This window comes from Oratosquilla oratoria, chromosome 2, assembly GCF_046742065.1.
Source record: "Oratosquilla oratoria isolate Oo_2021 chromosome 2, ASM4674206v1, whole genome shotgun sequence".
Taxonomy (NCBI): domain Eukaryota; kingdom Metazoa; phylum Arthropoda; class Malacostraca; order Stomatopoda; family Squillidae; genus Oratosquilla; species Oratosquilla oratoria.
Genome location: NC_134778.1, coordinates 29,367,211 through 29,439,299, shown reverse-complemented (window position 1 = coordinate 29,439,299; position 72,089 = coordinate 29,367,211). Strand labels below are relative to the sequence as shown.

General features: G+C 40.3%; 2 protein-coding genes across 3 annotated transcripts in view; one reads left to right on the top strand and one right to left on the bottom strand.

Moving 5' to 3' along the window:
* The first annotated feature begins 13,992 nt into the window (after positions 1-13,992).
* LOC143035100 (uncharacterized) lies at positions 13,993-51,948 on the top strand. The gene is made up of 21 exons (XM_076201661.1): positions 13,993-14,152; positions 17,544-17,643; positions 20,250-20,383; positions 20,516-20,734; positions 20,935-21,134; positions 21,573-21,687; positions 26,212-26,392; positions 26,717-26,834; positions 27,499-27,643; positions 27,747-27,933; positions 28,330-28,387; positions 35,817-35,904; positions 39,036-39,135; positions 42,099-42,232; positions 42,377-42,595; positions 42,796-42,995; positions 43,434-43,548; positions 48,120-48,300; positions 48,678-48,795; positions 49,455-49,599; positions 49,717-51,948. The coding sequence occupies exons 1-21, from the start codon at positions 14,071-14,073 to the stop codon at positions 49,905-49,907; spliced, it is 3,030 nt and encodes a 1,009-aa protein (XP_076057776.1). The 5' UTR covers positions 13,993-14,070; the 3' UTR covers positions 49,908-51,948.
* Positions 51,949-69,687: 17,739 nt separating this feature from the next.
* LOC143037986 (cytochrome P450 2L1-like) overlaps positions 69,688-72,089 on the bottom strand; it is a 42,989-nt gene continuing 40,587 nt past the window's right edge. For both annotated transcript variants that reach the window (XM_076206768.1, XM_076206778.1), the window contains 3 exons: positions 71,045-71,165; positions 70,788-70,932; positions 69,688-70,419 (listed from right to left, as the gene is read on the bottom strand). In XM_076206768.1, the coding sequence (XP_076062883.1) occupies positions 70,217-70,419; positions 70,788-70,932; positions 71,045-71,165 (469 nt within the window). In that variant the 3' untranslated portion in view covers positions 69,688-70,216. The remainder of the gene's footprint in view (positions 70,420-70,787; positions 70,933-71,044; positions 71,166-72,089) is intronic.

Sequence of the window (72,089 nt, the reverse complement as noted above, 5' to 3'; positions counted from 1 at the left end):
TTGAAAGAGGTAGAGCCCACTATTCAGTTTTTCCTGAAAGAAGATATTAACGATTCCCTTCCTTTCTTCGGCACACAAATCTCAAAATATGGTTTATCAGCTGTTTACAGACATTTAGTCTACCTTCTCCTTAACCTTTCCTAATATTCAGTGGCCTCCCTCCTTCTATCTCTTTTCCTCCCTCCCTCCCTCCCCCCGTGTACTTGAAAAAGCTGTAACAAGCGAAGCATTGTACTAATAAAGGCTCCGTCCTTATATAGTGATTATTTCGCTAGATTTATCATCACCTGCCACTTTCACACACACACACACACACACACACACACACACACACACACACACAGATTTTTGAATGATTAAGTGAACTCCCGACGGCATCATGTAACCGTTCTCGCAGGCCAGGGATATGCCAGACACCACAAGATGTAATAATAAAAACAGAAAGACAAGTGAAAGAGAGTTGTAGGGATACTAGTTTTTGGCGACTTCTTTATGAATAAGTAGTTCAGAATTAGAGGGGGGGGGGTTCAAAGACTGGTAACAAAAGCGAGATAATAAGTTTTATCTAAAATATGAAAGTAGGGAGAGTAAAATACCAAATGTAGTAACTAAAGCTATTTCTAAATATCACCTTTCCTAGCTAATACATCCTAAGCTAAGATTCATTTTCCCTAGTTAAAACATCCTAGGCTAAATTTCACTTTCCCTAGCTAAAACATTCTAAGCTAACTATTGTATTATCAAATCTGTTAGCATTATGTATAAATTTATAACTTAAAACCAATTCGTCAACCTATGTATGTGTATGCGAAAGTTGAATGAATGGGAGATAGATTAGTATATTATCAAAAATTTGATTGTTATATCATATTTTGAGTGCATGTTAATTTCTGTGTGCAAGAATTGATTGTGGAAAATCAAAATAAAATAAACAACTGTTTTGGGCACGCTACCCAGCGTGAAATGCCTCACGCAGTCAGTCAGAGACAAGCGAGCATTCAAGTAAGATTACGAGTGAGAGAGTGAGACACATATTGTTATTTTCCCTGTGAAATTAAAAGTTGTGAAACAAGTGAACACTCCATCGTTTCTCTTACCACATTCATTGGATCTACAATAAATGGTGGCCACGGTGAGATACGAAATACGAAATAATTACGTGCTTTTCCCGCCCTCTCGCCCTCGAGTGTGTAGCCCAAGCCTACGGGACCAAGAAAGAACGCTACGAACATGTGTTTCAAGTATTCTACGTGCAATTCCAAGTTTCTGCCGACGTAACTGTATTACTTATGACAGATACCGGCATACGTGGCCTAATTCCTGCTCTCCAAGTATCTCAGCCCTGCAACACGGCATTGCACAGCTGCTTAGGGTCACCACCGCATCCACAACCACGTTTGTCAGACCCAACAGTAACACGCATCGATTTTATTTCCTGTCTCACCACTCTCACCCTCACCTCACAACACCGGATATCGCTGTCAATCAAACGCGTACGTCCAGTCGAAGCTCTCCACTCGTCCACTATATCTCAAAGTGGATTCCCGGCCAAACAGCGTTGCCAACTCATCCACTCCAGTTCTCAAGTGGATTTCCAGCAACGAGCGTTGACATCAACGCTTTTCCTCCTTCGACACGTCCATCACGGTGATTCATCCACCCCCACCGCGGAGCCAACTCTACGACCCCAACCACCTCCGCCAGCAGTGGGCACCAAGCATCCGCTCTCTCTCCACTCGCCGGACTCCTCCGCTCACCGGCACCCACCGCAGTCTCCCCGTATGTGCCCCTCTCCTCCACTCACCGGCACCCGCACGACTTCGTCTACGATACAAAACGTTTCCATTCGGTTCAATGCACCATCCTTCATCACTGACTTTATCTGAACTCTTAAATTCATACTCGTGTGTCTTCAAGTGCATATATTGCTTTCATTAAGTTTAACAGTGATAGTGTTTTGTCATTAACATTACTAGTGATAGTGTACCTTATTCCGAACATTAACTATGTATAGATTGTGAGAAGCGAGTAAATACCTTGGTGGATTAAAAAGTGTAATGAGGAATAGACATTTGGGAATGGATGTTAAGAGGAGACTGTATGAAGAAGTGATTGTGCCAACAGCACTGTATGGGGCAGAAACATGGAACATAAGAAAAGAAGAGAGAAGGAGTTTGAATGTGTTTGAGATGAGGTGTCTGAGAAAAATGAGGGGGGTTACTAGGCTAGATAGAGTGAGAAATGAGGAGGTGAGGAGGAGAACAGGGGTGGAAAAGGAGCTGGGAGATAGGGTTGATGAAAGAGTATTAGGATGGTTTGGACACATGGAAAGAATGAGTGAAGAAAGACTAGTAAAAGAGGTATGAAAGGCAGATGTGGAGGGAGTGAACATGAGAGGACGTCCTAGGATGAGGTGGATGGATGGGGTGAAAGGGGCTTTTGGGAAGAGGGGAATGTCTGTTGAGGAAGGACGGGAGAGGACAGAAGACAGGGATGAATGGAGAATGGTTGTATATGGATGATGTTGTGATTGCATGAGGTGGAATGGGCGGGTGGATGGGGGGTGAGGTAGTATGTGTGAGCAAATTTTGACGCAGCCCAAAGGGGTTTCTCCCCGTCCTCTCTTTTTTGCAATGGGGGAACGGAGAGGGGGGGGTCGCCGATTTAATAAAGCGGCCTTGCTGTGGATGTGCTGTGTCTTGCGACACTGCTTCTGACCCAGAGCAGTGGACAAGGTGCAGGGATGACCCGTCATTCAGGAGGTGCTCAGATAAGAGGGAGGGTGGAGGGGTGTGGAGTGTATTCAGGGATGGAATGGGTGGGAATGATTTTATGCCTTTTTCGTTTTGGCTACCTCCCTGGTTAGGGGGAAAAAGCTTTGGTATATATATGTACTATTTTGTTTTTGTTTTTTATTTCAATACTATTACTTACCTGCATTTTGTATATATATATATATGTATATATATATATATATATATATATATATAAATATATATATGTATACATACATATATATATAGCTAATTATTCCAATTTTTTCTTCATATTTCATTATAAGTTTTATATTATATTATACCTTCTCTGTGTACTTTTACTAATATCTTTCACTGTTTGCAGCCAAACCACTTCGCTTCCATACTTCCTGTGTTCTTCCATACCTCCTGTGTTTTCTTCTGTCTACAGCTCAAACCATCCTCTCCTATTTCTAAGGTAAGTGGAAAACTTTTTGGCAGTGTATAATTTCACATATGACTGACTTTCCTCACGATCCTTTTTGTAGCCCCTCCCTCAATCCTCTACTTTCATCCACGGAATCAATACCTTCATCTCTTGAGTAAAAGCAGCAACAACTGCAACAGCACTGTAGGAAAGAGGCCAAACGCAGAGTATGGGAGTCCAGTATATTTGACGTTTCTGATTTATATTTTCAATGAGGGATATAAACGCAGATTCTAAACATCTACGTTTCATTGTATGGTTTTCATGTTTTATGATCTTGGAATTACTCCAGTCAGCATTGTGGCCGGTATCGAATCTATGTTTAACAATGGCATTATTCATATTTATATTTTCATATCATATAAAGCAGAATAGTGGATTTTTTACAATAAACAAAACATTGGCAATTTTAGTTACCAAGTAACAAGCAATTTGCGCAAATTGTGTGTACACTATTTTAATGTTTGTTTCTCCCCGCAAGCTCGGGCTATAAAAGGTGTAAAATGTTTTTCAACTATGTTATTTCTGAAGAAGCCCTGCTGGGCGAAACGTCAAATATACTGGACTCCCATACTCTGCGTTTGGCCTCTTTCCTACCTTCACCTCTTCCCTCCACTGACTTCTTTTCTCTACTCAGTGTGCCACTAAACGACCTACCACCCCTCCCTTCATCTCAAGCCCTGTCACAACTTTTGAGCGCTACCACAATGGCTTCTTCCTCCACTCAAACCCCCGTTCCACAACTCATGACTATCGTACATGACACGGTAGACGTCCCGAAGTTTACAGGAAACAACATACCTACTCACATATTCCTCTCTAATGTCGACCAAGCTATCAATCGTAGAAAATGTTCTTCAGATCAGGAAAAACTTGCTGTTCTCCACGGCTTTGTTGATTCTGAGTCAATCGCTGGCGAAATTTTCCAAACGGATGCCTTTCAAGAATGCACTAGTTATCCCGCGTATGTAGACTTAATCAAATATTGCTTTGGCCAACACACCACCCTTGCTGTTCTCACTCCCCTATATGACTTTGCTTTCCAAATCAGCTCCTCCCCCCCCCCTTATGTCAGAAAGGAAAAAGCGGCACGAATTGCATCAGACCTTAAGGCTCAGTTAAAATCAACTCTTGCATCTTCTAAATAGGTTGATGCAGATGGAAAAATCCCCCTTAACGATGTTGCTTCCCTCATTGCTTACTTTCGATTTCTTTCTCTTCTCCATCCAGACACGTTCACCAAAACTCAATCTGTCCAATTCACTCAAAATATGACCAGACTCCCATCAGATTCAGAAGTCACCAAAGACACTAACTGATATTGTTGCCCAGCCAACCCCTGTTCCCAAACCTGCTTTCCCTGTTGCACATATTTCCAGATCTTCCTCTCGGCATAAATCCACTTTTCGCACCAGATCCACCTTCCGTCCTAGACACAGATCCTTCTCCCGTCACAATGTCATTTGCTACTTTTGCAAGAAACCGGGACACTATGCAAACCCTTTGATATGGTTGCAATTTACCTTCTCAAATTACCACTCACTTCTAGGGGAAATCAGTATCTGTTTGTGTGTATGGACCATTTTTCCAGATTCTGTATCATTGATCCTATTCCCGACAAAACTGCGACAACAATTGCAAAGACATTCATTGACAAAGTTATTTGCCCCTTCACTACTCCCAAAGTTCTTCTCTCTGACAATGGCACGGAATTCAACAATAAGATTTTTTCAAATATTTGCAAATCCTTTCAAATAACAAAATGTAATGTCGTTGCATACCACCCCGGTTCAAATGGCCTTGTCGAACGCCAAAACAGAAAGATTCTCAATGTTCTACAACACCTCCTTCTGACCTCCATCTCTCCTGGGATCACCATGTCCCTATGATTCAGTATTGCCTTAACAGTGCCATCAATAGGTCCATATCAGAGTCGCCTCACTTTGTCATCTTTGGTTCCGACAAGCGACTCCCATATAACCTTGCTTCAGAAATAGGTCCTATTTACGACCTTGATGATTTTGTGAAGGTTTCACTTTCAAATTTCAGCTCTCTCTTCAAGAGAATTATTCAGTCTCTTTCTCTCGCCAAAGACGAGATGGCCCGTTTTCACAATAAAAATACGAGAGAATCTAACATTGCAATAGGTGACATAGTCTATGCCCAGAACCATTCTCCATCCTCCAAGCTTTCACCAAAATTCCTTGGTCCCTTCCGTGTCCTCGCACTAGAACCTACGAACAAAATCAAAGTAAAACATTTACATTCAGACACAAAATCCATCATGCACCTGGACACCCTTAAGCTCTTCTCGCGAGATGTAGACTATGACAATGAACCTCCGACTCCCACGGACAACCTTCCTCCTTCCCTTCCCCATTCAACGTCCCCTGTCTCCCACCCATATTATCTTCGCAGCCGTCATACTTCCTGAACCTTCATACATCTAGCTGCCAAAATGTTCTCCACTACCGTCTTTTCCAATCTTCGATATTATACCATGTATATATATATATATATATATAGATATATATATATATATATATATATATATATACATATATATAACATTTCTTATATCTGCATGTTTATTTCAATATATATCTTTCATGTAAGTTGCATTGTACATCGCTGGGGTCAGCGACAGATAGCTGGCCGAGCATTATTGTATTATAAAATCTTTTAGCATTATGTATAAATTTAGAACTTAAAACCAATGCGTCATTCTATGTGTGTGTGTGTGTGTGTGTGTGTGTGTGTGTGTGTGTGTGTGTGTGTGTGTGTGTGTGTGTGTGTGTGTGTGTGTGTGTGTGTGTGTGTGTGTGTGTGTTTGTGTGTGTGTGTGTGTGTGTGTGTGTGTGTGTGTGTGTGTGTGTGTGTGTGTATGTGTGTGTGTGTGTGTGTGTGTGTGTGTGTGTGTGTGTGTGTGTGTGTGTGTGTGTGTGTGTGTGTGTGTGTGTGTGTGTGTGTGTGTGTGTGCGTACGTGTAATGGATTATTCCAGAACATAACAAATTGCCATTTTCTGTTTAGATAATTATCATTTTATTTTTGTATGCGAAAGTTGAATGAATGGGAGATAGATTAGTATATTATTAAAATTTGAATTATTATATTATATTTTGAGTACATGTTAATTTCTGTGTGCAAGGAATGATTGTGGAAAATTTAGATAAATAAGCAACTGTTTTGGGCACGCTACCCAGCGTGAAATAGCATCACGCAGTCAGTCAGAGACGAGCGGGCATTCAGGTAACATTACGAGTGAGAGAGTGAGAGACACATATTGTTATTTTCCCTGTGAAATTAAAAGTTGTGAAACAAGTGAACACTCTATCGTTTCTCTTGCCACATTTATTGGATCTACAATATAACTTTCACTTCCCCTAGCTAAAACATCCTATGATAGATATCACACTTGAGTGGTCTGGAATGGTAATATTCAATGCTGAACAGTTCAGTATTTACTACAACCATCTCAGATAAGGGTAACGGGACAGCCGGGGCCTTGAGACTTTTGGGGAGGGGGAGGTGTACCCCTTTGGAAGATCCAAGCAAAAAGATCGCTTATGAAACTCTGCTCTGCCTTTCTGTTGGCCTTGTCCAACATATGAATATAAGTTGAGAAGAGAGTGGTGACGTGGCTTGATAGTTTGAGCGGCGTTTGGAGGCTTAAGATAAACACGGCGGAGCAGCATAGCTCGCTCTCTGTGGTCTTCTTCTTCTTTATTTTGTGACAGGAGGTGTTTATATACATGGCTCGTGGCTAGGTTGCCGACGAGATATTATTTATTTACAAGGTGCTGTTTCAGCAAATATTGGAGATCAGGAAAGGGTTTAAATAATTTACAATTTGCATATACATATGTACAATGTTATAGTTTGTCCGAGGACATATCCTGTAGGAAAAGAGATTTTAATATAAATGGAAATATCGCTTGGGTTTGGTGAGGTGTCGATACCGGCGTCCAGCTGCTGGTTGGAAGGTTGACGCCCTGGTCCAAACAGTAGAGAGTTGACCACGGATGACCGCGGGATGACCCTTCCGTGACAAAGTGAAGTCAACTACCCGTTGACTCCTATATGCACCAAAATGCATTAATGCGTGCTGATAGATGTGTAGAGGCAGTAGATGAAGATCTAGGAGATTTTGGTAGTAGATTACGTCTTCTAGGAGGTCTAGACGTTCAACATGAAACAGAGGAATACAAGCGGGGACAAGAAGCCGGTCTTTACAAGATAGAACTTGTAAGACCCCAGCCGGCTTTTGCTTGTTCATAGGTTTAATAATATTTTAATGTTGAAGGACTTTATGACTCCTGGGTCGTAATTATATATATATATATATATATATATATATATATATATATATATATACATATATATATATATATATTATATACATATATATATACATATTATATACATATATATGTATATATATATATGTATATATATATGTATATATATATATATATATATATATATATATATATATATATATATATATACATATACCAAGGATTTTTCCCCCTTACAAGGGAGGTAGCCAAAAAGGAAAAGGCATAAAATAATTCCATCCCTGAATCCACTCCACACCCCTCCTCCCTCCCTCTTATCTTAGCATCTCCTGAATGACGGGTAATCCCTGCACCTTGTCCACTGCCCTGGGTCAGAAGCAGTGTCACAAGACACAGCACATCCACAGCAAAGCCGCTTCATTAAATCGGCGACCCCCCTCTCCGTCCCCCCATGCATAAAAGGAGAAGACGGGAAGAAATCCCTTCGGGCTGCGTCAAATTTTGCTAACGCATACTACCTTAACCCCCATCTCCCCGCCCATTCCACCTCATGCATCACAACATTATCCATATACAACCATTCTCCATTCACCTCGTCCTACCTCAACAGACATTCCCCTCTTCCCCAAAGCCCCTTTCACCCCATCCATCCACCTCATCCTAGGACGTCCTCTCATGTTCACTCCCTCCACATCTGCCTTTCATACCTCTTTTACTAGTCTTTCTTCACTCATTCTTTCCATGTGTCCAAACCATCCTAATACTCTTTCATCGACCCTATCTCCCAGTTCCCATTCCACCCCTGTTCTCCTCCTCACCTCCTCATTTCTCACTCTATCCAGTCTGGTAACCCCCATCATACTTCTCAGACACCTCATCTCAAACACATTCAGACTCCTTCTCTCTTCCTCTCTTATGTTCCATGTTTCTGCCCCATACAGTGCTTTTGGCACAATCACTCCTTCATACAGTCTTCTCTTAGCATCCATTCCCAAATGTCTATTCCTCATTACACTCTTCAATCCACCAAGGCATTTACTCGCTTCTCTCAATCTACATTCTACCTCCACCTTCACTCCACCTTTTCCTGACACATTTGCACCCAAGTATCTAAAACTATCCACTTCCTCCAGTCGCTCTTCCTTAATGCTCACTTCCAGTCTACTGCCACTTTCACCCCTTGTACATCTCATCACCTTACTTTTACCCATATTTATCTTTAGTTTTCTTCTATCACACTACCAAACTCTGTCACTAACTTCCTCAATCCCTCCTCCGATCCTGCCACAAAGCGCAGTGTCGTCCGCAAACAACAGCTGGCTCACCTCCCACTTTTCTCCATTTTCTTTAACCATCTCCAATCCCTGACCCACTACCCTTGCATTTACCTCTCACACTACCCCACCCATGTATAAGTTGAACAGCCAGGGCGACATAACGCATCCTTGACGAAGTCCCACCTTTACCTCGAACCACTCACTCTCTCCATTTCTAATCCTGACACAAGCTCTACTACTCTCTTGACAGGTCCCAGAAGCTTTCCTCCTATCCCGTATATCTGCAAAACCTCCCACAGTGCCTTTCTGTTTACCCTGTCGTAAGCCTTTTCCAGATCCATAAAAGACCAAATAACATCCTTCCCCTTTCCTATAGCTTTCTCTCATATCTGTCTTACCACAAAAATATGATCTACACAACCTCTACTCTTCCTAAATCCACACTGTTCCTCACCAATTACTCCCTCTGTTCCTCTCCTAATCCTCTCAATCAAGATCCTCCCATAAGCCTTCCCAACTACACTTAACAAGCTAATCCCTCTGAAACTACACTATCGGAGAAAAGAATGTTAAACGAAGATATGTATATTATTATTACTGTCTGTGATCCTATTCAGCGTGAAGAGGATCACAGTGATCGTAATAATACGTATCTTCATACAACATTATTTTCTTCGATACAGGGATCTATAGTGGTCATCTTACTAATGTATTAGAACATCTAATTCGCTTACAGAGGCATGTTCTGTATTTTACATCTTGTTTAAGTGAGGTAGTGGTGGGGAATCAATGAAATGAGTTATACAAGTTACCAATCCGTGAAAGGTTTCACAATCCTGTTATGTACACTTACATGAAGATGTTTCTATATTTCTTCCTCATCTTCTCGACCTTGGGCTGTCTTGGAATCAATGAGGTGTACAAGTTGCCCACGAATGGAAAATCCCATGGTCCTGTCAAAGAATAAACATTTAGTGAAAAAAAGACTATCAACATAGCATATGATACTGAGTTTTAGAGAATACTAAATGACTGGGCCGCTATGCAACCCTACGGTAATCTAGTATTTGCGGGCTTTTGGCGACTCAGTCGCAGGGTAATTCCCCTTTGCAGGTCCAATTTGTCAGCCCCGTTATCGTAAGTAGTTTATCGAGACAAGTCAAATGTTGCGTTTTTGCGGGAGTGGCAAAAACATCATCATTATATAACAAGAGGTAACTTCCCCATTATAAGGAAGGTAGTCATCCATGTCATGCACCCTTCCCCACCCTTGTCTACTTGAACTGTTAGAAAGAAAAACGGCCGATACTATGTTAAATTGAATGTTGATGGTAGGGGATCTCTCTCGAACAAATGCAGCTTCCAATATTTTTTCGTTTCCTTACGTTGCTGCATTGTGTGACTATTTTGGTAGTACTAACAATGGTTTCTCTATTCAAAACCGAATGGTGGTATTACTGATGGTGTTGCTAGATATCTCCTTGTTGCACACGAAGAGACACTCGTCTGTGGCAAGCCCTTCCTTACTTAATTGTTGTATATATTTATTGTATATGTATCTCCTTTATTGTATATATAACACTTCTTTATTATACATGAGTACTTAATATCAACATATATTTATTCTAATGTATTGTATAAGTAAGCCTATTTAGTCATTACATTATATAAGTGCCCTATACACAATTATATAACCGATTGTATATACGTCATTAGGCGTACGCTACAGGCGTATGCGTCCATGCCAATCTTACGTTCCATAGGTATTTAATATAATGTTACCCTCAACCATTATGCATGCATATTCCTCATTATATGTAATTGTTCCCTTGTTTCTGTATATCCTTATGTATATACCTAGAGATGTTTGTATGTATTGTTTTGCCTAATCTTTTCCCCGTCTGGCAACAATGTATCAGCAAGTAGGGCACGGGCGCGTCATGATGCCAAGGCTAGGCCCCCAAGCATTCGCTGGTGACAGATTATTTCCTGCCATACTTGTGTGTAGACCTACGCAATAAACTCCTACTAAAAGTATTGTGTGTTTGGCACTTACCACAGTGGTGATCCCGGAGTGACAGTGCCCAAGTGAACCTAATACCCAGTGCTCCGTACCTAAGTGATTTAGGGTCATACTGATTAAGTGGTTAAGTGCCTATGCGTATTCATAAACTATCACTCGTCACGCGCATGTAACTACGCATTTACGAACTTCAAAGTGCGCTAGGAATAATCGGAGTGTGCGGCATTGTTAACAGCCCTGATCTACACGTAACACGTATACGACACACAATACGTATACTGGGGAAACATCCGACAACACCATGAATCCCCCCTCTCCGCCTACAACCACTGTAGCCACTTCAACGACAGTAGCAGCAACAGGAAGCACTTCTTCCTCTACGCATTCCACGACTTCGGCCGCCGTCGCTGTTCGACCTCCACCATTCGAACATAACCGTCCCCCAAACGAAGTTCAACCATGCACTTGCAAACTTAACCATCCCAGTGCTCAACCAGCTCGACGACGATGTCGTTACTTCCGGTGACTACGACCGCTTGAAGAAGGCGCTAATCGACGTCCTTACCAGGTCTCCACCGGAACTCTTCGATGCCTTGGTCCACCAGAACAACACCATATACGGCAAACCAAAGACCTTCCTACGAGAACTTCGCACTATAGGGAAGCAACTCGGTGTCGACGATGACTTCATCCGTCTGAAGTTTTTATGTGCAGTGCCAAGTGACATCCGACCACTACTTGTGACACACGCCGGTTCCTTAGATGAAATGGCCCGCGTCGCCGATACTCTCATGGCCCATGGCCACGGAAACAAAGGGATAAGTGCGTCATCGGTGAACAAGCCTGTGCCAAGGGCTCCGCGGAGTGATAGTGTGCCAATGTTTCGTAGTAGTAGCCCCACTACACGTGTTTTAGCATCCACTACCTTTCCACTCGGATTAACTCCCTTCTACGAAGGTCAAAGACAACGAGTGTGCCGTTACCACCTCTTCTACGGCAACAGTGCTAGAACTTGCAAAGAGTGGTGTATATTGTCTTCCACTAGTGCTAACGTGTTGCCTAGCTCGAGCGCCACTTCACGCCCCAATTCACGCCCTAACTCACGTCCTTCATCCCCAGGGCCGCTGATTAACACGTCGGGAAACTCGATGGGCAGTCTGTAGAAGTATCCCTTGCAACCGCAGGACTACCTCTCGTCATTAGTGCCACTATAGGTTAAAAGAACTATGAATTCCTTATAGATACCGGTTCTCAAGTCTCTCTCATTCCCAACGACCCAAGTTTAACTCCACTGCTCCGTTCCACGGTAGTACAACTTACTACTGCTTCCAGTACCCGTATTTGTACGTACGGCGAAGTCGACGTGGAACTTGGGATTCAACGTATCAGACGTTCTTTTCCAGGGTCCTTTGTCGTTGCTGATGTCGTCCACCCAATTATTGGTACTGACTTTTTAATCCATAACTCAATAGTAGTTGATTGTAGAAATCGCCTCCTCTTTGATCCTTCTACTGCATGCACCATTCCCCTTAAGGCTTCTCCCCTCCCTATCTCTTCACACGCGGTACATTATGGGGATATCGATTCAAGAGCCATTGCTCTTCTTTCAAAATTCCCCGTACTTACCGCGCCCCGACAACTGTCTGATCCTCCAACACTATAAGGTACTATATGTCATAGAATAGATACAGGTGATTCTTCCCCTATATCCTTTAAAGTAAGGCCATTGACAGGTGATAAGCTCAAAGCGGCAAAGGATAAATTTCAATTTTTGCTTAATGCAGGGATCATACGACGCTCCAACTCACCTTGGGCGTCCCCACTTCATTTGGTTCCCAAAAAAGAACTACTTTCCTGGAGACCTTGCGGAGATTACCGAGGTCTAAACAATGTAACTGTAAATGACAAATATCCCATACCACACTTGCGCTCTCTCACCATATCACTTAAGAATAAGGTTGTATTCACTAAGTTAGACTTACAACGTGCATATCTGCATATTCCTGTAGCTGAACAAGACATTCCTAAGACTGCGGTATGCACGCTCTTTGGTTTATTTGAATTCTTGTACATGCTCTTTGGATTGAAAAATGCCGGAGCCACATTTCAGCTCTTTATAGATACCCTCTTAGCTAACGTAAACAACACGTTTACGTACCTTGATGATGTACTGATTGCTAGTGAGACCCTTAAAGAAAATATTTCAGATGTTCAAACTGTTCTTTCTATTTTGGCTCAGCATAACAGGCGACTTTCTCTCGACAAATGTCACTTCTTCAAGTCAAACCTTACCTTTCTCGGTTACGAGATTAGCTCACAAGGGATTAAGCCACCTAAAGACCGTACCACGGCCATTTCCGATTTCCCTTTGCCTCAGACTTTACAGGCTTTGCGCCGTTTCGTATGATCAATTTTTTTTTTTTTTCCATGATTCCTAATTTTGCAACCGTAGCCTATTCCCTTACTGAGCATGCTATGTTTAACCGTACTCCTTTTTGCGGTGCTAACGAAGTAAAATTATTGGCCTACGTACATACAAATATGGGTACCTCCCTTCACCTTCTAGGGCCCCAATCCGCCGCCCAATCATATTTAAGGTAAACTCTGGGCTTTGCGTGCCGGAAAAAAGTTGTTAGTGTGCCAGGATTCATACGCATGCCAAGGGTTACCCACCCCTGTTCTATGAACTGCATCTGCTAGAGAAAAAGAGAAATTTTGAAGAAAAAAAAATTGCACTATCTGGCGTCTAGACAATTTCGACCTATTTTGGTTAACTTATTTTCTGAACCAGGAAGGAAATGTTTTTATGAAAAAATAACAATGACAACAGATACATACTTGTTGTCAACTTGCCTCTAATGCTCCTCCATTTTGACTCGTATCTAAAATCTGAGATAAAAGTTCGTGCATCACGATGATACTACACATTAATGCGAGACCTGCCCTGGTTGCCGCGAATTCTTCTAAACGACATGACGTCACAAATCCACAGAGGCCTTCTAGCTTAAGATGTGAAATTTCGCCGATCACGTGTAGTCAATCTGCAGACGAATAAGCAGACTCGGTCATCTGTACCAGAGAAGTCGTTAATATAAATCTATAGGTTACATAGATCAATACTAAACATGATCGTAAATGTAGTTGCCAGACATCACAATCTGTTCCAGCTAGTATACACAACTAAACAGCATTACTGGGCAGCCAGTTGGTGCCTGTCCTCTGAGGAGAATTGATAGCTTTAGCGAACGATGCTGGTTGAAGTGGTACTCGGACTGATCTTCTTGTGGGCATTGTTCTTGGTCTGCAAGAAGCCTGAGGGGCTCCCTCCGGGTAAGTCACTTGTTTCTACCAACCTCACTCCCTAGAAGTAAACTGCACATTGTTTTTGTTGTGCTTTCTTAACTTGAAAGCAACGTCGCTTTACCCGATACTTTTTTTCATTTGTTTGTTTTATATCATCTACAAAAAAGATTGAAGGAATAGATGGCCGATGTATAAGATATTCTGATGACACATGTTTATTCTTACCTGTGTCCGTCTTGATTTCTTTCTTCCTTATCTTTTACGTCATAAAAAAACTCCAACCAGTGAAGTACATTGATATGGCTCGTTAGTAAACAGAATGTAGCAATGCATTTTACAGTGTCACTATCCTTCGCTTTATTTAATCCTTGTTTAAAAGGTTGTAATATTAACATAACCATATTTTTTCACAAATATTCAATGCTTACACAAGGTTGGAATTTAAAACCTCTTTTAGAGAGCAACAGGCTCCTCCACACACTCTCATCAACTGCAGACCCAAGCCTACTACCTTTACGTTTACCCCCTCACCACCCGATCCATGTACACACTGAACAGCCATGTTGACATTGCGCAACCCTGACACAGCACTATTTTCATCTCACACCTGTCACTGTCTCCATTCCCTACCCCCACACAAGCTCTACTACTCATGTAGAAATATTTGGCCTCCTTCAGCAAACTCCCTTCCTACCCTATACATCCATAATATATTACGTATCACCTCTTTTGTCAACCTCGTCATATGCCTTCCCAAGTCCATGAAAGCCCAAAAGACATCCTTAACTTTAACCGAAATTTTCTCGCATGTCTATCTTGTTACAAAAATGTGATCTACGCCTGTATATAGTCACTCGCCACTCATTCCTATTTCCAGATTTCTCCCTTCTTTGCTCCCTCTTTTTCAATGTCCCTTTCACCCCATCCATCCATCTCATCCTCAGTCGTTTCTTCAAGTTTAATCTCCCCACTTCTGCCTTCCACACCTATTTTACTAATCTTTCATCACTCATTCTTTCCATGTGTCCAAACAATCCCAATACTCTTCCATCAGCCCTATCTGCTATCTCCTTTTCCACCGCAGCTCTCCTCCTCACCTCCTCGTTTCTCACCCTATCCAACCTAGTAACCCTGTACATAGTCACTCTCCACTCATTCCTATTTCCAGTTTTCTCCCTTCCTTGCTCCATCTTTTTCAATGTCCCTTTCACCCCATCCATCCATCTCATCCTCAGTCGTTTCTTCAAGTTTAATCCCCCCACTTCTTCCTTCCACACCTATTTTACTAATCTTCCATCACTCATTCTTTCCATGTGTCCAAACAATCCCAATACCCTATCAACAGCCCTATCTGCCATCTTTTCCACCGCAGCTCTCCTCCTCACCTCCTCGTTTCTCACCCTATCCAACCTAGTAACCCTTACCATACTTTTCAGACATTTCATCTCAAACACATTTAACCTTTTCTTCTCTGCTTCGTTCAGATTCCATGTCTCTGCCCTATACAATGCCGTTGAAACAATCACCCCTATATACATCATTTCCCAATTACCTATTTCTCATGACACATTTTAATCAGCCAAGGTATTTACTTCCTTCTCTAAATCTACAATTTACCTCCACCTCCAATCCTCCCTTTCCTGCTACATGCGACCCGAAATACCTAAAGCTATCCACTCCCTTCAGCCTCTCCTTTTAGACTTACTACCAAGTCACTCGCATCCTCTCCCCATGCACATCTAATCACCTTGCTTTTACCCTCATTTACCTTCAACTTTCTCCTATCGGATACCTTTCCAAACTCCATTACCAACTCCCTTATTCCTTCCTCTGACCCTGCCACAAGCTCAATGTCGTCAGCAAACAACAACTGCCTCACCTCCCATTTTTCTCCATTTCTTTAACCATCTCCAGTCCCCTGCCCATAACCCTCGCCTTTACCTCCCGCACCCCACCCCCATCCTTGTACACATTGAACAGCCATGGCGACATGACACATCCCTGACGCAGTCCCATCTTTACCTCAAATTCACTCTCTCCATTTCTAATTTTAACACAGGCTCCACTACTCTCGTAAAAACTCTTGACTACCCTTAACAGGTTTCTCCCATCCCATATATCTGCAAAACCTCCAACAGTGCCTTCCTGTCTACCCTGTCATAAGCCTTTTCCAAATCCATAAAGGTATAAAAATACACTACACTTGCATTTGTCCCCATTTCCCTTGTAGAGTGGAATTATGCATGCACTCCTCCAGTTCTCTGGTACTCTGCCCTCCCTTAGACACACATTAAACAACTTCACTAGGCAGTCCACATTTACTGTACCCCCCGTCTTAAGACACTCTACATGACACCCATTTAACCCAGGCGCCTTACTCGTTCTCGTTATCTTCAGAGCTACCTACACCTCATCTTTTCTCATTTCTCTTCCATCCCTCTCCCATCAGTCATTTTCTTAGTGCCTCCTACTGCTACCACCAATTCCTCCTTATTCTCCTCTATATTCAATAGCTCTCTAAAATACTCTACCCATCTTTCATCTCTTGATTTCTTTCCAAGACATGATTTTATTATTTTCAAATTTTACATCTACTCTCTTTTTTGGCTCTTTTATATTTTGTTTGGCTTTTATTCTTTTTTCTTTATACCTCTCGTATTTTTCTTTCCTCCTACTTTGCAACCGTCCCTGAATACTCGCTTCTTCTTTTCTACTACCTTCTTCACTTTATCATTCAACCACTCACTATCTTTCCTTTTATTCCCTCCCATCTTCCTTGTTCCACATACCATTTTTGCACACCTTGTCACTTCCTCCTTAAAACACCCCCATTCCTCTTCTACACCTACTTCTACTCTATCCTTCACCACTTCCCACACTTTTCTCAGCTTTTCCATATTTTGGTGGAAGTTGAGAGTGGAGGATCAGTGGAGAAAGAGTAAAAGGGCGGAAAGTAGAGATGTGCTTAGAACAAACTGTTTAAATGAGGAGAAGGAACAGGGGTCAATATCTTACTATAGCAAAATTAATTACAATGATTATGGGAACCTAAATATGACAATGGACTATTCATTAAAGGAAACGTGATCCCATCAACCTCGATTCTTCCTTATCATGACCATCTACAAAGCTTCTTAAAAAAAAAATCGACATTAAAACACAAGAAAAAACCATTAGACTAAGAAAAAAAATTAAACATTGATTCAAGATCAAATAAACAAGGCGCGCCAATAGCAAGGCAAAGCCTTTGAATCGCATCGCATTGCAATGTGTCTTCTACCTCTACCATATACCACCTCACTGTGTACAACGACGTTACCTGTATGCGATATGTTATATGTTTTTTCATGATTACAGATATATCATCACTCAATATCTGTACAGGATACTTACGATAATCTATCTTTTGTTTTGCCAGGACTTTGGGGTTTTCCACTGATAGGTACCACAAAATACAAATCAATCCCGTTGCAGTCTGACATTAAGAAGCTGAACAAGAAGTACGGCGACATATTCATGTAAGTATCCTAGTATTTGTTAAGCAATACTCATTTTTGTTGTAACGACGAAGCGAATAAAAGCTTCGGGGCTGCCGTTGACACAAGTGATGTCGTGATGAAATGGATTTCAACACTTTAGTTTCTCAGCCTGTCCGACTCCTGAATACATCCAATAGGTTCACTCTCATTTTGCATTTTAAGTGCGTAGGAATGGTAGCGAGCGGGGTTCGCGCCACGTGGGTCTCGCTTCGAAGCTAGCTCTCGGCTAGATTTCAGGATGTAACGCTATGTCTATAGTCTTTCAGATAGATCACCCCTATCCATAGTCGATCTTTTGCAATGATTTTTCTTTTGGGTCGGCAGTGTTTGTGTGTGTGTCCCTAGCAGCTGCCACCTGTTTCTGTCTGATTCCTATTCACTCAGTCGTCCTCTTTACATTATTCTTTGGTATACATTGGTTTCGGGTATTCTGTAAACTTAATAAAGAAGAAACATGATGATGAAGACTCTATTTAACGTCACAAACTCACCCTATTAGAAAGCTAGGGCGCTGCCCCTTACAGAGGGTTTTGTGGCGTGGAATGTCCTTGGACCAATTCGCTTGCAGCAGGATTCGAACTGCGGTCACCTCGACCTTCGCCGCAAGTAGCGACGTTCAAACCCGCTCAACCAGGTCCCAATATACCCGTTAGGAAATCCTCGTTTCTTTGTACTGCTCTTGCACACCTGTCTCTAGAAATTAGCTTGTAGTAGGAGACAAATTGCGAGATTTTCATCCAGCAGTCTGCGATTGGTGTGTAGTTCGCCACCACGGTCTCGGATCACGTGTTGGACTCGTGATCGACAGTTATTACCCTCCCGTATGAGAGCTCAAAGCTTAGATATGACCCGATCTATGATTAATGTTGTGACCTTACACACACACGCACACATACTCTACACGCTTCCTTATCCACCAAAGTTGGGGTGTAGGCTCGCAGTACAGCAATGCTCTTATTTTTCAGCCTTGGATGGGTCTGGAACTCTGATAAATAAATTAGCGGTCGAGAGTTGTACCACTGTACCATCTAGCCGCGCGCGCGCGCGCGCGTGTGTGTGTGTGTGTGTGTGTGTGTGTGTGTGTGTGTGTGTGTGTGCACGCTCTATTCTCATGAAGTACTGTATTGCCACAATACCCTCCCTTTTGCCATTGCAGCCCAACTATCATTGAACGAAATGGGCGATAGCACATCGCAGTTACTGAACCAGACTACAGGGTTGCTCTCACTGATACAGGTGTTGTCTTAAACAGAAGTAGATAAGTAGATACATAAATAAATAGATGAATAAAAATCACGAAAGTTATAGTAAGGTGATTGATGATAATGATGATTCGAACTCCCCCTATCAGGAGACTATGACTGTGCCCCTTACAGAGGACTTTGTGGTGTGAAATTTAATGAGTCATATCCTTGGTCCAACCCGCTGGTGGTAGAGTTTGAACTGCAGTCACTTCGACCTCCGCTGCAAATAATGACGCTCTAACCCGCTCGGCCAGAGGCGAAATAGAAATGTAAGAACAGAGACACATAAGCAATAAACCACCCATACACAAAGCTTGTCACGTTAACACACCCAAACACATGCAGCTCAAGGCTTACTTAAAGGTGTTTTTTGCTCAGTGCGATTATCCAACTATCGCTCAACGATGATCTTTCATAACTCATTGATCATCGTCAAGCGATTGTCTAGAGCACTAATTCCTTGTCTTTAACGACTCTAGCTGTTGTCGCTCAAAGCAAAACAACATTCAAAAACAATAAGTTAGTGCTCTAGACCCGAGGTTCTCAACCTATCTTGACATGTACCCCATACTTATGAATTGCTATTCATTAACCTCCTGAAGATGGCTTCAACACTAAATCTAATTGTTTTGCATCCACTTACTGCTAGTGGTTTTCCGTCGGCGGACCCACTTTGGACAACTAGAGCATGGCCCACAGGTTGAGAACCACTGCTCTAGACAATCGTTTGACGATCATCGTTGAGCCACGACATTATGCCGGTGTCACACTATGCTATGCAGCGGCGCCGGATGCGTCCAAATTATGTTTGCAAGTTCAGTTAACTTAATAAAATCACCTGATGATTGTCAGAACTTTATATAACAAGCACCATCTCCCCCTGATTAAAAAACGACCATGACCTTTCGAGTCTAATGACTCGTAAGAGAGACTTTGCTATAACCAACAAGCCACAACGGTGGCGCCGGATAATGTGACACCTGCACTAAATATTGGCCGAAACCTTCACAGATTTACATTCAGAGGCCAAGTGATGGTTTCTGATTAGATAACCAACATACGGCAACACAAAATTCACAAGTCTAAAAATGCCATCTTTGGTATTTTGGTTTTTAGATATCTACTCTCATATCACTATTTCCTCCCCTTCTCTAAACATTCTGCCGAGCCTTAAGCATTGACCTATCAACATTTCCACTATAGAACGTTCTCTCCTACCTTAACTCAGCCACCCCTCCATCTACTTTTTCTCTGATGATCGTACCACTACCACCCTCACCCCAGCCCCCTTATCCACGAGTATTATTTCCTTGCTTTTACCCATCTCTTCTTTTTTTTCAGGGTTCGGATTGGGACGTCTATCAATGTGTTTATATGCAATTACGAAATCACCAAGGAAGTCTGCTCCAATTTGGAATTTGCACACAGACCAAAATGGTCACTTTTCAACTTCATGGGAAACGGAGAAAACATCGGTATGTGTGGGGTTTTTTCATGTCTCTTCTTTTGGATACTATTTTCCTTTTCTGCATTCTAAATCTCGAATGGAACACGAGTCTGTCTGTGACCATAACACATTCAACGAAATTACTCCTTATCCCTCATAGGCCTAGTGGGGAGTTACGGACAGCCGTGGCAGGACGGGCGCCGCTTCACCCTCCGACACCTTCGCCAACTCGGACTGGGAAAATCCTCCATGTCGGGAGCTATCCAGTTCGAGGCTCTGGAAATGACCAAGACCTTTGAAGGTCACGAGGATGGATATACCGATCTTGGCGTATTTATCAACGCCGTCGTGGTTAACATCATTTGGCAACTAGTTTCAAGTAAGTAATTCCTGGTTCTGCTAGCTTCCAGTGAGCAGGCCGGTCTATCAAGCGAGAAATGGTGGAAATGTGAGATTTCAACCTTCATTAGAGGTGCTATTGCTGTATACCATCCAGGTGCCTACTTGTGTTTACCACACTTCTTGGGGACCATTCCTCACAGTGCAATGTAGGTTCATGGCGTGTATTCCTCTCTTCAGATCAACGATTTCCGGCTGATCATGAGCGGTCGATAAGGTTCCATACACTCATGCGTGAGTGGCAAGATCATTTTGAATCCATCACCAGCCTAGACTTTTATCCATGGCTCACAAAGGTCCTTCCCGTTTGGGCCAAACACAAAATATTTGGATATGAAGTGATGTTCAAAATCCGGGACCAGATCGGCACTCACTTGCAGGTGGGCAATTGGACGTGAATTTAAATGTGTTTATTCAAATTGGTAATCTAATAACCGTAATAAATCTATAAATGTAGTTTTATGGCTAAGATTTTAAACTGGAGACCAGATACCAGCCTCGAGAGTGGAAGAGGGGAAGGGGTATGGAATTTGATACTATTCAAAGTGGCTCGTATTCGCTTAGTTGTAAGTTCGTATCCCGGAATCCTTTCCGATTTCCGGTAATGACTGCTACCTGCCCCAACAGTCCAAGCGCATAATAAGGCAAAGGTGACAGCCTCGGCCGAAACTACGCGCCTCCTGGCGTAGGCTCCCCACCCCACCTATACTATTCAAAGGTCTATAGGAAACTACCACTTGCTTATTCCCGTACCCAGTATTATTTTGGTTTAGTAATTCTCAGGAATGATCCCATATGCTAATCTACCTACTTTTCAGGAACTCATTGAGGAACATAAGAACAGCTTGGATCCCGCCAGTCCCCGTGACTTTATTGACAATTTCCTGATCAAAATTGAATCCAGCAAGAACGACCCCGACACCATCTACACCGGTTCGTACAAGTCTGCCTCTCATTTAGAGAAGAATACGTGGTCTGTTTTCTCACAAAACGACAATATAGAATTTACAAAAAGATGGATAACATCAAGTTTGTTTTATCAGTTAAGAGTTTTGTTGTTTTATGCTGGCAGACCACGTCGACAGTAGACGTCTTGTTCTACAGCAATGTCAGACGCAGAAAAAATGCAACGAACTAAACAATCACCCAAGCAGTCAAATAAAACATACAAACAAAATAACCCAAAGTAACCAAACTGCGAAAAGTTTATTTCATGGCAGAGTAAGCTCCATTTGAAGACGAGACCATAACTGTCGAGAGTTGCCATCTAACAAGTTTATTCCATCTTTTCATTATGCAACTCCCGAAATTGCTTCTAGTTACATGCATGTTAGATCTACGTCCTGACAACTTGAGCCCATTGTTTTTTCTCTCTTTAGTATCTAGTGTGATTTTTTCAATTTTGAAGTTATTCTATCTATATACCAAGAGATTTTTCCTTTTCTAAGAGAGGTAGCCAAGTCAAAGGCATCTACGTACTCCCACCCGTTCCACTCCCCTCCACCCCCCCTTCCTCTCTCTCATCTTAGCTCCTCATGGATGACGGTCATCCCTGTACCTCACACCCTACTGCCCTGGGTCAGAATCAATGTAGCGAGACTCAGTATATCCACGGCAAGGCGCTTCACTTAATCGTCGACACACCCTTATCCGTCCCTTCATGCAGAAAAAGAGATGACGGAGAGAAATAATTTCGGGCTGCGTCAAAATATCATTCATACATAATCACCCCGTACCCGCCCATCCCCCACCCCTTCCTTACTTACATAACAGTACCATCTATACAAAGTCACTCTCCACTCATCTCTATCTCCTGCCTTCTCCCTTCCTTGATCAACAAACGTTCTCCTCTTTCTCAATGCCCCCTTCACCCTATCCATCCATCTCATCTTCGGTCGTCCCCTCAAGTTCACTCCCACCACCTTTGCTTTCCACACCTCTTTACTAATCTTTCATCACTCATTCTTTCCATATGTCCAAGCCATCCCGATAATCTTTCATCAGCCCTGCCTGCCATCTCCTTTTCTATCCCAGCTCTCTTCCTCATCTCGTTTTTCACTCTATCCAATCTAGTAACCCCTACCATACTTCTCAGACATTTAATTTCAAACGCATTTGAAAATTTCCTCTCTTCCTCTCTGAAGATGATGGGAACAGAGAAAGCACCTGGGTTTGATAGGTGTCATGCGGAGTGTCTGAAATGGAGGTACAGTAATAGTGGACTGGCTGTGAGGTTCAATGTGTGTCTAAGTGAGGGTAGAGTGCCTGAGGCCTTGAGGAGTGCCTGTATAAGGGTTACAAAAGATTACAAAGGAAGAGCATGCCGACAGGAGACCTTTTGGTCCATAACTAGGTCGGATACTGGAAAAATTATAATAAATAAAATAAATAGATAAACTAATCAATAGAATTAATAAATAGATAATGATAAAAACAAACAGAAAATAGCAATAATCTATAATAAATAGTAAGTTAATAGATAATAAAAACGGTTAAATAATAATTAATAAATAATAGTAGATAAGTAAATAGAATCGAATAAAACAACTGGTACGCATTACAGCGTAATTGGATCTTAAAACTTCGAACCATACTACATTGCACTACCTCTGCAGGAGGTTTATTCCATTTATTTACAACATGTTTGGCGACGTTGTTTCAACCAACTTCCAAATTAAATCTAAATCCAGACAGTTTGAAACCATTATATCTTGTCTGATTCACATTCAGTGTGAAAATTTCATCACTTTTTGTATTGTCAATTCCCTTTAGAATCATAGAGACCTGTATCGAATCACCCCAAGTCTACGCTTTCTTTTTAGGGAAAATAGATTCATACGTTTTAGTCGATTTTCGTATGATTTCTTTCTGAAATTTGAAATTAGTTTTGAGGCTCGCCGTGGTACTTTTCCCGATCTGATAATGTCTTTAATGAGATTTGTTGACCATACGGATACAGAACATTCCAAATCTGGACGAACTAATGATTCATATAGTTTGTTAATGAGAGATGGACTTTTCAAATCAAAAGATCACGCAATCAGTCCCAGAAACTTTTTTGCTTTTTCTGAGGCGGAAATACACTGCTTAGATGATTTGAGATCATTACTGATAATTACGCCGAGATCCTTTTCACTATTCACTTTTGTTAACAAATTTCTAAATAACTTGTAATCGTATTTGTTGTTATTTTTACCCATGTGCATAACATTACATTTACTTGGGTTAAATTCAATTAGCCATTTTCAGACCATTGCTGTAGTTAATCTAAATGTTCTTGAATATCTAACTGGTTTAAGTGATCATTTGCCATTCCGTACAGTTTTGTATCATCAGCAAATTTGGATACAATAGATTTTAGTCCGTGGTCTATATCATTAATAAGTACTATAAATAGAAGTGAACCAAAAACAGAACCCTGAGGAACTCCACTCGTAACATTTTTCCATATAGAAGTTTGGCCATTTAGAACTGTTTACAATAGTTTAACCAACTTAATAGGCAACCACTTGTTCTGTGTGAAGCTAATTTAGTAAGTAGTCTTTCGTGCGGGACGGTATCAAAAGCCTTCGCAAAGCCCAGATATGTTAAATCTATATTGTTTCTTTTGTCATAAACTGAGACGACTCTGTTGTAGAATTCAAATAGGTTAGTCACACAAGAACGTTTTCGCCTGAATCCATGCTGGTTATCATTTATCAAACAGTTACTTCCTAAACGGTTTTCGATAGCATCTCTGATGATAGTTTCCATCATTTTTCCTACGATTGAGGTTAAACTTATAAGCCTGTAGTTCATTGGCTTTTTTTTTCACCTTTTTTTAATATGGGGGTAAAGTTCGCTAACTTCCATTCTCTTGAGACATCTCCGGATATGATTGAAGCGTATAGTTCCGCTTTACACAGGAAAAGGGGACCAGTTTGTTTATTTTAGTTGGGAAGGCTTATAGGAGGGTTTTAATTGAGAGGCGTAGGAGAGAAACATAAGGAGTGATTGGTGAGGAACAATGTGGGTTTAGGATCAGATTTTTGTGGTATCGGAGATATGTGAGAAAGCTTTAGGAAAAGGTAAAGATGTTATTTGGGCCTTTGTGGATCTGGCAAAGGCTTATGACAGGGTAGACAAGGGGGCACTGTGGGAGGTTTCGCAGATATATTTGATTGGGGAAAAGATGTTAAGGGCAGTCAAGATTTTTTACTAGAGTAGTAGAACCTGTGTTAGAATTAGAAATAGGGAGAGTATTTTGAGGTAAAGGTGGGACTGCGTCAGGGATGTGTCATGTCGCCATGGCTATTCAATGTGTACGTGGATGGGTTGGTGCGAAAGATATAAAGGCGAGGGTAATTGGCAGGGGACTGGGGATGATTAAAGAAAATGGAAAGAAATGAGAGATAAACCAGTTGTTGTTTGCTGATGACAATGCGCTTGTGGCAGGGTCAGAGGAAGGATTAAGGGAGTTAGTGACGGAGTTTGGAAAGTTATAAGATAGGAGAAAGTTAGAGGTAAATGTGGGTAAAAGTAAGGTGATGAGATGTACAAGGGTAGAGGATGCCAGTGAGTTGGAAGTAAGTCTAAAAGGAGAGAGGCTGAAGGAAGTGGATAGCTTTAGGTATGTCGGGTTGCATGTAGCAAGAAAGGGAGGAGTGGAGACGGAGGTAATTTGTAGATTGAGAGAAGCCTTGAAGGATTAAAAAGTGTTATGAGAATTGGACATCTGGGAATGGATACAAAGAGGAGATTGTATGAAAGGATGAGTGTACCGACAAATTTTTATAGGGCAGAAATTTGGATTTTTTATGTTATAATTTACCTTAAATTACGAAGACCTGTACGAAGTACCCTCCGAGTAATTGCGTTTTTAGAGTGGTTTTCGTATGATTTTTTTTTTTTTTCATGGGTTTTATGGCTCGCCGCTGTACCCCTTTCAATCATCATATATTTTTTTGTGATAACTAGAGTTTTGAAGCAAAAAATATATAGTGCTATCGATTCTATAATGATACTTCAAAGACGGAAATGCAGTGGTTAGGTGACCTTGGGTCTACAAATAATTAAATCAAGGTCATCTTTAATTTGCACTTTGGTTAAAGATTTTTTCGCGAAACTTTAGGTCGTATTTATTGTCATTTTATCTATGTGCATAGTTTGAATTTGTTTAAGTTCAACTTCATTGGTCACTTTTGGGACCAACTCTATAGTTTTCTAAATCCTATTAAATGTCAATGAAATTTAAATAGTTATTTCCTATTCAACGCATCTTGGTATCATCAATAGTACCACGGATTATGTCAATGACATAATGTATATAGATAACTGAAGTGACCCGAAAACAAAACCATGAGGAATTCCATCCGGAACATATATTTAGAGATAGCATGCCTTCGGGATCTTTATGAAAAATAAGGAACACATTGATATTTGTCTAGCGTTATCTTGTTTTCATCTCTTCACACCTAGAAAAGAATCTAAAGTCGACGATTTGGGATTTGTTTGATGCCGGGAGTGATACGGTGTCGACGACCATCCGCTGGACTCTCCTCTACATGGCTCAGTACCCCAAGGTCCAGAAGAAGGTGCAGAAGGAGATCGACGAAGTTGTTACCTGTGGGGAACAACCATCATGGGAGGACAAGAAGAGGTAAGAACCTCCTTTAAAGAAATTTCTTTTATAGAGTTACTAAATTTATTCTTTGAGTATATAATTTCATTTTCTGGTCTTGTGCCTAAAGAAATTTTAAATTTTATACATATGGTCAAGTGTTAGTCTGTTCGTGAAAATTACAATTGATAATAATAAAGGTGAAAAATAGTATCATAATACAATTTACACCATGTACAAAAAAGATAAACAAACCTTGCTTCAATATATATATATATATATATATATATATATATATATATATATATATATATATATATGTATGTATGTATGTATGTACATTTCCTCTTCTCGTGAGTACAGGATGCCATACACAGAAGCAACTATAAATGAAGTTCACCGAATCATCTCCCTTGTGTCTCTTGGGCTCATGCGTTGTTCAGCCAGTGACACCACGATCCGAGACTACAGTATCCCCAAGGTAACTATGGAGTTTGGGGTTGGGTAAAATCAAGAGGCTTGGATCACAGTTGACTGTCAGCCTCGTTACCTTACATACAGTTCGTAGAAGGTTCCGGTCCCTTTATATCCTTTGTTGGCATAGTGACGGGCGTCTTTCACTCGATACCTGAGTTCGAAACTCGGTCACGACTGTTGGATTTTATTTCCAGAGTAGGATAGGAGTGACAAATTTTATTCACATCAGTATAAGTCGTTACTATGCAATGGTGTGCGAGATGGGCCCATTGATTAATAGAATACTGACTAGGACATTCTTCCTCAGACCCAAAGTCCACGTGAGGGACATCAGTGGCTGTTGGCCTCTGAAACGATCAATTTTCATGGAGTTTCAAAATATACTCTATTCATCTTCAACTGAAGAACATTTCTTTTCTAATACTTTTTGAATGGTGAAGTTTTAATTTTCCAATTTCATACTATTGTTTTTTTTTTTTTTTTTTTTTTTACTTTTTTCTTCATCTTCTTCTTCGTTTTCTTTCATTCTTCCTATCTTTTAACATAATTATTTTACCCAGACGGCAACGGTTATCTAATGAATCCCTGCCAGATGAGGATGGTCGTACTTTGGATTTCCTCGTATGAAAATTACATAAATCTTTTTCATGTCCATTTTCATTCCGTAGGGTACCATTATCTACCCTGTATGCTTCTCCTGCCATCATGACGAAAAGTATTGGGACAAGCCGTCTGAGTTTCGACCAGAGCGTTTCTTGGATGAAAACAACACTTGTGTGATACCACGAGAAGGATTCCTTCCTTTTGGCGTGGGTGCGTCTGGAACATTTTTTATCGTTTCCCTTATTCCTGAGCATTCTGTTTGAGGCCAGGGGATTTATTCAAATCATTGACTAACTAATCCACTTTTTTTCAGGACGTCGGCAATGTATCGGGGAGCCCTTGGCAAAGATGGAGCTTTTTATCTTTGTGACTACTCTTCTGCAGAAGATTACCTTCTCACCGGGTCCCGAGGGCGTCAACCTGAACCCAATGGACATTCCGATTCTTAACTACCCAAGACCCCAGAAGCTGAAGCTTAGTATCCGCAAAAGTTTTGATTCGTAGAAAAGAATGTAAAACTATTCATCTCTTTTTTGTCAGATTACTCCTGCATATTTGTCAGTCATATTTCTGAAATAACTAGCGCCAACACCGATTCCTGTGTAATTACACCTTACCTTTCTTTGGTCCAAATCATCCCCTATAATTGATGTTCTCATTTTCATCCTCCAAGAAGTCTCATTTACTTTAACATTTAATTTCTTATGCCAACTTTTTTCCAACTTTCACAATCATGCTTGCGGTACTTCAAAGCTGGTTATTTCCCTGGTGCTAAATTTATTGAGGTGACCCATCTGATCTTCTTCTCTGTCCGTAACTATGTCACAACAACATTTGTTAGAGGTATCTTTAGGTAATTTTATGTTCTGAGTCTGAGTCAGCATGTTTCTTTTCAGGGCCTGCATTCATTTACATCTAAATAATTACATCAATAACATTGATCTAAGGAGAAAAGTATTCTTTCTAATCTATTTCTCAAGGAATGGAAGTAATGTTAGTTTCCAGTTGAAGGGGGTTTTGCCCTTACCAACTGAGTTTTTGTGCATTACTATGGCTTAACTCTTTCACATTTCTTCCCATAGATATTTTGCTTAGCCTCATCTTCATATTTTCCTCTTCGTCTTCTTTTTTTAATCTTCTTTTCAATGTGAAATTCCTGAGTTTTTCTATCTGTTCATCCTCTTCCATTTTTTCCAGGCTCATATTGTGTGAATATAGAGAGGAGAGATCATTTTATTCCTTTAGTGCTTTACATGCTTTTATTTTATTCTACATCTAAAGTGTAACCACTTTGAAAATTAAAGATGACTAAATTTACCGGAATATGTCTTTAGTACTTCCCGAAGTCAATAATAATTAAATGAATTACACAAATACTCTTTCATTTTTTATGTATTGTAATTTAGAATCACTGATCCTATACCCAGAACGTCTTGACTTCTCGTAGGAATTTTCCCCTTAGGGCTACAGAGAGTAGGATGCCTAGTCCCATCCTCCGTCCCGTTTTAGCCACCTTTTATGACCTGAGTAGGAAAAGTCGGTGGGAGTATTCTTTCTTTTCCTACCACAGGGGGATTAGGCGAAAATCTAAATATATATTCAGAGAAGTTGCACAGAGACAGTATTAAGAGTGGGGGCTCAGCATAACGGAGGGACACTCGCAGTACAATAAAGTAGCATCATATCTTTATAAACAGATATTTCCTCAAACACAGACAAAAGGATGTGTGTCTCTAGTCCATAGGGGCGCCCCGTATAGATCCTAAAATATCAGCTGTATGCTACTGAGCAGATTTCTACTGTACAATAATATGCAGCCAATACCCCAGATGGGAAGGCAGGGGTGGATGGAGTGAGCATGAGGGGATGACAAAGTATGAGATGGATGGATGGGATGAAAGGTGTGTTGAACAAGAGGGAGATATCTGTGGAGCAAGGAATGGAGAAGACAGGAGACAGGGGTGAGTAGAGAACGGCTGTATATAGATGATATTCTGATGCAAGGAAGAGAGTGAGTGGGGGATGAGGGGTTTTAGGGAGTGATTATGTGTGAACTATATTTTGACGCAACCCTAAGGGATTTCTCCTCGTCTTCTATTTTTTCTGCATGAGGGACGGAAAGGGATCGGGTCGCCGATAAAGTAAAGCGGCCTTGCTGTGGATGTGCTGTCTCCTGCTTCTTACCTAGGGCAGTGGACGGAATACAAAGATGACCCTTCATCCACGAGGAGCTAAGATGAGAGGGAAGAAAGGGTGGTGGATTGGAGAGGAATGGATGGGAATGAAACGGGTGAAACTGGGCATATGCCTTTTGACTTTGGCTACCTCCCTGGTAAAGGGGAAAAAGCCCTTGGTATATAGATAGTTACAATACCCAAAACGTCGTCTGCTTCATCTATTCTCGTAAAACCTATCCGTGGCGCCATTTACTTTGCGATGACGTCAAAGATTCTGTTCATTCTTCATGCATCGTCATTGTGATTGATGAATAGTAATCCTGCCAAGTTCCGCAGGCTACTTAATATCAAATTTAGAATTTATGAAAATGAATAAAGAACAAATGAGGAAAATACACGATTGGGAAGAAAGGAATTGGAGAAAATAGATGGAGATTAATAATACATTAATAACATAAAGATCTCAGAGAGAAAGGAAAAAGAAACCATATAAGAATCGCCCAGTAACAATGATATAATCCACGTACTGAACATACACGAAATGTTACAAAAATAATAAATGGCTTGTTTTCAAACATTATGCAAAACATATGATAAGAGATTTCGTTTTTTAGACGTTTTCATTAAATTAATCAGATAAATAAGCTTAGAAAAAATAAAACCTGGAGAAATGATAAGTGAATAGCATAGAACAACATAGAATAAATGTAATGAAAGGGGAAAAAAAGACAGAAGATAGGGCGCCCAATACAGAAATAAATATAAATATAAAAAAAAAAAACACTTGTCATTTGCTGGAGCGGAATGGTATGTTCTTAGAGATACTTGTAATAAAGCTAACTTGTCTTGCAAAGAGTAATTAGTTATATCTAGTAGTAACGTATCACCATCATCAACCTTCTTACTGGCACACTAAGGCCGAGATGAAAAAAAATATATATTACGTTGTAGAAATCATTGTTTACAAAGCTTCTATAGCATCCACTAGGCATAGTGTGAATGTGACGCAGTACAGTATTTTGTATACGAACACAATGCAAAAATATTGAATACGTCACGTACCCTTGCTTTTTGAGTGCCCAAAGGCAGCATTGTAGAAGCAGCATGCACACAGGTAAGCACCAATGATGCACCAATATAAAAACTTCTTCACAGAGATATTTCTATCCACACATATTGCCTGTTGTCAGAGATATTCAGGGAGAAGAAACTACTCTCAAAAGGCGATGAAACGTTTCACTGTCACTGAAGGAATCGTCTGTTTCGCTGCACGACGACATCGTTAATCGAAATGGCTTAGGTTGGTATGCATCGTGACGTCATCAGAACTAATACCAAGAGATGGCGTTGTATGCTGTGTTTCAGAATGCAAATTAGCAGACGACAAATATTTTCGTCAAAATGTCCCGCAAAAGCTACTTTTGAGATAAGATATCTATTTTAAACATGGTTCTTGTGAGAATTAATAACATTACGAAAGAAAAAAAAATGCAAAGTAGTACCTGGGCATGGTGGTTACCCTTTCACTCTGCTCACCGTAATTTCATTTTACAAAGGATTACAAAGGCGGAGCATACCGACAGGAGACCTTTTGATCCATATCTAGGTCGGATGCGAAAAAAAAATCATACTAATAATGAAATAATAAATAGAAACTATAATAATGTAAATAACAAATAAAATACATAAATAAATGCATAGGTATAGTTAAATAATAAACAAACAGGTAAATAGTAAATAATAATAAATTGACATATAACTAATAATAAATGAAAATCAGATAGACAAAAGATAACAAAACAGAAACAAATAATATAAGATAAATTATAATCATTACAGCATCTTACTTAGGTATTTATCTAAATGATTCTTAAAGCTTCGAACTGAACTACATTGCACTACCTGTCTATTTCCGGACAGTTTGAGACCATTATTTCTTGTCTGATTCTCATTCAATGTGAAAATTTTGTCATTTTTGATGTTGTCAATTCCCTTTAAAATCTTAAAGACCTGTATCAAGTCACCTCTGAGTCTACGCTTTTTTAGGGAAAACAGATTCATGTGTTTTAGTCGATTTTCGTATGATTTATTTTTGATATTTGGAATAAGTTTTGTGGGTCGCCGTTGTACTTTTTCCAGTCTGTCAATGTCTTTAATGAGATTCGGTGACCATACAGAAACAGCATATTCCAAATGTGGACGAACTAACGATTTATATAGCTTGTTAATGAGTGATGGACTTTTGAAATCAAAAGATCGCGCAATCAGTCCCAGAATCTTATTTGCGTTCTCAGAGGCTGAAATACACTGCTTGGATGATTTGAGGTCGTTACTGATAATTACGCCGAGATCTTTTTCACTATCCACTTTTGTTAACGAATTTCCAAATAACTTGTAATCGTACTTACTGTTATTTTCACCTATGTGCATTACTTTGCACTATCATTTGTTAATACAATTATTCCAAGATGTTCACTAAAAATCATACTAATAGTATTAATAGAATAAACAAAAATATTTCACGATGAATAAGCAAGGTGACAAGCGTACGTCAAGAGGCACTTAGCTCCGACCGAAGCCGTAACCTTTGCCCTGTGCGCTGGACTGTTGGGGCAGCTAATATAGTTACTGCTAGTAATCATAGAGGAGTGCAGGTCTCAAAGCCGTGATTAAGAAGAAAGAGAACAGCACGCTTCCGATGGCGTCACTATTGCACCTGAAGCACATTAAACTTGGACACTGGTACAATATATATATATATATATATATATATATATATATATATATATATATATATATATATATATATATATATGTATATATATATATATATACATATATATATATATATATATATATATATATATATGTATATTTATATATACATAAATATGGTGAAAAATATAATCTTCAACTTTTAACTTCTTAGTGCCCCTAGCCCTTAGCACAATGAAATCATTATTTCTGTTCATTGTTTCTAAAGCTTTTAGTATCTGAATTTAGCTGTTCTACGGTTTTGACTCATTGGAATGATGTGATCGTGTCATATTCAGTCATAGTACACCGTATGCTCGTTTTGACAAAGAAAGTTAATTTATCTTTTTATTAGTTTCATTATTTGTTGTTCTTATATTTCTTATTTCTTATTTTTATTATTTTTATACTAAATTGATATAATTTTGTTATGAAATCTGTACGTGTAGAATGCATAAGGATTGTGTTGACATTGCACTTATATTGATACATATATTGATATTGTTCCTTTTCTTAATGATACATTAATTTCAATCAATTCAGTAGATTCCTCCAGATTATACTACAGTTTCCTTTTTTTCACCTTTACCTCGAACCACTCACTCTCTCCATTTCTAATCCTGACACAAGCTCCTGACAGCTCCTAGAAGCTTTCCTCCTATCCCGTATATCTGCAAAACCTCCCACAGTGCCTTTCTGTCTACCCTGTCGTAAGCCTTTTCCAGATCCATAAAAGACCAAATAACATCCTTCCCCTTTCCTATAGCTTTCTCACATATATGTCTTACCACAAAAATCTGATGTACACAACCTCTACCCTTCCTAAATCCACACTGTTCCTCACCAATTACTCCCTCTGTTCCTCTCCTAATCCTCTCAATCAAGATCCTCCCATAAGCCTTCCCAACTACATTTAACAAGCTAATCCCTCTAAAACTACACTATCGGAGAAAAGAATGTTAAACGAAGATATGTATATTACGATTACTGTCTGTGATCCTATTCAGCGTGAAGAGGATCACCGTGATCGTAATATACGTATCTTCATACAACATTATTTTCTCCGATACAGGGATCTATTGTGTTCATCTTACTAATATATTAGAACATTCAATTCGCTTACAGAGACATGTTCTGTATTTTACATCTTGTTTGTAACTCAATGAAATGAGTTATACAAGTTACCAATCCGTGAAAGGTTTCACAATCCTGTTATGTACACTTACATGAAGATGTTTCTATATTTCTTCCTCATCTTCTCGACCTTGGGCATTTAGTGTAAAAAAAAAAAAAAAAAAAAAAAAAAAAAAAAAATCTATTAACATACGGTACTGAGTTTTAGAGAATACTAAATGACTGGGCCGCTATGCAACCCTACGGTAATGTAGTATCTGCGGGCTTTCAGCGACTCTCAGTCGCTGGGTAGGTCCCCTTTGCAGGTCCAATTTGTCAGCCCCGTTATCGTAAGTAGTTTATCAAGACAAGCCAAATGTTGCGTTTTTGCGGGAGTAGCAAAAACATCATCATTATATAACAAGAGGCAACTTCCCCATTATAAGGAAGGTAGTCATCCATGTCATGCACCCTTCCCCACCCTTGTCTACTTGAACTGTTAGAGAGAAAAACGGCCGATGCTATGTTAAATTGAATGCTGATGGTAGGGGATCTCTCTCGAATGAATGCAGCTTCCAGTATTTTTTCGTTTCCTTGCGTTGCTGCATTGTGTGACTATTTTGGTGGTATTACTGATGGTGTTGCCTGATATCTCCTTGTTGTACACGAAGAGACACTCGTCTACTGAGGCTACATGTGAACTAATGGACTTCCACCCCCTTCGCCTGCCCGAAGCTTCCAGACAATACAATGACAACGAGACAATTACCATCCCCAGAGTAGACAATGCTATGGCATATCTCATCCTCGACTGAGATATATATACGGATAAATGCAATAACATATATTGTTTGATACCTCTAAATTCCAACCTCTCTATCGCAACTCCACTGTTAAACTGAAATTCAAGGTAAATTCTTCAATTCGCACCGCCAATGCAGTTATTGGTGACCATAAACTTCACTAATTCCCTTGCTAAGCGTTAGGACCATATCATTAGCCTTTACATTCCAATTACTTACCCCTTCAAATGCACTGAGTGACAGAATATTTGACAGAAAATGGAAGACTGACGAAAAGAATTGTGTGAACATTTGTCTAATTATACCGAACGACTTGCTTTAGAAAGTTACTAAAACACTACACTTTATCTTATATCTGTAACTGTATAGCGCTATACATATACAATTACAAAAACACAACACAATCATTTGTCACTATTCGAAGATATATAATTCATAAGAAGTAGTAAACTTAACAAGAGGTATTCGCTAGCTGATGCCTCGGCAGCAACGAGTTCACTAACAAACAAATAGATAAAAAGAAAATAGCGATGAAACAATAAATGAATATCACATAAATAGGTAGTTCACATGCAGTACTTAAGGCTATATGACCATATGTTATTTGCAGCTAAATGAATCAAGGACGTTTTTTCTGCAAAGCTCTCCTGTGTGACGAGTGATCATTTGTTATTTTAAGGATGGAATAAAAGTATTTTGTGTGGTGTAGCATGCTATGTTTAACCGTTCTACTTTTTGCGGTGCTAACGAAGTAAAATTATTGGCCTACATATATATAAATATGGGTCCCTCCCTTCACCTTCTAGGGCCCCAATCCGCCGCCCAGTGCAGCATGTACTTACCAATGGTCATACAAAAAAAAATGGAGATTTATCAATCATATTTCAAGGTAAACTCTGGGCTTTGCGTGCCGGAAAAAAGTTGTTAGTGTACCAGGATTTATACGCATGCCAAGGGTTACCCACCCCTGTTCTATGAACTGCATCTGCTAGAGAAAAAGAGAAATTTTGAAGAAAAAAAAAATTGCACTATCTGGCGTCTAGACAATTTCGACCTATTTTGGTTAACTTATTTTCTGAACCAGGAAGGAAATATTTTTATGAAAAAATTAACAGTGACAACATATACATACTTGTTGTCAACTTGCCTCTAATGCTCCTCCATTTTGACTCGTATCTGAAATCTGAGATGGAAGTTCGTGCATCACAATGATACTACACATTAATGCGAGGCCTGCCCTGGTTGCCGCGAATTCTTCTAAACGACATGACGTCACAAATCCACAGAGGCCTTCTAGCTTAGGATGTGAAATTTCGCCGATCACGTGTAGTCAATCTGCAGACGAATAAGCAGACTCGGTCATCTGTACCAGAGAAGTCGTTAATATAAATCTATAGGTTACATAGATCAATACTAAACATGATCGTAAATGTAGTTGCCAGACATCACAATCTGTTCCAGCTAGTATACACAACTAAACAGCATTACTGGGCAGCCAGTTGGTGCCTGTCCTCTGAGGAGAATTGATAGCTTTAGCGAACGATGCTGGTTGAAGTGGTACTCGGACTGATCTTCTTGTGGGCATTGTTCTTGGTCTGCAAGAAGCCTGAGGGGCTCCCTCCGGGTAAGTCACTTGTTTCTACCAACCTCACTCCCTAGAAGTAAACTGCACATTGTATTTGTTGTGCTTCCTTACCTTGCAAGCAACGTCGCTTTACCCGATACTTTCTTTTTTCATTTGTTTGTTTTATATCATCTACAAAAAAGATTGAAGGAAAAGATGGCCGATGTATAAGATATTCTGATGACACACGTTTATTCTTACCTGTGTCCGTCTTGATTTCTTTCTTCCTTATCTTTTACGTCATAAAAAAACTCCAACCAGTGAAGTACATTGATATGGCTCGTTAGTAAACAGAATGTAGCAATGCATTTTACAGTGTCACTATCCTTCGTTTTTTTTTTAATCCTTGTTTGAAAGGTTGTAATATTAACATAACCATATTTTTTCACAAATATTCAATGCTTACACAAGGTTGGAATTTAAAACCTCTTTTAGAGAGCAACAGGCTCACCTCCTACTTTCCTCCACACTCTCTCATCAACTGCAGACCCAAGCCTACTAACCTTACGTTTACCCCCTCACCACCCGATCCATGCACACACTGAACAGCCATGTTGACATTGCGCAACCCTGACACAGCACTATTTTTATCTCACACCTGCCACTGTCTCTATTCCCTACCCTCGCACAAGCTCTACTACTCATATAGAGATATTTGGCCTCCTTCAGCAAACTCCCTTCCTACCCTATACATCCATAATATATTACGTATCACCTCTTTTGTCAACCTCGTCATATGCCTTCCCAATTCCATGAAATTCCAAAAGACATCCTTACCTTTAACCGAAATTTTCTCGCATATCTATCTTGTTACAAAAATGTGATCTACGCCTGTATATAGTCACTCTCCACTCATTCCTATTTCCAGTTTTCTCCCTTCCTTGCTCCATCTTTTTCAATGTCCCTTTCACCCCATCCATCCATCTCATCCTCAGTCGTTTCTTCAAGTTTACTCCTCCCACTTCTGCCTTCCACACCTATTTTACTAATCTTTCATCACTCATTCTTTCCATGTGTCCAAACAATCCCAATACTCTTCCATCAGCCCTATCTGCCATCTCCATTTCCACCGCAGCTCTCCTCCTCACCTCCTCGTTTCTCACCCTATCCAACCTAGTAACCCTTACCATACTTCTCAGACATTTCATCTCAAACACATTTAGCCTTTTCTTCTCTGCTTCGTTCAGATTCCATGTCTCTGCCCTATACAATGCCGTTGGCACAATCACCCCTTTATACAATCTCCTCTTTACATCCTTTCCCAGTTACCTATTTCTCATGACACATTTTAATCAGCCAAGGTATTTACTTCCTTCTCTAAATCTACAATTTACCTCCACCTCCACTCCTCCCTTTCCTGCCACATGCGACCCGAAATACCTAAAGCTATCCACTCCCTTCAGCCTCTCCTTTTAGACTTACTACCAAGTCACTCGTATCCTCTCCCCATGCACATCTAATCACCTTACTTTTACCCTCATTTACCTTCAACTTTCTCCTATCGGATACCTTTCCAAACTACATCACCAACTCCCTTAATCCTTCCTCTGACCCTGCCACAAGCTCAATGTCGTCAGCAACAACAACTGGCTCACCTCCCATTTTTCTCCATTTTCTTTAACCATCTCCAGTCCCCTGCCCATAACCCTCGCCTTTACCTCCCACCCCCCACCCCCATCCTTGTACACATTGAACAGCCATGGCGACATGACACATCCCTGACGCAGTCCCATCTTTACCTCAAATTCACTCTCTCCATTTCTAATTTTAACACAGGCTCTACTACTCTCGTAAAAACTCTTGACTACCCTTAACAGGTTTCTCCCATCCCATATATCTGCAAAACCCCCAACAGTGCCTTCCTGTCTATCCTGTCATAAGCCTTTTCCAAATCCATAAAGGTATAAAAATACACAACACTTACATTTGTCTCCATTTCCTTTGGTGAGTGGAATTATACAGGCACTCCTCCAGTTCTCTGGTACTCTGCCCTCCCTTAGACACACATTAAACAACTTCACTAGGCAGTCCACATTTACTGTGTCTTAAGAGACTCTACATGACACCCATTTAACCCAGGCGCCTTACCCGTTCTCGTTATTTTCAGAGCTACCTGCACTTCATCTTTTCTCATTTCTCTTCCATCCCTCTCCCATCACTGCCATTTTCTTAGTGCCTCCTACTGCTACCACCAATTCCTCCTTATTCTCCTCTATATTCAATAGCTCTCTAAAATACTCTACCCATCTTTCATCTCTTGATTTCTTTCCAAGACATGATTTTATTATTTTCAAATTTTACATCTACTCTCCTTTTTGGCTCTTTTATATTTTGTTTTGCTTTTATTCTATTTTCATTATACCTCTCGTATTTTTCTTTCCTCCTACTTTGCAACCAGTCCCTGAATACTCGCTTCGTCTTTTCTACTACCTTCTTCACTTTATCATTCAACCACTCACTATCTTTCCTTTTATTCCCTCCCATCTTCCTTGTTCCACATACCATTTTTGCACACCTTGTCACTTCCTCCTTAAAACACCCCCATTCCTCTTCTACACCTACTTCTACTCTATCCTTCACCACTTCCCACACTTTTCTCAGCTTTTCCATATTTTGGTGGAAGTTGAGAGTGGAGGATCAGTGGAGAAAGAGTAAAAGGGCGGAAAGTAGAGATGTGCTTAGAACAAACTGTTTAAATGAGGAGAAGGAACAGGGGTCAATATCTTACTATAGCAAAATTAATTACAATGATTATGGGAACCTAAATATGACAATGGACTATTCATTAAAGGAAACGTGATCCCATCAACCTCGATTCTTCCTTATCATGACCATCTACAAAGCTTCTTAAAAAAAAAATCGACATTAAAACACAAGAAAAAACCATTAGACTAAGAAAAAAAATTAAACATTGATTCAAGATCAAATAAACAAGGCGCGCCAATAGCAAGGCAAAGCCTTTGAATCGCATCGCATTGCACTGTGTCTTCTACCTCTACCATATACCACCTCATTGTGTACAACGACGTTACCTGTATGCGATATGTTATATGTTTTTTCATGATTACAGATATATCATCACTCAATATCTGTACAGGATACTTACGATAATCTATCTTTTGTTTTGCCAGGACTTTGGGGTTTTCCACTGATAGGTACCACAAAATACAAATCAGTCCCGTTGCAGTCTGACATTAAGAAGCTGAACAAGAAGTACGGCGACATATTCATGTAAGTATCTCAGCATTTGTTAAGCAATACTCATTTTTGTTGTAACGACGAAGCGAATAAAAGCTTCGGGGCTGCCGTTGACACAAGTGATGTCGTGGTGAAATGGATTTCAACACTTTAGTTTCTCAGCCTGTCCGACTCGTGAATACATCCATTAGGTTCACCCTCATTTTGCATTTTAAGTGCGTAGGAATGGTAGCGTGCGGGGTTCGCGCCACGTGGGTCTCGCTTCGAAGCTAGCTCTCGGCTAGATTTCAGGATGTAACGCAATGTCTATAGTCTCTCAGATAGGTCACCCCTATCCATGGTCGACCTTTTGCTATGATTTTTCTTTTGGGTCGGCAGTGTTTGTGTGTGTGTCCCTAGCTGCTGCCACCTGTCTCTGTCTTATTCCTATTCACTCAGTCGTTCTCTTTACATTATTCTTTGGTATACATTAGTTTCGGGTAATCTGTAAACTTAATAAAGAAGAAACATGATGATGAAGACTTTATTTAACGTCACAAACTCACCCTATTAGAAAGCTAGGGCGCTGCCCCTTTCAGAGGATTTTGTAGCGTGGAATGTCCTTGGACCAATTCGCTTGCAGCAGGATTCGAACTGTGGTCACCTCGAACTCTGCCGCAAGTAGCGACGTTCAAACCCGCTCAACCAGGTCCCAATGTACCCGATAATAAATCCTCGTTTCTTTGTACTGCTCTTGCACACCTGTCTCTAGAAATTAGCTTGTAGTAGGAGACAAATTGCGAGATTTTCATCCAGCAGTCTGCGATTGGTGTGTAGTTCGCCACCACGGTCTCGGATCACGTGTTGGACTCGTGATCGACAGTTATTACCCTCCCGGATGAGAGCTCAAAGCTTACATATGACCCGATCTATGCTTAATGTTGTGACCTTACACACACACGCACACATACTGTACAAGCTTCCTTATCCACCAGAGTTGGGGTGTAGGCAAGCAGTACAGCAATGCTCACTTTTTTCAGCCTTGGATGGGTCTGGAACTCTGATAACTAAATTAGCGGTCGAGAGTTGTACCACTGTACCGTCTAGCCGCGCGCGAGCGCGCGCGTGTGTGTGTGTACGCTCTATTCTCATGAAGTACTGTATTGCCACAATACCCTCCCTTTTGCCATTGCAGTCCCAACTATCATTGAACGAAATGGGCGATAGCACATTGCAGTTACTGAACCAGACTACAGGGTTGCTCTCACTGATACAGGTGTTGTCTTACACAAAAATAAATAAGTAAATACATACATACATACATATACCAAAGGCTTTTTTCCCCTTACACGGGGGGGTAGCCAAAAAGAAAAAGGCATAGAAATCCCTCCCATTCATTTCATTTCCCATATATTCCACTCCCCTCCACCCTCCTCCCTCCCTCCTATCTTGGCACCTCCTGTATGACGGGTCATCCCTTCATCCTGTCCACTGCCCTAGGTCAGAAGCAGTGTCGCAAGACACAGCACATCCACAGCAAGGCCGCTTCTTAAAATACATAAACAAATAAATACATAAACAAATAAATACATAAACAAATGAATAAATACATAAACAAATAAAAAAATAAAAACCACGAAAGTTATAGTAAGGTGATTGATGATAATGATGATTCGACCTCCCCCTATCAGGAGACTATGACGGTGCCCCTTACAGAGGACTTTGTGGTGTGAATAAAAGAAATTTGATTTTTTTTTTTCTATGAAACCTGAATTTTGCAGCATTTTTTAATTATTCAGAGAAACAGATTAATAAAAATCAGAGGTATTAGTTTGAAAAAAAATGTATTCAATAAGATTTGTTCTCCAGACTCTAAGCTTTCATTTCATACCAAGCTGAATGATGGGGAACGATTTTCCATCAAGTAATTAGAGCTTCAATAGAGCTCACTTTATCTTCATTAAATATTCACTATGCCTTATATATACATGGGTGAAACACAATACCCTGAGGAATTACATATTAATGGAAGGGGTAGTTACACCTATATTCATTAAACACATATTTGAAAAAAAAAATCACCTACTCTATAAAGTGATCCGACACTCCCTTAAAGGTGCTTTTTGCTCAGTGCGATTATCCAACTATCGCTCAACGATGATCTTTCATAACTCATTGATCATCGTCAAGCGATTGTCTAGAGCACTAATTTCTTGTCTTTAACGACTCTAGCTGTTGTCGCTCAAAGCAAAACAACATTCAAAACAATGAGTTAGTGCTCTAGACCCGAGGTTCTCAACCTATCTTGACATGTACCTCATACTTATGAATTGCTATTCATTAACCTCCTGAAGATGGCTTCAACACTAAATCTAATTGTTTTACATCCACTTACTGCTAGTGGTTTTCCGTCGGCGGACCCACTTTGGACAACTAGAGCATGGCCCACAGGTTGAGAACCACTGCTCTAGACAATCGTTTGACGATCATCGTTGAGCCACGACATTATGCCGGTGTCACACTATGCTATACAGCGGCGCCGGATGCGTCCAAATTATGTTTGCAAGTTCAGTTAACTTAATAAAATCACCTGATGATAGCCAGAACTTTATATAACAAGCATAACCTTTCGAGTCTAATGACTCGTAAGAGAGAATTTGCTATAACCAACAAGCCACAACGGCGGCGCCGGACAATGTGACACCTGCACTAAATATTGGCCGAAACCCTTACAGATTTGCATTCAGAGGCCAAGTGATGGTTTCTGATTAGATAACCAACATACGGCAACACAAAATTTGCAAGTCTAAAAATGCCATCTTTGATATTTTGGTTTTTAGATATCTATTCTCATATCACTATTTTCTCCCCTTCTCTAAACATTCTGCCGTTCTCTCCTACCCTAACTCAGCCACCCCTCCATTTTCCATGATGATCGTACCACTACTACCCTCACCCCGGCCCCTCATCCACGAGTATTATTCCCTTTCTTTTACCCATCTCTTCTTTTTTTCCAGGGTTCGGATTGGGACGTCCATCAATGTGTTTATATGCAATTACGAAATCACCAAGGAAGTCTGCTCCAATTTGGAATTTGCACACAGACCAAAATGGTCACTTTTCAACTTCATGGGAAACGGAGAAAACATCGGTGCGTGTGTGTGTGTGTGTGTGTATTTTTTTTTCTCTTCTTTTGGATACTAGTTTTCTTTTCTGCATTCTAAAACTCGAATAGAACACGAGTCTGTCTGTGACCATAACACATTCAACGAAATTACTCCTTATCCCCCGACAGGCATCATGGGGAGTTACGGACAGCCGTGGCAGGACGGGCGCCGCTTCACCCTCCGACACCTTCGCCAACTCGGACTAGGAAAATCCTCCATGACGGGAGCTATCCAGTTCGAGGCTCTGGAAATGACCAAGACCTTTGAAGGTCACGAGGATGGATATACCGATCTTGGCGTATTCATCAACGCCGTCGTGGTTAACATCATTTGGCAACTAGTTTCAAGTAAGTAGTTCCTGGTTCTGCTAGCTTCCAGTGAGCAGGCCGGTCTATCAAGCGAGAAATGGTGGAAATGTGAGATTTCAACCTTCATTAGAGGTGCTATTGCTGTATACCATCCAGGTGCCTACTTGTGTTTACCACACTTCTTGGGGACCATTCCTCACAGTGCAATGTAGGTTCATGGCGTGTATTCCTCTCTTCAGATCAACGATTTCCGGCTGATCATGAGCGGTCGATAAGGTTCCATACACTCATGCGTGAGTGGCAAGATCATTTTGAATCCATCACCAGCCTAGACTTTTATCCATGGCTCACAAAGGTCCTTCCCGTTTGGGCCAAACACAAAATATTTGGATATGAAGTGATGTTCAAAATCCGGGACCAGATCGGCACTCACTTGCAGGTGGGCAATTGGACGTGAATTTAAATGTGTTTATTCAAATTGGTAATCTAATAACCGTAATAAATCTATAAATGTAGTTTTATGGCTAAGATTTTAAACTGGAGACCAGATACCAGCCTCGAGAGTGGAAGAGGGGAAGGGGTATGGAATTTGATACTATTCAAAGTGGCTCGTATTCGCTTAGTTGTAAGTTCGTATCCCGGAATCCTTTCCGATTTCCGGTAATGACTGCTACCTGCCCCAACAGTCCAAGCGCATAATAAGGCAAAGGTGACAGCCTCGGCCGAAACTACGCGCCTCCTGGCGTAGGCTCCCCACCCCACCTATACTATTCAAAGGTCTATAGGAAACTACCACTTGCTTATTCCCGTACCCAGTATTATTTTGGTTTAGTAATTCTCAGGAATGATCCCATATGCTAATCTACCTACTTTTCAGGAACTCATTGAGGAACATAAGAACAGCTTGGATCCCGCCAGTCCCCGTGACTTTATTGACAATTTCCTGATCAAAATTGAATCCAGCAAGAACGACCCCGACACCATCTACACCGGTTCGTACAAGTCTGCCTCTCATTTAGAGAAGAATACGTGGTCTGTTTTCTCACAAAACGACAATATAGAATTTACAAAAAGATGGATAACATCAAGTTTGTTTTATCAGTTAAGAGTTTTGTTGTTTTATGCTGGCAGACCACGTCGACAGTAGACGTCTTGTTCTACAGCAATGTCAGACGCAGAAAAAATGCAACGAACTAAACAATCACCCAAGCAGTCAAATAAAACATACAAACAAAATAACCCAAAGTAACCAAACTGCGAAAAGTTTATTTCATGGCAGAGTAAGCTCCATTTGAAGACGAGACCATAACTGTCGAGAGTTGCCATCTAACAAGTTTATTCCATCTTTTCATTATGCAACTCCCGAAATTGCTTCTAGTTACATGCATGTTAGATCTACGTCCTGACAACTTGAGCCCATTGTTTTTTCTCTCTTTAGTATCTAGTGTGATTTTTTCAATTTTGATGTTATTCTATCTATATACCAAGAGATTTTTCCTTTTCTAAGAGAGGTAGCCAAGTCAAAGGCATCTACGTACTCCCACCCGTTCCACTCCCCTCCACCCCCCCCTTCCTCTCTCTCATCTTAGCTCCTCATGGATGACGGTCATCCCTGTACCCCACACCCTACTGCCCTGGGTCAGAACCAATATAGCGTGACTCAGTATATCCACGGCAAGGCGCTTCACTTAATCGTCGACACACCCTTATCCGTCCCTTCATGCAGAAAAAGAGAAGACGGAGAGAAATAATTTCGGGCTGCGTCAAAATATCATTCATACATAATCACCCCGTACCCGCCCATCCCCCACCCCTTCCTTCCTTATATAACAGTACCATCTATACAAAGTCACTCTCCACTCATCCCTATCTCCTGCCTTCTCCCTTCCTTGATCAACAAACATTCTCCTCTTTCTCAACGCCCCCTTCACCCCATCCATCCATCTCATCTTCGGTCGTCCCCTCAAGTTCACTCCCACCACCTTTGCTTTCCACACCTCTTTACTAATCTTTCATCACTCATTCTTTCCATATGTCCAAGCCATCCCGATAATCTTTCATCAGCCCTGCCTGCCATCTCCTTTTCCATCCCAGCTCTCTTCCTCATCTCGTTTTTCACTCTATCCAATCTAGTAACACCTACCATACTTCTCAGACATTTAATCTCAAACACATCTAAAACCTTCCTCTCTTCCTCTCTGAAGATGAAAGCACCTGGGTGTCATGCGGAGTGTCTGAAAAGGGAGGTACAGTAATAGTGGACTGGCTGTGAGGTTCAATGTGTGTCTAAGTGAGGGTAGAGTGCCTGAGGACTTGAGGAGTGCCTGTATAAGGGTTACAAAGAATTACAAAGAAGAGCATGCCGACATGAGACCTTTTGGTCCATAACTAGGTCGGATACTGGAAAAACTATAATAGAACAAATTAATAAACTAATCAATAAAATTAATAAATAGATAATGATAAAAACAAACAGAAAATAGCAATAATCTATAATAAATAGTAAGTTAATAGATAATAAAAACAGATAAATAATAATTGATAAATAATAGTAGATAAGTAAATAGAATCGTATAAAACAACTGGTACGCATTACGGCATATTGCTTAGGTGTTTATCTAATTGGATCTTAAAACTTCGAACCATACTACATTGCACTACCTCTGCAGGAGGTTTATTCCATTCATTTACTACATGTTTGGCGACGTCATTTCTACCAACTTCCAAATTAAATCAAGACAGCTTTAAACCATTATTTCTTGTCTGATTCACATTCAGTGTGAAAATTTCATCACTTTTTGTATTGTCAATTCCCTTTAGAATCATAGAGACCTTTATCGAATCACCCTAAGTCTAAGTTTTTTTTTTTTTTTTTTTTTTTAGGGAAAATAGATTCATATGTTTTAGTCGATTTTCGTATGATTTCTTTCTGAAATTTTAGATTAGTTTTGAGGCTCGCCGTGGTACTTTTCCCGATCTGATAATGTCTTTAATGAGATTTGTTGACCATACGGATACAGAACATTCCAAATCTGGACAAACTAATGATTCATATAGTTTGTTAATGAGAGATGGACTTTTCAAATCAAAAGATCATGCAATCAGTCCCAAAAACTTTTTTGCTTTTTCTGAGGCGGAAATACACTGCTTAGATGATTTGAGATCATTACTTATAATTACGCCGAGATCCTTTTCACTATTCACTTTTGTTAACAAATTTCTAAATAACTTGTAATCGTATTTGTTGTTATTTTTACCCATGTGCATAACATTACATTTACTTGGGTTAAATTCAATTAGCCATTTTCAGACCATTGCTGTAGTTTATCTACATTTTCTTGAATATCTAACTGGTTTAAGTGATCATTTGCCATTCCGTACAGTTTTGAATCATCGGCAAATTTGGATACAATTGATTTTAGTCCGTGGTCTATATCATTAATAAGTACTATAAGTAGAAGTGAACCAAAAACAGAACCCTGAGGAGCTCCACTCGTAACATTTTTCCATCTAGAAGTTTGGCCATTCAGAACAACTCTCTGTTTACAATAGTTTAACCAACTTAATAGGCAACCACTTGTTCTGCGTGAAGCTAATTTAGTAAGTAGTCTTTCGTGCGGGATGGTATCAAAAGCCTTTCTAAACGGTTTTCGAAAGCATTTCTGATGATAGTTTCTATCATTTTTCCTACGATTGAGGTTAAACTTATAAGCCTGTAGTTCATTGGCTTCTTTTTGTCACCCTTTTTTAATATGGGGGTAAAGTTCGCTAACTTCCATTCTCTTGGGACATCTCCGGATATGATTAAAACGTATAGTTCCGCTTTACAAAGGAAAAGGGGACAAATGTAAGTGTAGTAGTTTCAGGGGACCAGTTTGTTTATTTTAGTTGGGAAGGCCTATGGGAGGGTTTTAAGTGAGAGGAGTAAGAGAGATGGAGAAGGAGTGATTGGTGAGGAAAAATGTGGGTTTAGGATCAGATTTTTGTAGTATCGCAGATATGTGAGAAAGCTTTAGGAAAAGGTAAAGATGTTATTTGGGCCTTTGTGAATCTGGCAAAGGCTTATGACAAGGTAGACAAGGGGGCACTGTGATGGGTAGAGGATGCCAGTGAGTTGGAAGTAAGTCTAAAAGGAGAGAGGCTGAAGGAAGTGGATAGCTTTAGGTATGTCGGGTTGCATGTAGCAAGAAAGGGAGGAGTGGAGACGGAGGTAATTTGTAGATTGAGAGAAGCCTTGAAGGATTAAAAAGTGTTATGAGAATTGGACATCTGGGAATGGAAACAAAGAGGAGATTGTATGAAAGGGTGAGTGTGCCAACAAATTTTTATAGGGCAGAAATTTGGATTTTTTGTGTTATAATTTACCTTATATCACGAAGACCTGTACGAAGTACCCTCCGAGTAATTGCGTTTTTAGAGTGGTTTTCGTATGATTTTTTTTTTTTTTTTTTTTTTTTCTTTTTTTTTATGGATCTTATGGCTCGCTGCTGTACCCCTTTCAATCATATATATTTTTGTGATAACTAGACTTTTGAAGCAAAAAATATATAGTGCTATCGATTCTATAATAATACTTCTTCAAAGACGGAAATGCTGTGGTTAGGTGACTTTGGGTATACAAATAATTAAATCAAGGTCATCTTTAATTTGCACTTTGGTTAAAGATTTTTTCGCGAAACTTTAGGTTGTGTTTATTGTCATTTTATCTATGTGCATAGTTTGAATTTGTTTAAGTTCAACTTCATTGGTCACTTTTGGGACCAACTCTATAGTTTTCTAAATCCTATTAAATGTCAATGAAATTTAAATAGTTATTTCCTATTCAACGCATCTTGGTATCATCAATATTGCCACGGATTATGTCAATGACATAATGTATACAAATAACTGAAGTGACCCAAAAACAAAACCATGAGGAATTCCATCCGGAGCATATATTTTAAGATAGCTTGCCTTCGGGATCTTTATGAAAAATAAGGAACACATTGACATTTGTCTATAGCAGACGCAACGAGAAATGGCCGCCAAGGCGGAGTTAGGGAATTAATTTCCCGGCGTTGCCACATCTCCACAGATAACACGGCTCGCCCACCCACCCACCCGCTCTCTCTCTCTCTCTCTCTCTCTCTCATGCATATATATATATATATATATATATATATATATATATATATATATATATATATAATGTATTTACCCATGGCGAGATTGTGCGTGTGGGTGCAATGCTTTCTGAATGCAGTGTGGTGGCGTGGCCAGAGAAGGGATGGAGTGGCAACGTCGGTCTCTCCCGCACATATGCCATGTCCACGACTCGAGGAAACGAAACCTTTATGTAGAAAACATTGCTTTGGTTTTTACCTCAGTGGTGGTGTGTGACAAAAAATTATAATATAACTATATGTGGCAACATTAGAGAATTATAAAATAGATATTAAAATAAAATAGAATTATGAAATAATTATATGTGGCAACATAGGGGGAATCCCCGTGCTCCGCCCTGACGGCCAATTTTCGATGCACCGAGTATAGTGTTATTTTGTTTTCATCTCTTCACACCTAGAAAAGAATCTGAAGTCGACGATTTGGGATTTGTTTGATGCCGGGAGTGATACGGTGTCGACGACCATCCGCTGGACTCTCCTCTACATGGCTCAGTACCCCGAGGTCCAGAAGAAGGTGCAGAAGGAGATCGACGAAGTTGTTCCCCGTGGGGAACAACCATCATGGGAGGACAAGATGAGGTAAGAACCTCCTTTAAAGAAATTTCTTTTATAGAGTTATTAAATTTATTCTTTGAGTATATACTTTAATTTTCTGGTCTTGTTCCTAAAGCGCTATATACAGTTAGAACTTTTAAATTTTATACATATGGTCAAGTATTAGTTTGTACGTGAAAACTAAAATTGATAATGATAAAGGTGAAAAATAGTGGCATAATGCAATTTACACCATATACAAAAAGATAAACAAACCTTGCTTCAATATATATATATATATATATACAATATATATATGTGTGTGTGTGTGTGTGTGTGTGTGTGTGTGTGTATGTATATATATATATATATATTGTGTGTGTGTATGTATGTATGTATATTTCCTCTTCTTGTGAGTACAGGATGCCATACACAGAAGCAACTATAAATGAAGTTCACCGTATCATCTCTCTTGTGTCTACTGGACTCATGCATTGTTCAGCCAGTGACACCACGATCCGAGACTACAGTATCCCCAAGGTAACTATGAAGTTTGGGGTTGGGTAAAATCAAGAGGCTTGGATCACAGTTGACTGTCAGCTTCGTTTCCTTACATACAGTTCGTAGCAGGTTTCGGTCCTTTTATATCCTTTGTTGGCATAGTGACGGGGTCTTTCACTAGATACCTGAGTTCGAAACTCGGTCACGACTGTTGAATTTTATTTCCAGAGTAGGATTGAAACATAGGAGTGACAAATTTTATTCACATCAGTATGAGTCGTTACTATGCAATGGTGTGCGAGATGGGCCCATTGGTTAATAGAATACTATGACTAGGACATTCTTCCTCAGACCCAAAGTCCACTTGAGGGACATCAGTGGCTGTTGGCTTCTGAAAGGATAAATTTTCATGGAGTTTCAAAATATACTCTATTCATCTTCAACTGAAGAACGTTTTCATACTATTGTTGTTTTTAATTTTTTTCTTCATCTTCTTCGTCTTCTTTCATTCTTCCTATCTTAGGACATAATTATTTTACCCAGACGCCAACGGTTATATAATGAATCCCTGCCAGATGAGAATGGTCGTAATATGGATTTCCTCTCCATTTGTTCTTGAAACAACCAAGCACGAAAATGTTGCCTATATTCGTATGAAAATTGCATCAATCTTTTTCATGTCCATTTTCATTCCGTAGGGTACCATTATCTACCCTATATGCTTCTCCTGCCATCATGACGAAAAGTATTGGGACAAGCCGTCTGAGTTTCGACCAGAGCGTTTCTTGGATGAAAACAACACTTGTGTGATACCACGAGAAGGATTCCTTCCTTTTGGCGTGGGTGCGTCTGGAACATTTTTTATCGATTCCCTTATTCCTGAGCATTCTGTTTGCGTTATAACTACTTGAGGCCAGGGGATTTATTTAAATCATTGACTAACTAATCCACTTTTTTCAGGACGTCGGCAATGTATCGGGGAGCCCTTGGCAAAGATGGAGCTTTTTATCTTTGTGACTACTCTTCTGCAGAAGATTACCTTCTTACCGGGTCCCGAGGGCGTCAACCTGAACCCAATGGACATTCCGTTTCTTAACTACCCAAGACCCCAGAAGCTGAAGCTCAGTATCCGCAAAAGCTTTGATTCGTAGAAAAGAATGTAAAACGTGTTTATATAACTATTCGTCTCTTTTGTCAGATTACTCCTGCATATTTGTTAGTCATATTTCTGAAATAACTAGCGCCAACTCCGATTCCTGTGTAATTACATCTTACCTTTCTTTGGTCCAAATCATCTCCTATAATTGATGTTCTCATTTTCATCCTACAAGAAGTCTCATTTACTTTAACATTTAATTTCTTATGCCAACTTTTTTCCAACTTTCACAATCATGCTTGCGGTACTTCAAAGCTGGTTATTTCCCTGGTGCCAAATTTATTAAAGTGACCTATCTGATCTGTCCGTAACTATGTCACAACAACATTTGTTAGAGGTATCTTTAGGTGATTTAATGTTCTGAGTCTGAGACAGCATGTTTCTTTTCAGGGCCTGCATCCATTTACATCTAAATAATTGCATTAATAACATTGATCTAAGGAGAAAAGTATTCTTTCTAATCTATTTCTCAAGGAATGGAAGTAATGTTAGTTTTCAGTTGAAGGGGGTGTTGCCCTTACCAACTGAGTTTTTGTGCATTATGTGGATGGGGTAGTGCGAGAGGTAAATGCAAGGGTAGTGGGTCAGGGATTGGAGATGGTTAAAGAAAATGGAGAAAAGTGGGAGGTGAGCCAGCTGTTGTTTGTGGACGACACTGCGCTTGTGGCAGGATCGGAGGAGGGATTGAGAAAGTTGGTGACAGAGTTTGGGAGAGTGTGTGATAGAAGAAAGTTGAAGATAAATGTGGGTAAAAGTAAGGTGATGAGATGTACAAGGGGTGAAAGTGGTAGTAGACTGGATGTGAGCATTAAGGGTGAGCGACTGGAGGAAGTGGATAGATACTTGGCAGGAAAAGGTGGAGTGAAGGTGGAGGTAGAATGTAGATTGAGAGAAGCGAGTAAGTGCCTTGGTGGATTAAAAAGTGTAATGAGGAATAGACATTTGGGAATGGATGCTAAAAGGAGACTATATGAAGGAGTGATTGTGCCAAAAGCACTGTATGGGGCAGAAACATGGAACATGAGAGAGGAAGAGAGAAGGAGTTTGAATGTGTTCGAGATGAGGTGTCTGAGAAGTATGATGGGGGTTACCAGGCTGGATAGAGTGAGAAATGAGGAGGTGGGGAGGAGAACAGGGGTGGAAAGGGAGTTGGGAGATAGGGTTGATGAAAGAGTATTAGGATGGTTTGGACACATGGAAAGAATGAGTGAAGAAAGACTAGTAAAAGAGGAATGGAAGGCAGATGTGGAGGGAGTGAACATGAAGGGACGTCCTAGGATGAGGTGGATGAATGGGGTGAAGGGGGCTTTGGGGAAGAGGGGAATGTCTGTTGAGGAAGGACGGGAGAGGACAGAAGACAGGGGTGAATGGAGAATGGTTGTATATGGATAATGTTGTGATGCATGAGGTGGAATGGACGGGGGGATGGGGGTGAGGTAGTATGTGTGAGCAAATTTTGACGCAGCCCGAAGGATTTCTCCCCGTCTTCTCCTTTTATGCAATGGGGGGACGGAGAGGGGGGTCACCGATTTAATGAAGCGGCTTTGCTGTGGATGTGCTGTGTCTTGTGACACTGCTTCTGACCCAGGGCAGTGGACAAGGTGCAGAGATGACCCGTCATCCAGGAGGTGCTAAGATGAGAGGGAGGGTGGAGTGGTGTGGAGTGTATTCAGGGATGGAATGGGGGTGAATGATTTTATGCCTTTTCCTTTTTGGCTACCTCCCTTGTAAGGGGGAAAAGCCTTGGTATATGTATGTATATATGTACTATGGCTTAACTCTTTCACATTTCTTCCCATAGATATTTTGCTTAGCCTCATCTTCATATTTTCCTCTTCGTCTTCTTTTTTAATCTTCTTTTCAATGTGAAATTCCTGAGTTTTTCTATCTGTTCATCCTCTTCCATTTTTTCCAGGCTCATATTGTGTGAATATAGAGAGGAGAGATAATTTTATTCCTTTAGTGCTTTACATGTTTTTATTTTATTCTACATCTAAAGTGTAACCACTTTGAAAATTAAAGATGTCTAAATTTACCGGAATATGTTTTTAGTACTTCCCGAAGTCAATAATAATTAAATGAATTACACAAATACTCTTTCATTTTTTATGTATTGTAATTTAGAATCACTGATCCTATACCCAGAACGTCTTGACTTCTCGTAGGAATTTTCCCCTTAGGGCTACAGAGAGTAGGATGCCTAGTCCCATCCTCCGTCCCGTTTTAGCCACCTTTTATGACCTGAGTAGGAAAAGTCGGTGGGAGTATTCTTTCTTTTCCTACCACAGGGGGATTAGGCGAAAATCTAAATATATATATTCAGAGGAGTTGCACAGGGACAGTATTAAGAGTGGGGGCTCAGCATAACGGAGGGACACTCGCAGTACAATAAAGTAGCATCATATCTTTATAAACAGATATTTCCTCAAACACAGACAAAAGGATGTGTGTCTCTAGTCCATAGGGGCGCCCCGTATAGATCCTAAAATATCAGCTGTATGCTACTGAGCAGATTTCTACTGTACAATAATATGCAGCCAATACCCCAGATGGGAAGGCAGGGGTGGATGGAGTGAGCATGAGGGGATGACAAAGTATGAGATGGATGGATGGGATGAAAGGTGCGTTGAACAAGAGGGAGATATCTGTGGAGCAAGGAATGGAGAAGGCAGGAGACAGGGGTGAGTAGAGAACGGCTGTACATAGATGATATTCTGATGCAAGGAAGAGAGTGAGTGGGGGATGAGGGGTTTTAGGGAGTGATTATGTGTGAACTATATTTTGACGCAACCCTAAGGGATTTCTCCTCGTCTTCTATTTTTCTGCATGAGGGACGGAAAGGGATCGGGTCGCCGATAAAGTAAAGCGGCCTTGCTGTGGATGTGCTGTCTCTTGCTTCTTACCTAGGGCAGTGGACGGAATACAAAGATGACCCTTCATCCACGAGGAGCTAAGATGAGAGGGAAGAAAGGGTGGTGGATTGGAGAGGAATGGATGGGAATGAAACGGGTGAAACTGGGCATATGCCTTTTGACTTTGGCTACCTCCCTGGTAAAGGGGAAAAAGCCCTTGGTATATAGATAGTTACAATACCCAAAACGTCGTCTGCTTTATCTATTCTCGTAAAACCTATACGTGGCGCCATTTACTTCGCAGTGACGTCAAAGATTCTGTTCATTCTTCTACTTAGTATTAAATTTAGAATTTATGAAAATGAATAAAGAACAAATGAGTAAAATACACGATTGGGAAGAAAAGAATAGAAGAAAAGAGATGGAGAATGATAATACATTAATAACATAAAGATCTCAGAGAAAGGAAAAAGAAACCTTATAAGAATCGCCCAGTAACAATGATATAATCCACGTACTGAACATACACGGAATGTTACAATAATAATAAATGGCTTGTTTTCAAACATTATGCAAAACATATAATAAAATAAAAATAACACCTGGAGAAATAATAAGTGAATAGCAAAGGAACAACATAGAATAAATATAATGAAAGGGGAAAAACAAGACAGAAGATAGGGCGCCCAATACAGAAATAAATATAAATAAAAAAAAAAACACTTGTCATTTGCTGGAGCGGAATGGTATGTTCTTAGAGATACTTGTAATAAAGCTAACTTGTCTTGCAAAGAATAATTAGTTTTATCTAGTAGTAATGTATCACCATCATCAACCTTCTTTTGGCACACTTAGGCCGAGATGAAAATATATATATATTACGTTGTAGAAATCATTGTTTACAAAGCTTCTACAGCATCCACTAGGCATAGTGTGAATGTGACGCAGTACAGTATTTTGTATACGAACACAATGCAAAAATATTGAATACGTCACGTACCCTTGCTTTTTGAGTGCCCAAAGACAGCATTGTAGAAGCAGCATGCACACAGGTAAGCACCAATGATGCACCAATATGAAAACTTCTTTACAGAGATATTTCTATCCACACATATTGCCTGTTGTCAGAGATATTCAGGGAGCAGAAACTACTCTCAAAAGGCGATGAAACGTTTCACTGTCACTGAAGGAATCGTCTGTTTCGCTGCTCGACGACATCGTTAATCGAGATGGCTTAAGCCACGTCCACACGGTCGAGCTGTGCCTGGCAGGGCAAAGTCTGCAGTCTATGCCCACGTAAGATATCCACACAGCTGTCTGTGGTAGTTGGAGGGCAGTCGGACGCCAGCAGTTGTTGTGAGCGAGTGGTTCATTACGGTAAGATCACCATGGTGCGCTCCATACTTTGAAAGAAGATAGCACTATATTCTATCATAATTGGTGCCTGCATTGAAAAGAAAAACAAGAGACCACAGAGACGTGTCTGGTGCCGGGAGTGGTTGCAGAGACGTGAAAGAATGGGTAGCTCTGTGACAATCCTACGTGAATTGCATGAGGAAAATGAAACTTTGTTCCGCAATTACGTGCGGATGGACATAAACAGTTTTTATATTCTTGTATCGAAAGTGGAGAGCTATATTCAGAGGCAAGAGACAAATATGAGGCAAAGCATTACACCAGCAGCACGTTTGTCTCTATTTCTGTAATCAAAACACCTTACATTCCACAGACATTCATGTGATTTATATATATCAATCGAAGTTATAGTGTCTTGTCGTGACCAATATGCACTAGCACTCGGTGTGGACATGGTGTACTAATAACGTGGTAGTCAGTGGATCTGCCTACACCTTACCTCGTGCGTTTGGCAGTGACGGAAGACCTCCATCCACTGCCCTCTATTGGCGCCGGGAGCGGACAGTTTGATGGTTTGCCCGCTGAAACTGCTCGTACAAGGGCAAAGCCTTCGTGCCCGACGGACACTGCTCGACCGTGTGGACGTGGCTTAAGGAAATAAAAAGATAGTAGTGTATAAAAGAGGGCTTTTGCCATTGGGCGATTGAGCGAGCGATTAATCGGCGGTCTGTACTGAGCGGGTTTGCTAACTTTGCTCGCACCTCACCTCGTGCGTTTGGCAGCAATGTCAGCCCTCCATCCATCCACTGCCCACAAATGGTGCCGGGAACGGATAGTTTGATGGTTTGCCCGATGAAATTGTCCGTTGTCGAGCAAAGCCCTCGTGCCCGGCGGGCAGTGCTCGACCGTGTGGACGTGGCTTTAGGTTGGTATGCATCGTGACGTCATCAGAACTAATACCAAGAGATAGTGTTGTATGCTGTGTTTCATAATGCAAATTAGCAGACGACAAATGTTTTCGTCAAAATGTCCCGCAAAAGCTACTTTTGAGATAAGATATTTGTTTTAACACTGGTTCTTGTGAGAATTAATAACATTACGAAAGAAAAAAAATGCAAAGTAGTACCTGGGCATGGTGGTTACCCTTTCATTCTGCTCACCGTATTTTCATTTTTTGTTGATGTATTATCATTTGTTTATACAATTATCCTAAGATGTTCAATAAAAAATCATAATAATAGTATCAATAGAATAAACAAAAATATTTCACGATGAATAAGCAAGGTGAGGAGCGTACGTCAAGAGGCACTTAGCTCCGACCGAAGCCGTAACCTTTGCCCTGTGCGCTGGACTGTTGGGGCAGCTAATATAGTTACTGCTAGTAATCAGAGAGGAGTGCAGGTCTCAAAGCCGTGATTAAGAAGAAAGAGAACAGCACGCTTCCGATGGCGTCACTATCGCACACTAAACTTGGACACTGGTACAATATACATATTGTACATTTATATATATATACATACATATATATATATATATATATATATATATATTGTAACGTAATATTAGATATTACGTCATATGTGTAATTATGTTATAGAATTGTGTTCCTTTGTATTACATAACTATGTTCATATTTCTTGTCTATGTATGTATTGTAACAATGTTAAGCAGTAACGCCCGTCCACTATATGTAATCTTGTCTACGTGCGGTGAGGTGCGCACTCTTGTAGAACAAACAGACAAGCGAAATCCTGAATAGTTCGGAGCGCACAGATTTGACAGTTACTAAATAAATAGATTGTTCAAGCGAGTCGAGGGTCCTAAAACTACCCATGTTGACGTGTTAACTTACCCTCCTCCCCTCCTTTCACTCACTCGCACACTCACCCGGAAGTATTCAGCTTCCGGTCCAATGGTATATAAGCGGTGGTAACCGCTGACTCGTCGTCACACACAGACGTCGGCAGCTCTTAGCAGCAGACAGTCCGTATTTGCACGAGCATAGTTATACTCGCTAGGGCTACTCTCTAGAGTTAACTTGTTCACGCAATCCAACTTTTCGTTGGATAGCTTTGTTGGTAGTTTACACTACCACCCACTTCTGGGCATTTCCCAGCACTTTGACCTTATACCATTTTCTCGTCATTTCGTAGCTCTCCGGGATCCGCACGAGCCCTTGTTGGCTCGTGAGACTTCTTCGTCGTCCGGCCCGGCGAAATCTAGTAAATTCTGTCGTAGTTTAGAAGTAGTGTAGACCCCGTACCCACTGGGCACACAGTGGTCCTACTACGCGGCTGTCACCAGTCGCCAAAGGAAGCTGTGTGACCCCGTTATATTATATTTTGCTCTGCTGAGCACATTTTTTTGTGTACCAGGGGGCTCGTCCCCCCACCCCAACGCGCAGGATGGAGTCCTCAACTCCATCCCTGCAAACTAGGAAGACTTCCCCTGACGACCCTAATATCGACCCGGACAAGGCTAGACATGTGTTTCTACATTGCGACCAAACCCGATTAGCTGACCTCAATCCATTTATGCTTAAAAAATGTCTGTCTCAATTTACCAATGATATTAGCCAAGTTAAAAAACTTAGAAGCGGAGACCTCCAAGTTACCACCAACTCTGGGAAAGCTACACGCGATCTCCTCAAGGCCAGGAAGTTTCATACCTTCGATGTTGTTACATCCCTCCCTAGGTCACTCAACTCCTGCAGAGGAGTAATCCACTGCAGAGATTTGATGACCATGGACGAGTGTGACATCCTTGAAGAGATGAAATCTGAAGGCATTCTAGATGTTAAGTTTATCACGCGACTGGACCGGGAAAAGAACATGCGAATGAACACGCCTCTCATAATCCTCACTTTCAATTCCACAACCCTCCCTGATCATGTCAAAATTGGATATATCCATGTCCCAACACGACCATATGTCCCCAACCCTTTGCGCTGCAACAAATGCTTTAAATATGGTCACCTAGCCAAATTCTGCAGCAAACAAACAGTCGTATGCGGTAAATGTGCAGGCGAACATCCTATGGATGCTTGCTCTGCAAAGGTGTTTCAATGTGTTAACTGTCCCTCCAATAACAACCATGCATCCACCTCCCGAGACTGTCCCACTTTCAATATAGAGAAACAAATTTGTACCGAGAAAGCAACTTGTGGCATATCCTTTTACGAAGCAAGGAAGCGTGTGATGGAAAGACTAGTTACCCCAACTAGTACCTCCGGAGCAACTTCCTATGCTTCAGCAGTAAAAAAAACCTACAGAACCATTGAAACGCAAACTGAGAGCAAGCACTCCAAGGACAAAGAACACCGCCAAAGTAACAGGCAAACTCACTCGCACCTTCCTTCCCCGGCCATCCCAGAGCCTTCCAAACGTGTGCCCACACGTACTGAAGAGGATGTCAATATGGAGATCTCCGTTTCCCAAAAACGACTTTTAAGTCCTATTACCAGCCCAGACCGTTCATCCGGGGCTAAACACACCTCTCCCACTAAGGCCAAGAAAGGAAGAAACCGAAGCAGATAAAAAAAAATAATAATAAAAATAAATAAGTAAATAAATAAATAAATAAAATAAATTAAATAAATAAATAAATTTAAAAAAAATGAAAATAATCCAGTGGAATTGCCGAGGTATTAGAAGTAAATTAAATGACTTAATAATTTTTAACTCTCTCAACAACCCCTCAGTTATTTGTCTACAAGAGACTCACCTTAACCCCAGTGTTGAGTTCAAATTAAAGAACTACACCACCTATAGCAAGGACAGGTTGGCGCCTGGAGGGGGGGTCGCAGTTGCAGTCAGCGACTGCCTTCCCCAAGTGGAACTACCACTGGCCACCACCTTGGAAGCAGTCGCTATAATAACGAAACTGCACAACAAACTCGTAACCATCTGCTCCCTTTACCTACCTCCCGACCCTCGTTTTCCATTAGAGGAACTAAACGGGTTGATTGAACAACTACCCCACCACAAACTGATAGTGGGAGATTTCAACTCCCACCATCGCATGTGGGGTAGCAACAAAACCTCTCCTCGAGGGGAGCAGATGGAAGAAGTGCTCAACACCAACAACCTGGTCCTCCTAAACACTGGCAGTCCCACTCGAGTAGACAATACTAGGGGTTCATTTTCATGTATAGATTTATCCATATCATCTCCTGCGTTGGCTGACAACACGCAATGGAAGACGCATGATGACACCATGCTCAGCGATCATTTCCCAGTAATAATAAAAATAGGGGGTGACCACGCTACGGCTCCTCCAGCCTACGGAGACAACCCACCCCCTCCCTGTCCCAAATTTAACATCAAAAAAGCCAACTGGGAAATGTATCGCACAACCACCAACGTCAACATCACAGGGGATAATATGGATGACAAAATATTCAATTTATCCAACTCGATTTTGAATTCAGCTATTAAGCATATACCAAAAACCTCGGTATTTCACAAGCATAGAGTTCCCTGGTGGACATCAGACTGCAGAAAAGCACTTTGCAAGCGGAATAGGGCTTACCGGACTTTTAAAAATAACCCTATTGCACCAAATTTTATTAATTTTAAAAAGACGCAAGCAGAGGCCCGTAGAACAATAAAACAAGCCAAACGAAAGTCTTGGCATGATTACATCTCCACAATAAACGCAAACACTCCTCTATCACAAATCTGGTCAGCCGTCCGTAAAATCGACGGCAAATACACACCAAACATTAAGACCCTAACTATTGGAAACACGTTTGTAGATGCTCCCCTGGACATCGCAAACACAATCGCAGACACATTTACGCAAACAAGCAACACGAATAACTATTCACCAACCTTTTTACAACACAAACAAAGACGGGAAGCAGAACCTCTGATCTTCCATACACAGACACACCACGATTATAACACCCCCTTCCAACTACACGAGCTTCAACAAGCCTTAAGCTCGTGTAGAGGAACCTCTGCTGGCCCAGATGAGATTAGGTATGAGATGCTGCAACATTTGAATTCAATTTCACTGAAAAAATTATTAGAAATATACAACGCAATTTGGATTAGTCAAGAATTCCCAAAAACATGGAGACATGCCCACGTCATACCTATTCTCAAAAAGGGGAAGGACCCAAAGAGTCCTTCCTCTTATCGCCCTATAGCGCTTACCAACTGCTTATGCAAAGTATTAGAACGTATGGCCAATAACAGATTAAAATTCATCCTAGAGTCTCAAAATTTAATAGTTCCTGCCCAATGTGGTTTCAGGAAAAATAGAAGTAGTCTTGACCATTTGGTCAACTTACAACAAGATATCCTCTCCTCTTTCGAGAGGAAAGAATATCTTGTTGCTTGCTTTTTAGATTTGGAAAGAGCCTACGACATGTCATGGCGACGTGGTATCCTCGAAAAACTCTATGCACTTGGCCTTAGAGGGAATCTCCCTATTTTTATTCAAAATTTCTTAAAAGAACGAACTTTTTCCGTTAAAAATCAAAATTATTATTCAACAGTACGCATACAAGAAAATGGCGTACCACAGGGAAGTGTGTTAAGTCCCACATTATTTATGTTGCTGATAAACGATATTCTACCCGCTCCACCTCGGAACCTTAAATACTCATTATACGCTGACGACGTCGGAATCTGGCATTCCTCACCGAACGCCAAGTTTTCCGGCTCTCGTGTACAACTGGCCCTGGACTCGCTCCAGGACTGGTCTGACAAATGGGGATTTAAGTTTTCGGAATTAAAGTCAACAGTAATTGTATTTTCACGCAGAGCCCAGGCAGAAATAAATCTGCAATTACATGGTACTCCCATTCCAGTACAAAATTCAACCTTTTTCCTTGGCCTGAAACTGGACTCCAGGCTAAACTGGAAGGCCCATGTAAAATATCTAGTTGATGCGTGCAACAAGAGAATTAATTTGCTACGTAAACTAACGGGCACAAATTGGGGAGCAGATAGGAAATCCCTGCTAATGATTTATAAGTCCTTGATTAGATCTAAACTAGACTATGGGTGTCAGATTTATGGTTCGGCAACACCAACCACGTTACAACCCCTGAACATCATCCAAAACAAAGGCCTCAGAATAGCACTTGGAGCATTACGCTGCACAAGAATCGAGAGGCTGGAGGTTGAAGCAAACGTACCCCCCCTCCACTACAGGCGCGAACTCTTTGCACTACGATACGTCGCCAAAGTGCTCCGTATCCCTCGACATCCCTGCAAGGAGACCATCAAACAACACGAGCACTTCACCAACTCCAGCCTAAATCCCCTTTCCATCAGGATCCGATCCTTGTGTGAGCAGTACTCAGTGCCACTGTGGTCAATAGAACAGATGGAAGCCACCCACCTACCACCGTGGAAAAACATCGCCCCGAAGGTCAAAATCAATCAAGACCTCAAGAAGACGACGTCTTCCACAGAAGAACTTAAACAGAAGACCCTGGAGACCATCCATAAGTACAATGACCACAGGGCACTGTACACTGATGGCTCCAAGTGCGGCCCCAAAACTGGGACAGGGTTATACTGCAACCAAACCCGGATGATGTTCAGATTGCCGGACCATACGAGCATATATATCGCCGAACTCTACGGTATATATCAAGCCTTAGAATATGCTCAATCTGACACACATAGTAATTTCGTCATATTCACAGATTCACTAAGTGCACTTCAGTCAATTAAGTCAGGTAACCATATGGAGAACTTCCTCTTGGGCAAAATCATTAGCACATTGTCGATAACTAACAAGTCCATTACTCTCTCTTGGGTTCCCAGTCACATTGGGATCTTCGGGAATGAGAAAGCGGACACCTTAGCCAAAACTGCCTTAGAAATAGACTCTATTACCGACATACCCCTGGACATAGGAACCTTCAATTCTGTTTTAAGAAAACAATTACACACCCACTGGCAACTCCAGTGGAACAATCTCGACATCTCGCACAAACAAAAGGAACACATAACAGATTGGTCGACATCATACAGAAATAACAGACAGGAGGAAATCGCCATAGCAAGACTGAGGATGAACTCGACCCGCCTCACCCACCTAAACCCATACATTAATGGCGTATTTCCTCCCCAATGCAACACCTGCAACGCTATACTATCCATAAGACACATACTCATACACTGCTCAAGATACAACACACAGCGCAAAGCGCTTATACAACACTGCAAACTTAAGAAAATTCAGCCAAGCACCACAAATCTTCTGACCGACGACCGTTTACTTATTGACAAAGTAGTATTTTATTTGCGCACTACAGGACTATTGTGGAAATTATAATGGTAGATTAAAAAGGATCGCAGGTTCACACCAGGCTTAATGACCTCATTATAGGTCGATAGCCTTAAAGATCCAAAAAAAAAAAAAAAAAAAAAAAGACTCGTCGTCATATTCCCACATATTGATCTCTTGATAAAAACTAGAAGGTTTAGATTCATGAGACGATTGGTGTGAAGTGATCACCCTTTTTGCCTACATTACGTGTCTGATATACATTGCATTACTTTACTTATATTTGTACTTATTACTTATTTTGATGCATGTTCCTGATCTCTTTGTACTTAGATAGTACCATATTGTATACTTATCTTGTGTTTCTTATTTGAACGATAATTTCCATATTCTTATAATCATGTAACGGTCCCATTGACCCTACTGCCCATTCTCTTTTGTGTTGATTGCCTGTAAATATTTTCCATTAATAATTTCGTTTACTAGTTTTATCGCTAGTTTAATATTCCTTTCCTGGAATCTTCTTTGTTACCTTTACTTCTAGTCTTACGAATTATCTAGGCCCTGACCAGATAGTTCAGTCCTACAGTGGCTTCTAGAAGTGCGCTGGTTCTTAAGCACTTAGACGTTATACGTAACGTCTCTTCACATACCAGCGCCCGTAACAAAGTGGCGACCCTTACCAAGGATATTGGATCAGGTATTTAACACATTCTTTTAGAGATGGATGATATAATTCAAGAATTCGTTCAAAATCCCAAGGTAAGTTTCTTAAAGAAACAAACTAAAGACACTTTGATAGAAATAGGCAAGCACTTTGGAGTAGACATTGATACAAGTTTGCGAAAGAAAAAAATACTTCAGGAACTCGTTGAAAATCTGATCGAAGATGAGATCTTATCTCCAGAAGAGATTACAGCTATACAAATTCCTTCAAATAGGTTAGAAATAGAGGCACGACTAACCGAACTAAAGATTAAGGAGATTGAATTAAAGGTCAGGAGAGTAGAAATTGAGGAGGAAGCTAAACTGAAACAAATGCAAATTGAGGCAGAATTTAGAGCTAGAGAAGAGGAAGCTAAAGCGAAACAAGTAGCTAAAGAGGAGGAAACTAAACTGAAACAAATGCAAATTGAGGCAGAATTTAGAGCTAGAGAAGAGGAAGCTAAAGCGAAACAAGTAGCTAAAGAGGAGGAAACTAAACTGAAACAAATGCAAATTGAGGCAGAATTTAGAGCTAGAGAAGAGGAAGCTAAAGTGAAACAAATAGAAAGAGAGAACGAAACTAAAGTCAAATTGGCAGAGTTAGAATTAAAGAAGGCAGAAGTAGAAGCTAGGATTGTTGATAGACAACCCGTAGTTCAGGAAGGTCACATAGATATTTCCAAGTATGTAAAACTTTTACCCATATTTTCAGAAGGAGAGCCAGAAATTTTCTTTCTTCAGTGGGAAAAATTGGCGCAACAGTTACAAATCCCTAAAGAAAATTGGCCATTAATCATTCAAACACAATTTAAGGGTAAGGCTCAGCAAATTTATACTTCTCTTTCAGAAGCAGAAAGCGAGTATGATAATATGAAAGCTTGTATTTTAAAAGCGTATGAACTAATACCAGAGGCCTATAGACAGAAATTCCGTAATTATAGGAAGACACCTCAGTTAACATACGTAGAATATGCGGCCCAACAAGAGAGGTTATTCAATAGGTGGTGTTTGGCTAGTGAAACGGACACATTAGATAGACTTAAACAGTTGATTTTATTGGAGCAGTTTAAGAATACCTTAGAGACAGATCTTAGGATTTTTATAGATGATCATGTTCCCGAAACTTTAACTAAAGCTGCTGTATTGGCTGATGAGTTCACACTAAATCATAAACCTAAGTCAAGACAAATGGAATCCCAAAAGTCAAAGTCATATATTCCAGATTCAACAAAATACTCTGATCCTTGGTCCCCAAAGAAACACTTTGAAAATCAGTCTAGCCCATCACATTTCAGTTACAGGTCTGATTTCAATCAATATCCTCCAAACCAACCTTGGCAAAGAATGGAAAGGTTTAAGACTAATCCCCCTGTAACTTGTTCATATTGTAAACAGGTTGGCCATCACATTTCTAATTGCAGAAAGAGACTGACACCCTCATTCTCCAATAAGACACCAACTCTTGTAAGTAATATAAAATCAGATGATTCAAAATCCTCTATTCAGGATACACTACCAAAGAAGCCGGTATTGTCAAGTAATGTAGAACCCCCCTCATCAGATCATGATCCTTGTTTCAAACCATTTGTATCTTCAGGAACTATATCTCATAGTAGTAGTTCACAACAATATCCTATTTCCATACTCCGAGACACAGGAGCAAAGCAAAGTCTGATTTTAAATTCTGTCTTGCAGAATCTGGGTGAGTCATATACAGGTTATGATATATTGATAGAAGGAGTTGGAGGAATTATAAAATGTCCATTACATAATGTTTTCTTGCGGTCTGATTTAACAACCGGAATGGTTAAAGTAGCAGTAGTAGACTCTCTTCCCATAGTAGGAATATCCTTATTGTTGGCCAATGACATCGCTGGAAGCAAAGTCATTTCTCCCTTAATAACAAATAACCCTAAGACCTCAGTAGAACCTTCAGATAACTTACAGTTGTTTCCCGCTTGTGCTGTAACCAGATCTCAGTACAAGAAATCTGAAGAGGAGACCTATAATTTAGAATCCCTATTCTCCCAAACTGACCCATCTTCTTCTTCACCAGTTTCTCTATCTAGAGCAGAATTAATCAAAGAACAGAAGTCAGATCATTCTCTTAAAAATTTGTACGAGATTGTTTCATCTCCAGAAGAAGTTGAAAAAATGTCACGAGGTTTCTATATAGAAAACGGAGTCCTAATGCGAAAATGGAGAGCATCCACCGCAACCGCTGACCAGCCATGGCAAGTAAGGAATCAAATAGTCCTCCCTCTTGGTTTCAGGAATAATGTTCTACGATTGGCTCATGATACTCCCTTAGCAGGTCACTTAGGGGTAAGAAAGACCTTGTTCAACATAACCCAACATTTCCATTGGCCCACGGTTGTCAAAGATGTTGCCCAATATTGTAAAACATGTCATACATGTCAACTTGTAGGTAAGCCCAACCAGAAAATTGTAGAAGCTCCACTCCATCCCATTCCTGTAATGGAAGAGCCATTTAAAAAAGTTCTTATTGACTGTGTAGGACCTTTACCTCCTTCAAGTAAAGGAAATCAGTACATTCTCACAATCATGTGTATGAGCACTCGTTTTCCAGAAGCCATTCCTTTGAAAAATATTAAAGCTCAAAACATAATCAGAGAAATGTTGAAATATTTCACTATGGTAGGATTTCCTAAGAACATTCAAAGTGATCAAGGAAGTAATTTTCTTTCCAACAAGTTTAGAGAAACTCTTGTAACACTAGGTATAAATCATGTAACTTCCTCCGCCTATCATCCTCAATCACAAGGTGCTCTAGAGCGCTTTCACCAAACGCTCAAGACAATGTTAAGAATCTTCTGTGCTGATAACACTCGAAATTGGGAAGACGGACTCCCCTTTTTGTTGTTCGCCACCCGAACAACAATTCAAGAAAGCCTTGGATTCAGCCCGTCAGAATTAGTCTTCGGTCATGAAGTCCGTGGTCCCCTAAAGATACTTCATGAACAATGGATGAAAGAAGAACCACCAGTTCCTTCTTTGAAATACGTGTCCCAGGTCACCGAGAAGTTGTTAGAAGCTTGGAAGTTGGCAAGAGAGAACTTGACGAATGCTCAACGAGTAATGAAAGGTCGGTATGATAAAAATTCTAAACTTAGAACTTTCTCTCCAGGAGATCAAGTGTTACTTTATCTTCCCATACCAGGAGATCCATTGCAGGCTAAATACAAAGGACCCTATGAAGTCTTGTCCAGAGCCAGTGATCTCAACTACATAATCAAAACTCCAGACAGAAGAAAGAGTTCCCGTCTCTGTCACATAAATACCTTAAAACCTTATCATTCCCGAGATCCAATTCCAGCTTGCAGCTCTACCACAATAGAATCGGAAGAGCCTCCTGATAACCTGCCTAATCCTCCTGAGATTCCCTTGGAAAACTCTCAGATACTACAAAATCTTCAGATAAAAGTAGGACACTTATCTGAGAAACAAGGTAAAGACATTCTTTTCCTCTTAAGAAGTTTTCCAAAATTATTTCTAGATTCCCCAAGATTCACTTCTTTGATAGAACACGAAATAATTCTAGACTCGCCAAGAGCTATCAAACAAGCCCCTTATAGAGTCAATCCAAAAAAGAAGGATTTCATAAAAGCAGAAATTAACACTCTGCTTCAACAGGGAATAATTGAACCCTCCAGTAGTCCTTGGGCATCTCCTTGCATTCTTGTCCCTAAATCTGACAGATCTTATCGCCTGTGCATTGACTACAGGAAAATCAATGCCCACACTAAGGCCGATGCTTTTCCTATCCCTAGGATAGATGATATCATAGACAGTCTAGGAACTGCCAAGTATGTATCCAAGTTGGATATGTTAAGGGGATACTATCAAATCCCTGTACACCCTCGCTCAAGAGAAATTACCGCTTTCATTACGGAAGAGGGATTGTTCCAATTCAGAGCAATGCCATTTGGGCTTAAAAATGCCCCTGCCACTTACCAAAGAATGATAAGTAATCTTGTTGCAGGATTGCCAGGAGTAAAAACTTATCTAGATGATGTGATAATATTTAGTCAGTCTTGGACAGAACACATTGAACACCTAAATAATTTCTTTTATAGAGCAGACCAAGCAAACCTTACCATCAATTTGTCCAAATGTGATTTCGGACATACACAGGTCCCCTATTTGGGATTTAAAGTTGGAAATTCCCAAGTGTTTCCAATAGACGCCAAGATAAAAGCCATCAATGATGTACCAACACCCACTAATCGTAGAGAGGTACGTCGATTCCTCGGAATGAGTGGCTATTATCGCCGTTTTTGTCCAAATTTTTCAGATGTAGCAGAACCATTGACTGACCTGTTGAGAAAAGACCACGACTTCGTGTGGACACCTACCTGTGAGACGGCCTTCAAAAACCTGAAGTCCCTTCTCACCAACGCACCAGTTCTAAGGGCACCCGATTTCCAACGACCCTTTCTTCTGCAAGTCGACGCCAGCGACACCGGTATCGGTGCCGCCCTCTTGCAAGAACACAATGAAGTTCTTCACGCTATCGCCTACTACAGCAAGAAGCTGTCCCCTGCGCAGAAGAACTACTCAACAATTGAGAAGGAGACGCTCGCTTTGGTCCAGGCCCTTATCCACTTCGAAGTCTACCTGGGTTCCTCAACTACCATTCAAGTATATTCGGATCACAACCCCTTAAAGTTCCTACAGACTATGAAAAACAAGAATCCGAGACTTACACGTTGGAGTTTATTTCTCCAACCCTTTAATCTAACAATTCATCATATAAAAGGCGTCTTTAATGTTTTAGCCGACGTCCTTTCTAGAACATAGCTTTTCAACAGAAAGTGAAAAGCTTTCCCAAACGGTGGAGGTGTAACGTAATATTAGATATTACGTCATATGTGTAATTATGTTATAGAATTGTGTTCCTTTGTATTACATAACTATGTTCATATTTCTTGTCTATGTATGTATTGTAACAATGTTAAGCAGTAACGCCCGTCCACTATATGTAATCTTGTCTACGTGCGGTGAGGTGCGCACTCTTGTAGAACAAACAGACAAGCGAAATCCTGAATAGTTCGGAGCGCACAGATTTGACAGTTACTAAATAAATAGATTGTTCAAGCGAGTCGAGGGTCCTAAAACTACCCATGTTGACGTGTTAACTTACCCTCCTCCCCTCCTTTCACTCACTCGCACACTCACCCGGAAGTATTCAGCTTCCGGTCCAATGGTATATAAGCGGTGGTAACCGCTGACTCGTCGTCATTTCCCACATATTGATCTCTTGATAAAAACTAGAAGGTTTAGATTCATGAGACGATTGGTGTGAAGTGATCACCCCTTTTTGCCTACATTACGTGTCTGATATACATTGCATTACTTTACTTATATTTGTACTTATTACTTATTTTGATGCATGTTCCTGATCTCTTTGTACTTAGATAGTACCATATTGTATACTTATCTTGTGTTTCTTATTTGAACGATAATTTCCATATTCTTATAATCATGTAACGGTCCCATTGACCCTACTGCCCATTCTCTTTTGTGTTGATTGCCTGTAAATATTTTCCATTAATAATTTCGTTTACTAGTTTTATCGCTAGTTTAATATTCCTTTCCTGGAATCTTCTTTGTTACCTTTACTTCTAGTCTTACGAATTATCTAGGCCCTGACCAGATAGTTCAGTCCTACAGTGGCTTCTAGAAGTGCGCTGGTTCTTAAGCACTTAGACGTTATACGTAACGTCTCTTCACATACCAGCGCCCGTAACAATATATATACATAAATATGATGAAAAATATAATCTTCAACTTTTAGCTTCTTAGTGCTCATAGCCCTTAGCACAATGAAATCATTATTTCTATTCATTGCTTCTAAAACTTTTAGCATCTGAATTTAGCTGTTCTACGGTTTTGACTCATTGGAATGATGTGATCGTGTCATATTCAGTCATAGTACACCGTACTGGAATTTACGAAAAGGGTACAATAACGGAACATATGTGTAACTCGATTTTTATACCACTACCAAAGATAAATGAAACAATGGAATGTAGTAAACATCGCACAGTCAGTATCATGAGTCAAATAACCAAAGTTATATTAAGGATAGTTTTAAATAGAATAAGAAATAAAGTGAGAGAACAAGTTTCATGGGAGCAATTTGGTTTCATAGAAGGGAAAGGAACAGCAAATGCAATTTTTATAATAAGAACGATTATGGAGAGGATTATAGAAAAACAACAAAATGTATATATTTGCTTTGTTGACTACGAGAAGGCGTTTGATAGGGTAAGACATGAGGATTTGATAAATATTTTAGAAAGAGTGGATATAAATAGCAAAGACATGAGTATCATCAGAAATTTGTATTGGAAGCAAAGAGCAGCAGTGAGGGTACGGGGAGGAAGAACAGAATTTCAAGCTATAAAGAGGGGAGTGCGTCAAGGCTGTGTTATGTCTCCAGATTTATTTAATCTATATGGGGAGATGATCCGTAGGGAATTAGAGGGAATGAAAGGGATTAAAATTGGAGGATTTAATATAAATCATATCAGATATGCTGATGACACGGTATTGGTGGCTGACTCAGAAGAAAAACTGCAACATCTATTGAATGTAACCGTAAGAGCTAGTGAGGAGAAAGGTTTAAATGTAAATATGGAGAAATCTAAAATACTAGTGGCCAGTAAAACAGATCCACCAAGAGTACAAGTACAAATAGCAGGGAGAAGAATAGAACAAGTAACCAAATTTTCGTACCTGGGGAGCGTATTGACAGAAGATTGTAGATGTGAAAAAGAAATGAAATCAAGGATAGCGATAGCTAAAAGCACGTTTCAGAAAAAGGAAAGGGGTTTTAACAAACAAGAAAATGTCTACATTCAGCAAAAAATTGCAGGAAAACTTAGAAGCAGCAGAAATGTGGACATGGAGACGAGTATTAAGAGTACCATGGACAGCGAAGAAAACAAATGAAGAAGTGTTGAGAGAAATGGAGACAGATAGGGAATTGATGACAACAATAAGGAAACGACAGTTGCGATTCTTAGGACATATAATGAGGAGGGAAGGGTTGGAAGAGGTGGTGATGACGGGAATGGTGGAGGGAAGGAGAGCAAGAGGAAAGCAGAGGGAGAAGTATATGGACGGGCTGATGAGGGCGACGGGAAAACAACTCAAACCAGCACAGATGTTACAAGTGACTAAGGACCGTGAACGGTGGCGCTCCATGGTTGCCGAAGTCCAAGAGGATATGGCACGACATAAGAAATCAATTTATCTTTTTATTATTTTAATTATATGTTGTTCTTATAATTTTTTTTATTTGTTTGTTTATTATTTTTATTATCTTTAAACTAAATTGATATGATTTTGTTATGAAATCTGTACGTGTAGAATGGATAAGGATTGTGTTGACATTGCACTTATATTGATACATATATTGATATTGTTCCTTTTTTTAATGATATATCAATTTCACTCAATTCAGCAGATTCCTCCAGTTTCCTTTTTTCACCCCTTGGGCAATCTGACAGATTTGCAAGCACCCCTAAAAATTAAGGATGAAAAAATGTATAGAATTATACTAGATTCGTATACATAAATCTGTATGTGTAGAATGCATAAGGATGTTGTATTGTTATTGTATTGTATTGATATAATAAAACAACCAAGCTCAGTGAAGTCATACACTATCTTGATCTGGATGTAGGTTAGAACCTGAGGTTATGTACAATTATTCATTCAGACCCTTTAGGCACCCTGAAAAGTGCAAATATCATTGTATAGATTATGGTAGATGTGAGAAGCTGGAAATGATAATTTTCGTACTTTACAGCTCAAAGCAAAACAGCCCCGTCATTCAAAAGCAAAGAATTAGTGCTCTAGACCATCGTTTGACGATCATCATTGAGCCATGAATGATCATCGTCGAGCGGTATTCGCACCGAGAAAAACGTGCAGTGCTCTACACCAGTGCCTGGTCTCCAATGACAGCCTTGAAGGTTACGTCCTTCAATATATATATATTTTTTTTTATTTATTATTATTAGAACTACTGGTCTAATGTAATTTAGAACCCCAAGGAATACAGTGAGTGCACTTGATGGGTTAATTCTTTGACCTTGTGACAGGATCGTTATGCTGCATGAGATAACTCCACATCTTTGCGGAAATCCACCTTAACCCACTGGTGCTTTGGGTGGTTAACAATTGGAATTTGCATCGATTCCAGAATAACACCGTTCGGACCCGGAGAAAAGTAGAGTTTTTGGAGGAGAGAGGCACAGAAGATAATTGCTTCCATCCTTGCAAGAGGTTCACCTACACACTGTCGACGCCCTAGAAAAACAAAAAGACATGAAAAACACTGTCAGAGTCTAGAGCAGCGTTTCTTAACCTTTTCCGACCCTAACACCCCTGTAATCAGGTCTAGACAGTCTAACACTCCCTATCTGTGCTCAATACGTGATTATTAGAAGGATAAAGGAAAGTAAAGTACCTCCATGTTTTCAGCATCTCCCAGCATCCTCTAAAATTGATTACAACACCCCAGGTTAAGATACGCTGGTCCAGAGTCAGTCACTGGTATACGAAAGACAAACTGCTGAGAATGCACACCAGTAGTGACCAACTACCGCTTAAAGGAAGCATTTATTCTTCCAGAGACAACTACCCACGTTAAATGAATAGAGCTGTCCCCAACTCACCTACTCCGAAAGGCATAAATCCATCTTTGGGGCAGAAGAACTTGCCGTTGTCGTCGAGGAAACGCTCTGGTCGAAATTCGAAGGGATTGTCCCAGTGCCTGTCGTCGTTATGGCTACAGAAGCCCACAGGATATAAGATGGATCCCTAAGATACACAAGAAATATACATACATTAATTATGACGAGTGATATGTGTATGTGTGTGTGCATAGAGAGAAAAGAACATCACCCATGATGTCGACACAACGAAAGCTTGCCTTTGGGATCCTGTAACCGTTGCTCAGTCTAACATCTTTGGTAGTTGTGTGCTGAATTCCCAAGGGCGTCAGTGAGACCATACGATGAACTTCGTGGATAATTGCCTCCGTGTAGGGCAGACTTCAAACCGCAATAAAATGGAAATGAACGAAAAGAATAGACATGTCAGTAGTAAAAGCTTATGAAACAGTACTTCAGATCACCATACACTCAACCTTGGTTTAGCGGACCTAGAATTTGCGGACTTTCGATATAGGGGACAAAAAATGTGTGTCCGTTAGTAACAGTGAAATTCCGGACGAAGTCCGTAAAATGAAAATTTGTCCGATAGGTGTCCGGTAGTAACGTATGTGCACGCCGATACCTTACGGCGTAGTTCAATTTCTTCTTTATATGTAATGTACATCATTATACATATGTACTGTAGCTTTTTATTACATATCTAATACGTATGTGCACGCCGAAACCTAACGGACAATTTTCTACGTAACGGACTTATGTCCGGTATCCAGTATTGGTAATGGACGGACTCAAATAATGAACTTTTGCAAATAATGGACAAGGGTCTGCACGCATTTGTCCGTTAAATCGAGGGTTAAGTGTATATTGTAGTGGGTATATTACTGACATGACCGCGGGCCCTTCAGCCCAATTATGATCACTTCTGGAAAGGGCCTGTAACATACTCCAGATACAATTCCAGTTATAAAGAACAAAGCGGGATTTTTTTTTTTTTTTTTTGGGGGGGGGGAAATTGCGAGAAAAAAGTATTGAAGGAGTGGCTACAAGGAAAAAAGATGAGATGTTACTATACCAATGATGCTGATTATATCTGTGCCTTTGTGTCTGTTATTGTAGGACGCTACAGGCGCTTACAATAACATGCATTTATATATATATATATATATATATATATATATATATATATATATATATATATATATACACATATATATATACATAAATGTATATATACATATATATATACATATATATATACATACATATATACATGTATATATATATATATATATATATATATAT

Bases quoted from the DNA above. Each gene is read 5' to 3' on its own strand.
- LOC143035100 (XM_076201661.1), top strand. From the start codon at position 14,071: ATGCTGGTTGAAGTGGTACTCGGACTGATCTTCTTGTGGGCATTGTTC. The intron at 14,153-17,543 runs GTAAGTCACTTG...TTGTTTTGCCAG, and splicing joins GCCTGAGGGGCTCCCTCCGG to GACTTTGGGGTTTTCCACTG. The intron at 49,600-49,716 runs GTGCGTCTGGAA...CACTTTTTTCAG, and splicing joins ATTCCTTCCTTTTGGCGTGG to GACGTCGGCAATGTATCGGG.